We start from the raw sequence: 72,089 nt of genomic DNA on the forward strand, positions 1-72,089 counted from the left end.
TCGGGGGTCTTTCCGGACCACCAAGTATAACAATCGGAGGCCCGGGAGAGGTAAGGCTCCGGGCAGGCTTCGGCCTACTTGCGTGACGTCCTACGACCCGCGACACAGGGCCCCGGTCACATGACGTCCCGGAAGATGGCCAACAGCAACGGAGAATGCAGGGGAGTCGGGAGATAGGTAATTAACAGTAGTTTGTTATGTTTGTATCCCTCTGGGTCTCCGATTATTATACTCTGGGGTCTGAAAAGACCCCAGAATATAATAATTGTTCATGTGTGTCCACAATGGGACATAATATTGTGTACTGGGGCCAGTATGGGGACATAATACTGTGTACTGGGGCCAGTATGGGGACATAATACTGTGTGCAGGGGACAGTATGGGGTGTTATAGTGTGCGCAGAAATGCTCGCGGAGGGGCGGCGGCGGTAGGGGTTAGTTGGTCGAGGTCTTCAGCGTCGGTCGGGGGGGGCCCCGCCATTCCTAGTTACGCCACTGGTACGAACTCTTCTCCTCCAGCGAGGATCCAACTCATCTGTACATGCGTGGATGCGCAGTAGAGACTGGAGAAGAGGAGAACAATGCGCAAGCTACAGAATCAGTACAGAGGGAGGAGCCGTCTCACCAGAAGAAGCCTGGAAGGTAAGTATAATGGAGTGGATGGGGGAGGGGGTGAAGTAGTAGTGACAATCTGTTGATCCTCTTCACTGCATAATGAACAGCAAGTGACGTTGCCGAGATCAAAATCTTGCGCATACTCTGTATGCTCATTCAAGCAGATGGCCAGCAGCCATCTTTTCTTTTCTTCTTGAATGAGCATACAGAGCATGCACAATATTTTGATCTCAGCAAAGTTACTTGCTGCTCATTATGCAGTGAAGAGGATCAGTAGAAGAAATCTTTTTCAAAGGAGCGGGCTTGGAAGAGATGAGCCAGAGGCGTTTTTCAGGTGTGACAATGTAGTGCTCGGAGCACAGGGGTAGCGCCTCCTGTGCTCCCTAAACTCGATTTGCATATCAAGAATTATGAATTTATTCAAAAACGGCTGCAAAGAAATAAAGAAAAAAGATATGCCTAGAATAGCCTAACTAAAGGCTATTGGAATATATGCTTGTTTAAAAATGCATTTCTGCAATGATAGAATTCCATTAATCTCTGTCGCGTGTGAATGTAGCTTAAAGCTGGATTTAAATGATAGTGAAAACTGCCCGTGTGACTTTGATTATTATTAACAAATGTCTAGGGTATATTCTCACAATGGAAAATGAAGAATTCCTCTTCCTTTTCCGCCACTGGCATTTTTGCCATGTTCTTACTACGACGGGATACGGATGCAGTTCATCAGCATTCCGTTGCGACATCTCGCTGCTAATAAGGCACGGATGTCTTGGGCTGCGCACTCTGCGGCAAAATGAAGCAGGATGCTTTTTTCCGCTTCCTGCTTCGATCTCTTCCTCCATTTGAAAACAACAGGAGGTGGATCGCGAAGGGAATCTACTCGGAATTCGGGGCTGAAATCCATGGCAAATTCCTCTATGTGAACACAGCCTAACAGCAGCATAAATTTCACTCTCAGGCTGTGGTCACACCTGTCTTTGGAGACTGTTTTCAGTTCACTTTTGGGTGGAAACCAGGCAGAAGCCCAGAAGACCCCATTATATTCTATGGGGTCCATGAATTTCTGCAGGCAAGGGCTCGTTCACATCTGTGCCAGGGGTCTCCGTTCTGCAGGTTTCCGTTTCCTGTCCAAAACTGGGCAGGAGACGGAAACCTGCAGTCATTTTTCAAACCCATTCATTTGAATGGGTTGGAAAAGTGTTCGGCCGTGAGCGCTGGTGAGCGTTTTGTGCTCTCTGCGGTGAAACCGTTTTTTTTTTTTAACCGGACACAGAGTCGGGCATGCAGGACTTTGTGTCCGGTTTTTAAAAAATGGTTTCGCCACGGAGAGCACAAAACGCTCACCAGCGCTCATGGCCGGACCCGGTCTGACGGAAACCTCAGAACGGAGATCAAACGCTGGTGTGAACCCAGCGTCACTGATTTTTAAGTAGAGAGGGTTTCCATTTTTAGAGTTCCCAAGTAGACCTGAAGAACGGAAACCTGAATGCTAGTGTGAACCTAGCATCAGGGACTGGGGGCTATCGGGCTATTCTCAAGTGTGACGGTCCGTTATCACTAACCGTCAATTTATGGATCGTCCTATTTACGGCCGTTTACACGGATCCCTCCATGAAAGGAAAAGTATGGTGAATCCGTAAAAAGGGGGTCTCTAGGGTGGAAGACGGCAATGAAAGACGTTTTTCACGCCCGGTTTGCACTTCTTTGGTGTGAGTGTAGCCTCAGTCTCCGCGCACAGCTGATTTACAGTGGCTGCTTGGTAACCTACACACCGCAGCGGAAACGAACCAATCACTCTGCGCCTTACAGCCGTCCTATGAGGAAACCGTTTGCAGGGCAGCCTGGCGCAGGTCACGTGAGCGGGCTAGCGCTGTACGATGTAGTAGGAGTGCTGGTACAGCCGTTACCGTGGAGCTGCGTGTAAATAGAATGCGGGCGCTGTAGCAGCCGGGGACAAACAAGGCACAGCCTAGCGACGCGCTACTGGCTACAGTACGGAGCCTCGGATACCCAAGGGCTGGAGGAAGACCTTGGCTGCCGGCTGACCAGCGCGAAGGGGAGCAGGGTACGACTGCCTGGGGCCCGCCTGCCTATGTGACCCGTGCGGCTGCTGTCACGGTGATAAATGGGTTAAGGGAATGAGTGTACATAGTTACAGTCTATCAGTCCTTGTCATCAGCCTGTCCTGCTACTGACATCTGTGGCTTATTGACTGGAAGTGCTAGTATAAGGCAATGTCTGCCATCTGGTCCCTATGTTTAGGATTTGCAGTTTTGGTGCGTTTTTCTCCCTTGTTTTGGTTACATACACATAGGTCTTGTAAGGCCAGGTTCACACCTGCGACCGGTCTCCGCTTTCGGGTTTCCGTCTTCTGCCTAGAGAAACTGGACAGGAGACAGAAATCCGGTGGTCAGTTTTCAAACCCATTCACTTGAATGGGTTTGCAAAATGACCGTCCTTTTGCGTCCCCTGAGCAAAACAGTTTTTTTTTTAACCAGACACAAAGTCGGACATGCAGGACATTGTGTCTGGTTAAAAAAAAACCAAAAAAACTGTTTTTGTCCCGTAGAGGCAGAAGACACTCAAGGGCGGTCACTTTGAAAACTGAAAACCGGGTTTCCATCTCCTGTCCAGTTTTTTGCGGCAGAAGACGGAAACCCGAAAGCGGAGACCGGGCGCAGGTGTGAACCCGCCCTCAGTTGTTTTTTCCGTTGTGGAAATTGTCACCGATTTGCCTGAATTTAGCCATAGCGCAAACTGCTTGACACTAGGTTCACTCTAGTGTTCGGTTTTCCATCGATTGGGTCCACATGGGGACCCGAAAGATGGAGACCATGTCCGCTTAACCGCCTCAATACCGGGCCAATTTCTCGTCCGGGACTAGATACATTTTTTGGGTTTTTTTTGTATGTGCGGTTTTGAGAGCTGTACATTTTTATCATTCAACTAATTTCTGCGACTTTTTTTCGGTGAAACAGTGCCTTATTTTTTAAAAAAATTTTCAGGTTTTTAATTTTTTTTTACATCCAGGAAAATATAAACAAAAGAGAAGGGAAAATGTTTGTTTTAAAAAAAAAATTTTTTATTTAATAGCAAAAAACTTTTTAAAATGTTTCTTCTCTATTATGGTAATTTTTATTTTGTATGGTGTAAGAGGTGGGGCTAGAACATGTAATAAGGGCGTTTTAATGGCATTTTATTTTTTTACATGTGTCCCCATAAGGACATAATAGACCTTTGAGGACATCTGATCACTTCTTCTTTTGTGGTGGAGACTGATTTCCCCTTTAAAAGGTGCCGGTACATTTAGCCCCAGTTGCAGGAGCAATACAGTCTCCTGCCTGTTCTATAGACTTGATCTGGGTCTTGTAGGGACCCAGCAGCTCTAACAGGCTCTGATCCCGGTGGATCAGGTGACCGCCGGGTCAGAGGGCAGCCGCCTCATGGTGACGCCAATAGCTTTGTATACAGCACTCAGCCTTCCCTGCCTTCTTTCTGGGAGCTGCAGCTGAAGTTTCAGCCAGCTACTTGTTCCTGCAGTTGCACGATTTTGTGCAGATGCTGAAAACTGCGAGGATGTACCAGTATGCAGAACAAGGAAGCCACTATCCAGACGTAAAACACAATATAAGTGGTTAAAGAGGACCTTTCACCATATCTGGGCACAGGCAGTGTTATATACTGCCAGAAAGCTGACAGTGCGCTGAATTCAGCGCACTGTCGGCTTTCCCGATCCGTGCCCGGTGTAAAGCGCTATCGGTCCCGGTACCGTAGCGCTTTACAGTCAGAAGGGCGTTTCTGACCATTAGCCAGAGACGTCCTTCTGCCTCGCGGCGCCAATCGCGCTGTGCTGTGGAGTGGGGAGGAACTCCCCCTCCCTCTGCTGATAATACTTGTCTATAGACGAGCTGTGTGAGCAGAGGGAGGGGGCGTTCCTCCCCGCTCCACAGTACAGCGTGATAGGCGCCACGAGGCAGAAGGACGTTCCTGGCTAATGGTCAGAAACGCCCTTCTGACCATAGAAGAGCTACGGTACCGGACCGTAAGCTCTTCACACCGGGCACAGATCGGGAAAGCCGACAGTGCGCTGAACTCAGCGCACTGTCAGCTTTCTGGCAGTATATAGAACTGCCTGTGCCCAAAAGTGGTGAAAGGTCCTCTTTAAAAAGCGGTTACACGTGGAAATCAACAGACCCCATAGACTATAACGTGTCTGACCAGTTTCTGCCAATTTTTCACTGAAACTGATGGAGAAGAAAGTCCTCCTTGTGTGACTTTTCTCTCCGCAGACTTTGCGGTGGTGTCTCCAACAGAAGTGTGAATCAAGGCTGAGATAGTGGTGTTTGCCTCTAAAATGAGACAATGCAACTTGAAAGCCCGTAGCGCAGGTCAGCTTGCGTCAGGTTTTCTTGTGTTTTTTTTTGTGTTTTTTCGATTTTTGCTTAACATGTGACCAGTATTGTTGTAAAGAGGTTGGTCATTTTTAGGCCAATATTGAGAGACAAATGATATTATATGTATAATAAAAGATATACAATTTTCCAATATACTTTCTGTATCAATTCCTCCTGTTTTTTTTAGATCTCTGCTTGCTGTCATTCATTCTGCTAAGGGGACATTCCCATTACTGTTGGTGACAGTCAGCAGTGTCCATAGCTATTGTCCATTACAAGATTTTAGCAATGGACACTAGCTGAATCGTCAGTAGTCCGTTAAAATTTCCATTCATTTCAATAGGATTTTATCTTGTATGTGTTTGTGTTCGTTTACACCCAAGTCGATTTTTTTTTTTCCAGTGGACAAAATAATCCTACATGCAGGACTTTTCTGTCCATTAGATTAATTGTCGAAATGCAGCGTTTTTTTTGTTGCAGATTTTGCTGTATTTTTTTAGCCAATTTCAGGAGTGGCAACAAAAGGAATGGAAAATATTAAGGAAGATCTTAGATGTTTCCCTTCTATTAATTTCATTACTGACTTTGGCTTAAATAAACGCAGAAAAATCTGCAACAAAAAATGCTGCATTTTGGCAGTGTGAGGCCTTCGCTTAAAGGCGGTTTGTCACCTCAGGATTTTATTTACCCTCCTGGCTCCTCTCCCATCCACTTCCAGGTTTTCAGCTCATTCCAGCACCAAGCATGTGCTGTAGAAAAGGGAACGATTATCTGTGCATTTACATACAGAGATGAGCTACAATGCTCCAAGAAACTTAACTAGACTTTATTGGGGCTTCCAAAATGGGAAGCAGTATGCAGAAAGGGAGGGAAGAGAAGACGTGTGGCTGGGAGCCGGGACTGCGTCATCATTCTGACCTGCATCAGCTCTGTAACCACTGAGGAGGGAGACTTAGTCGTATGTGGCAAATGGAGCAAGATAGATAAAGCAGTGTATTGGGTAAAACACTTGAGGCATCCTCAACTACAAGTCTGAATATGAACCTTGAGATGGGAATACCACTCTAATGTTAAGTGTATGATAAGCAAGGTGTGGGGTGGCAGCTAGACCACTGCTAGATCTCCTCAGGTAGTTTTGGTTTGACAGTGGCTGACCAAGCAGGTGAGAACTATGGTGAGTTTTTATCCTATTTCCATGGAAACAGGATAAAACACATCAAGAAAACACAGACTGAAAACAGGACAGACAGGTAAATAGACTGAAAATAGAAGCGAAGTAAAACAGGACAACACATTCAACAATAGAACAAGCATAAAATCAAGGGAGGTAAAACAATGGAAACAGAACATACAGACATCAGAATAAACCTACTAACCTGACCCGCTGCCCCCCAGTGTGGCTCAGTCCTGCAGCTGTTGTTTTCTTCTGGTGGAGGTCCCCACCGCACGTGACCACTGTGGACAATCTGTGACTCTGCGAAGGAAGCAGGACATGGGCTAGTTCACACGGGGACATGGAGGCTGATTTTGACAGCTGATTTCGCTTCAGAATCTGCCTCCATAAAATGTAGCCCTATGTGAATTGCTCACTTTTTTTTTTCTGCTAGCTTGCTTGCTGACAGAACTGTGGTGCAGAGTGCCACAGAAAAAGGATAAAACACACAATGTGTACTTAGACTTAAACCAGGATGGACAGATGAAAATAGAAGGTAGGGAAACAACAAGAAACAAGGGCAGGACTACAGGACAGGTACCAGTAGTATATAACAGAAAGCCCCTTGACCAAAAAGAGATAAACAGACACAACAGGACACGCATAAAAACTAGGCAGACAAGAACTGGTATAAAAACAACCGCATCATGCATGCAGACAGAACTCAGGACTATCAAATAGGACATACAGACACCTGCATAAAACAGAATGCATGCATGGAATAAACTCTACACAATGCTCAGCCAAAGAGGGACTACAGCCACAGACTAAGGCAACACCACATGGATGACATCCATGTGCTGACCATGCTTCCATGGCTCTATTCGTTTTGGTTAGTGAGCATGGGCTGCAAAATGGAAAGGAATAGAACCGATCCTGAATTTTGCTCCCATCTCTTGACTCCTTACTGGGAACGTAAAAATACATAGTCGTGTGTATGGAGTCATATAAATGAATGTGTCAGTGTGCTAGTCGTGAAAAACATGGCTAGCACACTGACAGTGCACACGGTTGTGTGCGTGAGGCTTTAGGCGTCATGCACACGACCATGAGTAATATGCACTCTTCAAAATATGGCTTTGTGTGTCTTCAACATTAGTGCTGTATGTCTGTGTCATTCATATTTGTGGATCAACAACAAAAACTGTGGGTAGCTAAATATGGACGTCAGTGTTTTGTTTATGTGTCCCATAGGCTTCTGTGGGCTAGTCCATGCCACAAATATTGAGCGGAGTTTTGTGGCATGGACCCAGGGAAAACGCAGTAATGTGCATTTGCCCATTGAAATGAATGGGTCAGTGTGCTATCCAGGAAAAACCAGGTAGCACACTGAAATACCGCATGGTTGTGTGCATGAGGCCTTACTGTTTGCAAATTGCAGTCCACAAAATAGTACTTGGTATTCAGTTTTTATGGTTAATTTCACATCAGTGCAGTATGTCCGCAGTAACGTTCAGTATTGCATCAGTTTTTCATCCCTATCTCCGGATCCGCAAAAAGCAACACGGAACATAGCAAATAATATCACTAGTTTGTCCCTAATAAAAATGTCACATGAATGCTCCAACACATTTTCTTTGATAAATGGTCTTGAGACACTTGAAGAAATTTGTGAAATGACCGTTGTTTTCTGTGTGCCATAGGCTTATAGGGGTTCACCCATGCCGTAAACTGTGAGCAGAATAAGACATACTGAGTTTTGCAGTATGGACGCGTGGCCCGCACATGGACCCATTGAAAACACAATAGTGTGCATGGGGCCATTGAAATGACTGGGTCAGAGTGCTACCCAGGAAAAGCTAGGATGGCACACTAGACTTATATAGACACATGGATAAGCAGGAGGAAGTTAGCAGCTGAAAACATTAATGGTTAAATAGACAGAAGCAGGAACCAAACACATAGGTGACATTCACCCCGAGTAATGTTGCGCTGATTCTGTCATGATAACTCACAGCAGAATCAGCACTGATAAAAAGACTCCCATTGACTTCAGTGTGTTCCGCATGGAAAATGGAACCCATTGAAGTAAATGGGAGTGTTTTTTATCAGCTCTGATTCTGCCGCGAGTTATCGTGGCAGAATCAGCGCCACTTTACTCCGTGTGATTGGCCCCATAGGTAGCAATTAAATTAGGTCTGTTAAGAAAGGCTGTATGCTGGCAAACAGAGAGCCTCAATGTTACATAACTATTTAGGTTGACAGCATGGGGTATGCTGAACTCTTATTGTTTGTCTATTTTTATTTGCTGCCTACAGAAATGCATAACTCACTGACATGAATAGCAGGAGCCCATACTCACAGTATGATGAGCCACACAGACAAAGAGGACGGAGTCCATTATCCCGGCAGGAATCTACAAGCACACAAACGTACACTACGAAGAAAAGCATGAAGGATGACCAGGAAATGGCCAGGGCAGATAGAGGAACGAGAAGGAGTAACCGGGATAGAAGTCCAGATATTGAGAAAAGTAGTGATTCTTATTATTCTGATGATTACGAGAACACAACATATGGATCTGACCGATCACCAACACCCAGTTCCAAGGCCTTTTCACCTCGTGCCAAAAAGGCCGGCTATAAAGTCAGGTCTGTAACACCTGTACATAACAGAGGTAAGGTATACTTTCTTTCTCTATGGTAAAAGTTTAGAAAAATATTACTAGTTGGTAAGTGTGATGCTTGAATTAGAGTTTATGCAGGAAAATCTAAGGCTTACCAGTACTCTGGGTACGTTAACTTATTAATATATATCCAGGTCCCCTGCAGCAATGATAATCACATTTGCAGAGCGCAGCTGAGGAGGCCAAAAGTCTCCCTTGCTTGTGCTTCAACCCTTGGTCGCATGACCAACTCTGCTCTATGGTTACGCAGGAGGTGTACAGTAAAGTCATAGAGAACCAGAACTGCAGCAGAGGAGGCAGTGCACAGAGACTACTAGCACCCTGCTCTGCAGATATAATCATTGGGGCTTCAAGGGACTTTATATTTTAGTAATAAAACTGATTCAATGTGGAGAATTCAAGGATAAACTTTCTTCTCTGCACAACACCTTTAAAGCATTCCTAAACTTTCAACAACTTTTGCTTTTTTATCACCATTTGTGTCATAAGTAAATATTGTAATATACTTAATGAAATGTAGTTTGTCTGCAGACTAATGACAGTACCTTGTAGGACTGCTTACGCACTTTCCAAATATGCCTTTTTTACTCTGGTCTCTAATCTGAGCTGCTGTTAACCTGCGATTTCTGAGGCTGGTGACTCGGATGAACTTATCCTCTGCAGCAGAGGTGACTCTTGGTCTTCCTTTCCTGGGGTGGTCCTCATGTGAGCCAGTTTCTTTGTAGCACTTGATGGTTTTTGCAACTGCACTTGGGGACACTTTAAAAGTTTTCCCAATTTTTCAGACTGACTGACCTTCATTTTTCAATGTAATGATGGCCACTCGTTTTTCTTTACTTAGCTGCTTTTTTCTTGCCATAATACAAATTCTAACAGTCTATTCAGTAGGACTATCAGCTGTGTATCCACCTGACTTCTGCACAACACAACTGATGGTCCCAACCCCATTTATAAGGCAAGAAATCCCACTTATTAAACCTGACAGGGCACACCTGTGAAGTGAAAACCACTACCGGTGACTACCTCTAGAAGCTCATCAAGAGAATGCCAAGAGTGTACAAAGCAGCAATCAAAGCAAAAGGTGGCTACTTTGAAGAACCCAGAATATAAGAAATATTTTCAGTTGTTTCACACTTTTTTGTTAAGTGTATAATTCCACATGTGATAATTCATAGTTTTGATGCCTTCAGTGTGAATCTACAATTTTCATAGTCATGAAAATACAGAAAACTCTTTGAATGAGAAGGTTTGTCCAAACTTTTGGTCTGTACTCTGTGTGTGTGTGTGTGTGTGTGTGTGTAACATTTTTTTATTTTTTTTTTACCGAACTGGATAAATAACACTATTTTTGGGTTAGTGGAGACTGATACACACATGACGGTTCCTAACATGTTTGCTTATTTTTGTTTACATTATATATATATATTTTTTAAATATAAAGGGGTTTTTTAATTAAAAAAAAATAACTTTTTGCTTATTAGTGTGTATTGCAGGGGACTTGAAGGTGGGATCTCGGATTCCCAGTGCAATGTCCTACAATACATAGTATTGTAGAACAACTCACATTAGTTCTTATGAGAACTATGTATAGGCAGTCAGGGCCCAAACTTGCTCCTGGGTGCTGTGATCAGTGGCTGGTCCCTACCCTTGGCTGTGTTATAACAGAAAATAATGCTGTACGTACAGCGTTAACTATATGCTCAGGGTGACGTAATAGTACAGTGCCGAGCGGGAATGGGTTAAAGGGGGTGTCCCACACAAAAATATTGATGATCTATCTAGTGTTTAACCCCGATGTCCGAATACAGCTAGTAACAACATCTGGATGGAGTTTGTATATTCTTTCAGACCTTGCATGGGTTTCCTCCCATACTCCAAAAACAGTGATATTTAGTTTGTGAGCCACACTTGGGACATTGAATAATGATAATATCTGTAAAGCACTGCAGAACATGCTGGCGGTGTATAATCAAGTAAAATAATGATTGGTGGGGGTTGACTCCCTGCTCCCCCTCAAACCAATGTTAGCAACTCATAGACAGAGAATGGAGCAGGAAACAAACAGCTCTACTTCCTGTGTAGGTACAGACCTACCGGTAGTAATGAAGATCAGCTCTTATTCGCTTAAAAGGGAGCTAAGCTGCAGTGACTCAGTTCAGCCACTACAAAAAGAACAGAGTTGTCTGCTTCCTGCTTCATTCCCTGTGTATCAGATACAATGCTGGGAACCCCTAATACCATTCCTACTTGGTGTAGGGACAATTTAAGCATTCTATCATTCCTGATCAGTGCTAGATCATTTTTTTTTTTCAGATATTTTTACAACTTTGTAAAGCATCTTTGAGCAGTCTGAAATCAGGTTTTCATTTTGTTGTAAAAGTTCAAGTGCAGTCACTGTGCTCTGAGAAGTCTTGAACAGGTCAAACCATCGGAATTGTGATTAGGAAATCCTGATATTTAGACTGAGACTGACATTACCGTAATATGCTTGTTGTTCCAGGTGTAAAAAGAGTCAGTACCAAATTTTCATCAAGTAAAAAGGCACCACGATGGGGATTTCGTTCCCAGAGCCTAAACAAAGAGTCTCCACCGAAAGACATAGATATTGTCACTAAGAGAGTCCTTTCAGCTCGCCTTTTGAAAATAAATGAACTAAGAAATGAATTAACAGAACTTCAGATGAAATTAGAAGAGTGTCAAAAAGAAAACAAAGCCCTCAAAAGGTTGCAGTTCAGGCAGGAAAAAGCCCTGAATAAGTTTGAAGATACAGAAAATGAGGTTTCCCAACTTATATCCCGACATAACAATGAACTGCGAACCCTAAAAGAACGATTGCGTAAATCCCAGGAAAGGGAGAGGAATACAGAAAAGCGACTGAAGGACACAGAAGAGGAGTTGTACAGGTCGAATGTTGCACTGAAGAAGTTAAAGCAGCTTTCTGAAAATAAACACCTAGCTGAACGTGAGGAGTTGACAAAGAAAGTGGATCTTCTAGAAAGCAGGCTGGATGATCGAGAAAAAAGAGTCAGGGTATTCCACTTTTTTATGTTTACTTTTGAATTCTTTACCTAGTGGATCAAACAATTCTCACACTGATATTGGAGAGGATTGTTAAATGGCTTTATAGTGTACTGCTTTTGTTTAAAAAAATAAAATAAAATTTTGACTTCTGCTAGGAACCCTATAACGCCCTAAGCAATCATCCACATCAATTAAGATCTCAGAGGTAGATGATGAAAACTTAAATATGAGGAGTAGGGTGGCGCTACTGAATATGCATAAGCCATGTAATATGGGGTAAACTTTCACGCAGTATATAGGTGGTGCTCACAGTGAATAGAAAGTCCAAATGTAATCTGCAAAGCTTGAAAAAGTGCAACCAGCACAAAACAACTGTCGCTCTTCCTCTCCAGGCGTGCCTCCTCCCGTATGTATTTTTACTTGGATTCCTATAATAAAGATTGAATTTTTTACTGCAGATTTTTCATGGTGAGTGCCCAGTTCTATATTTTCTAGATGATGAAAACTTACTCCTAAACATGACCCATAAAAGAAATACGGGGAAAATCTGTACCATGTAAAATCCACATGGAAAACAAGGGGGTACTCTCCTCTTCTGGAGGAAAAAAAAAGGTTTCATTACAAGAGCTGACAAGGTTTCTTCACTGTAAGGACTGTATACCTGTGGAATAGCTTACCCCAGGAGCTGGTCACGGCTGACAGCTACAAAAAGGATTAGATGCCATTTAGAGCAAAATAGCATTAATAGTTATGGAAATGTCATGATGTTTCCCATCCCCTGATTGAACTTGCTGGACATATGTCTTTTTTTCACTCAAACTAACTATGTAACATATTCCATTACTTGGGACAAGTTTTCTAACAAGTCAAAAGTTTTAGAAAACTGAAAACACACTTCTAGGCATTTTTTTTTAAATGATCTATTTTTCAGACAGCTGGGTGCAGCATGGATCAGCTGTTGGGGTCACTTCAGACATCCCTACTATAGTCAGCGCATTTAGAAGCAGTTGGGTTTGTGATATAGTTGCTGGGTGTTGTCACTGCAGCTCATCTCCTTTTACATTCAGTAGGAGCTGAGTTGAAGTATCATCCTCTGGCCACTATACAGGTATAGTATAAGCGTCAGAAGCGAACCAAATAGCTGATCTTTGCTGAAGTCAGTTGTGCCCCTCCCCAATCAAGTATTTATTGCTGATCTTAAAAACAAAATTCCTTGCCAGCCCTTTAAAATTCATTAACAGAATGAATATAAATCAATGTAAATGTGGCCCAGTGATGATAGCTTCTTGTTGGTCATTTGTGGACTAATGCTTGGTTCACACATCAGTATGCCATCCGTCCGTTTGAATTCAGTTTGAAACTAAAAAACGAACTGATGCACATACTGATTGTATACTGACACCTTTTTATGCTGATAGCAAACACTGTCTGTCCCCTAGAGGACAGATAAGGGGATTAAAAGTAGCTAAGGGAAACAGAGTAGAGATAAGGAGATATAATAAATGTCCTTATCACATATAATAAATGTCCTTATCACATATAATAAATGTCCTTATCACATATAATAAATGTCCTCATCTCTACTCTGTTTACAATTTTCTACTTTTAATCCCCTTATCTGTCCTCTAGGGGATGGATAGCATTTGCTGTCAGCATAAAAAGGTGTCAGTATACAATCAGTCAGTGCATCAGTCCGTTTTAAAGTGTCAAACTGAATTCAAACGGACGGATGGCATACTGATGTGTGAACCAAGCATAAGACTTTGAGGTATATTGAGCAATTACTTGATTTTTTCCATTTGCTTGCTTCAATTTATAAAGAAAGCCACAGCACTGTGTCAAACCACAGACTCCACCAGAGCCCACTGAACTAGGTCTGTTTGGTTTTATGATTTTGTCTGTTGTCAGATTTTGTCTGTGAAATCTGGGACAGATGCTCTTATAGAATCTTCCAATATTGATATAAACAGATATTTGAAAACCTGCACTTGTCCTCCTGTAACACTTGTATTATTACAGATGTTATTAGCTGTTTTCTTGTCTTACAGGAGCTGGAGAAAAACATTGAACTGACACAAAGCAGTTTTCAGAGGCAACTGATGGCTGAGAAAAAGAGAGCCCATGATGTTCAAGAGAATAACAAAGTACTACAAGAAGAGCTTCAACGGTTGACTCAGAAATTAAGGGTATGTGTCTTTCCATTCCTCTCTAGAGAATATAACAGTTTTGAAATGTGTCTATTATGAAACTGGACCACTGAAATAAGGACCACTACATGATGCTACTAAGGAGTCCGTAACAAGCCATACAATGAAACTAAAAAATTATTTAACTTGCAATGAAATGATTTTTCGCCATCTTGTCTTACTATGCTATTAAAAGCGATGTAAAAGTCACATGTACCCAAAAATCTTACTAATAAAAGGTACAGGTGGTTCTGCAAAAAATAAGCCCTCAACCAACTCTGTCAACCGAAAAATAAAAATGTTACGCATCTTAGAACATGGTGATTCAAAAATAATGGATTTATAGCCCCAAAAGTAGTGACACATAAATTAGTGACACACATAAATTGGGTGTTGCCATAATTGTATTGACCCACTGAATAAATGCAACATGTTACTTATGCTGTATGTTTTGAGGAAAAATATAATTAAAAGGTATGCCAGAATTTAGGTTTTTGGTTTTTTTTTTTGTTTTGTTTGGTTGTTTTGTTTTTTTTCTACCAAGAGATAGTTAATAAAATCTAGTCAAAAAGTTATAGCACCCCAAAATGGTGTCATTACAACATTTATTTCATACCACAAAAGACAAGCCCTCATATGGCTACTTCACAAGAAATATATATAAATCGCCAAATCATTAGAACACAACTGTCTGCGTCAGGAAGGGAATGTATAAGCTGTGCGAGCCTATATTAGGGGACACTCCAGATTTAGTGCTTAGAAGGGAAAAGAGAGCAGAAGTGACCTCATTTTCCTGGGGATTGCTGACACCTGGAGCAAGCTCCGGGCCCGGTGTCCCCTTGTTATAACAGCCTGGAGACTTGTGAAGGCTCCCAGGCCTTTCTTTTAGTATATTCTATAGCCTGTAATAGAAATTATGGATTTTTGCAATACATTAGCTTTGTAATGCATTGCATTAGTGATCAGACCCCCTGAAGTTCAAGACCCCTAGGCAGTCTAATAAATTTTTAAAAAAATTAAAATATAAAAGAAAAAGTATTAAAAGTTCAAATCACCCCCCTTTCACAGAAACACATATATAAGTACCGTATTTTTCGGACTATAAGACGCACTTTTTTTCCTCCCAATATGGGAGGAAAATGTGTGTGCGTCTTATAGTCCGAATGCAGCGTGTGCAGCGTCTGTGTCCCGTCTGTGTGAATCAAAAGGAGAGCAGCACGGTGCCTGCCTGCTCTGCCCCTCCTTCCCTGTCTGTGTCGCGTCTTTGCAGGAGCGAGATATGAGAGGCAGGGAAGTAAGGGCGGGCCAGACGGGTGAAGGAAGCGTGGTTTCAAGCTTGCCGAGAAAACCACGCCTCCTTCTCCCGTCTGGCCCGCCCCTCCTTCACTGCCTCTCAGATCTGGCTCTGGCAATGAAGCCACACAGACAGGGAAGGAGGGGCGGGCCAAACGGGAGGAGGAGGCATGGTTTTCTTGGCAAGCTTGAAACCACGCCTCTTTCACCCGTCTGGCCCGACCCTACTTCCCTGTCTGTGTGGCTTCATTGCCGGAGCAAGATGTGAGAGCCAGTGAAGGAGGGACGAGCCAGACAGGTGAAAGAGGCATGTTTTCAAGTTTGCTTAGAAAACCACACCTCCTTCACCCGTCTGGCCCGCCCCTTTTTCTCTTCTTGCATAGCTTCACTGCAGGGTGTCTCTTTCCATCCATGGATGAGATAGATTAGATATAGATAGATAGACAGAAAGACAGACAGATAGACGGATAGATAGATAGATAGATTAGATAGATTAGATAGAGATATATGTTCAAATCACCCCCATATCCCTAGAATACATATAAAACAAAAACATTACTGTGAAACACATACACATTTGGTATCCCTGTGTCCAAAAGCCCCCGGTTCTATTTACATTGGTGAAATATTATATTATTAGGTTATTAAATATTTCACCAATTTTTTTTCCTTAATTTTTTTTTTTCCCTATTTTCCTCCTCTAAAACCTTAGTGCGTCTTATGGTCCGGTGCGTAGTCCGAAAAATACGGTACTTAAATACTGTGAAAAACCTACACATTAGGTATCTCTGTGTCCGAAAATGCCCACTCTACAAATCTATAAAAATATTTTTCCATACGGCAAATGCCATAGCGGGAAAAAAAATCAAAAGTGCCAAATCGATGTTTTTTATGTTTTGCCTCTGATAAAAATTTGAATAAAAAGTCATCAAAGCAATAGCAATTCCCCAAAATGGTATAACTGAAAAGTACATCTGGCCCCGCAAAAAAAAAAAAAAAGACGCTCTATGCATCCCCATACACGGAAGTATAAAAAAGTGTTATGGGTGTCAGAATATGGGACTTTTAATATCTGCAAGGAGTTTGCATGTTCTCTCGTGTTTGTGTGGATTTCTTCACATACTCCAAAGACATACTGATAGGGAAAAATGTACATTGTGAGCCGTATATGGGACTCCCAATCTACAAGAAAAAAAAAAAAAAGAATATGGCGACTTTAGGAGAAAAAAAATGCCACAGTTTTGGATTTTTGGTAAGGGGTTAAAATGTAAATAAAACCATATAAATTTGGTATCCTCAGAGTCGCACTGAAACATAGAATACAGGTGACATGTCATTTTGGCTGTACAGTGAACGCTGTAAAATTGAAGCCCGTAAGAAAGTCGCACAATTGCATTTTTTCTTCAAATCCACCTCATTCTGAATCTTTTTCCTGCTTACCAGTACATTGTATAGAATAATTAACCTCTTCCCACCATGGGCATCTTTTGATTTTCGTTTTTTTGTTTTTGAAATGTCACCTGTATTCTATGTTTTAGTACGATTCCGAGGATACCAAATTAATATTGTTTTATGTACATATTAAAGAGGACCTTTCATCAGATCGGGCACATGCAGTTTTATATACTGCTGGAAAGCTGACAGTGCGCTGAATTCAGCGCACTATCGGCTTTCCCGATCTGTGCCCGGTGTAAAGCGCTACCGGTCCCGGTACTGTAGGGCTTTAGTGTCAGAAGGGCGTTTCTGACACTTAGCCAGGGACGCCCTTCTGCCCAGCAGCGCCTATCGCGCTGTACTGTGGAGCGAGGAGGAACGCCCCCTCCCCTCCTGATAATACTCGTCTATGGACGAGCACTGTGAGCAGAGGGAGGGGGCATTCCTCCCCACTCACACTGTACAGCGCGATAGGCGCTGCTGGGCAGAAGGGCGTCCCTGGCTAACTGTCAGAAACGCCCTTCTGACACTAAAGTGCTACGGTACCGTGACCGATAGCGCTTTACACCGGGCACAGATCGGGAAAGCCGATAGTGCGCTGAATTCAGCGCACTGTCAGCTTTCCAGCAGTATATAAAACTGCATGTGCCCGATCTGATGAAAGGTCCTCTTTAACCCAATTTCTTAACAAACATCCAAAACTGTGCCAATTTTTTTTTTTCTAACAGTCACCATATTCTGAAACCCTTAACTTTTTTTTATACTTCTGTGTACGGGAATGTATAGGGTGTCATTTTTTATTTTTTTTTGCGGGGCCGGGTATATTTTTCAGTTCTACCATTTTGGGGAATTGCTTTTGCTTTGGTCACTTTTTATTAAAATTTTTTATCAGAGGCAAAACTCTGAAAAAAACGTCGGTTTTGGTATTTTTGATTTTTTTTTTTCCCCCCACTACGGGAAAAATATTTTTATAGATTCGCAGAGCAGGCGTTTATGGACATAGGGATAGCTAATGTGTATGTGTTTGACAGTAATCAATTACTTTTATATGTGTTCAAGGGAAAGGGGGGTGATTTGAACTTTTTTTTTTTTATATATATATATATATATGTCAAAAAAGGAAATTTGAAAAATGCCTGTGGCGAGAAGAGGTTAATATCATATATTGGTAGAAATTGCTGTTTGGTTTCAGCTGGGCACAGAAGGGAAGGACCATCATGTAGTTTTGGAGCACAAACCTTGACGGTTTGGTTTTTGGACATCGTGACACTTTTGCAGACCTCCTGAAACACTAGTAAAGTGGAATCCATTGATATGTGGCCACATTTTGGAAACTACACCTCTGAAGGATTTTGTCCATTGGTACGGTGAGCATTTTTAACCCGCAAGTGTTGCATTAATTAATTATCCATAAATGAATATGCAGCTGATGGTGAAAAGTGAAAATGGCAATTTTTCCAAGAATATGTAATTCAGTACGTAATATGTTGTGCCCAGATACGAACTCTCTAAAAGCTGTTGTGCCCGAGATACTTGCTTAACAGGCACTGGAATGGAGTATCTCTGGAAAAATTGTAATTTCACTTGGCATTATCAGCTGCACAATCATTTCTGGAAATTAAATTAACGCAACACTCAAGGGTTAAAAATTAGAGATACGCGAATAGTAAAATGTTCGATATTCGTTTCGAGTAGCCGCTCAATATTCGACTACTCGAATCGAACACTCGAATATCCTATCGAATATCCTATCCTATGGGGGGAAAATGCTCGTTTCAGGGGTAGGCAACATTCGATTAAATTACACTTACCAAGTCCACGAGTGAGGGTCGGGCTGGATCCTCCGAGAAGTATTCTCCATGCAGCGTCCCCGCGGCATCTTACAGCTCTGAATTCACTCTGCCAGGCATGGGGCCTGGGCAGAGCTGACTGCACATGTCTGCACTACAAGAAAATGTAGTGCGGGCATGCACAGTCGGCTCTGCCCAGGCCTGATGCCTGGCAGAGTGAATTCAGAGCCGGAAGACGCCGCGGGGACGCTGCAGGGAGAAGACTTCTAAAGGTAGGAGAAGGACCAGCGTCGATTGGTCGAATACCTACTCGATCAAATACTACTCACTCATCTCTATTAAAAATGGTGGCCCCACCACTTAATAAATCCCTTCAGTGGTTTAGTTTTCAAAATTCTCGCTACGCCACTTGATAATTCCCTTGAGGGTTTAGTTTCTAAAATAGGCTCATATATCTACAGATTACGCTTTACTCGCAATTCAGGGGCTTTGCAAAAGTTGGTATGACATCTAAAAACCAAACTCTGCTCCAAAAAAACAAAATAGTGCTCCTTCACTTTTGTGCCTGGCTGTGCACTCAAACAGCAGTTTATATCCACATATGACAGTAAGTAAGTTATCTTGGGTACACCAGTGTCATACATGTGGCCATAAACTGCAGCTTGGGTACACAGCAGGGCCCATTTGTGAAAGAGCGCTAGGTGCTTTTGGAACGCAGATTTAGATTGTTGGTTTTTGGACACCATTGGTGACCATTGGTCACATTTGCATAGACCTTAAAATTGCCCCTACAAAATGGGGTCACTTCTTGGGAGTTCCAGTTTACTAGCACCCCCAGGGCATTGCAAAAATAACATGGTGTCCAGAAAGCCCCTCTAAATCTTTACCCCAAAAGGTAAAAAGCGCAGAACTCCTTCCCTTCTAAACCCTGATGTGTGCCCAAGCAGCAGTTTACACCCACATATATAACTTTTTTGACCCCGGAATAGCCCACTTAATAGTTTTTAGAAGTGCATATCTCTGATGACATAAAGTGGGAACAACATATTAGCAACAGAAATGGCATATTTCTTGAAAAATTTAAATTTTTCACTTTTGTACATTGTTTTGGGAAGCACTTTTTAGGCTCATATTTTTCATATTTTTATGGCATTCACCACAGGATAAATTATGATCTATTTATTCTGGTATGGGTTGTTACAGACACATCAATATCTAATCTGACTATTTATTGTATTTTTATTTTATGTTTTATTTCATTTCACTATTTATTTTTTTTTCATTTACACTTAGTCCCATACTGGGATTTGAACACTAGGTGGCGAAATTACTTTTAGTACCGGCTTCCACCATTTGGGAGCGTGGAAATGCAGTTTTAACTGCAATATCACTTCTATAGGGATATTTTGACGGGCTATTTTAACCATCTCCTCCTGATGAACCCTCATAACAACTTGAAGGAGAAATGCGTTGAGGTGTTCTAAGAGTTACTTTCTTATTAGTTCATATCCCTGAGTGGGTTTAGTTAATTTTTTTTTCTCAAACAGGATCTATGATTTGGGTGCACTGGCGGATTTCTTAGCCTTAATGCACCAGAGATCCTATTGCAGATTAACAGTCTTAGCACGAAGATATATATGCATTAGGGCTCGTTCACATCTGCACCCGGCACTCCGTCCTTCAGGTTTCCGTTTCCTTCATAAAACAGAGCAGGATACGGAAACCTGTAGGAGTCTTTCTCACCCATTCATTTGAATGGGTGAGAAAGATGTCCGGCCGTGAGCGGCGGTGAGCGTTTTATGCTCTCCACCGCGAAACCGGGTTTTATAATCCGGACACAGAGTTGGACATGCAGTACTCTGTGTCCGGATTTTAAAAAACGGTTTTGCGGCGGAGAGCATAAAACGTTCACCGCCGCTCACGGCCGGACCCGGACTGTGGTTTCCGTCTTCTTGCATGCAGAAGACGGAAACCACAGAACGGAGACCAGAACGCAGGTGTGAACCTAGCGTCAGTAGCATTGCTGCACATTATAACCACCCTACATTTTTCATCAACAACTTTAGAGGAGGTTGTAACTCTAACATGACTGAATACTAGCTTCCTATTCCTGAAGCAGATTTTTTCCTGACCAAATTCCTCGAACACCCGAACACGTGTGAACTAGCCCTTACTCATGATTTCTGTTATAAGTTTTCTGTCGTTTCTGCATGACCGAGCCTAAAATAAAATATTGCATTAATTGGGAGTATTGATTTGTTGATAATGCAGTGTTAGAAATTTTATGTTAAAGTTATACTTTATGCTTTCTATGTTTTGTTTCACAAACATACACTGCTGTCCATGAAAACTGAAAACGTTGATCCATGTATTCAGTGAATGTATTCCAGGTTAAGGTTTTATTTTTCCTATACAGGATAAAGAAAGAGAACTTGATGCAAAAAATATCTATGCTTTGCGTTTGTCCAAGCCTTCTCCCAAGAAAGACATGGAAATTACACCTAGGAAGAGGGGTAAGAGATTTTTTTTTTAATGAAAATTCTATAGAAATTGTGCTATAATATAATTATAGTTAATATTAATGATTTATATTGTTTTCATTGTAGGGACAAGTCATAGCATTAACATAGGTGTTCAGAAAAATAACTCTGCCCCAAAGTTGGACTTTCCTTCTCCACCTCCCCCACCTCCAGTTCCAACTGAAGATAAACTGGAGAACGAGCAGGAAGCTCCGGTAATGAATGTAAACCTTCTATAAATTCTTTAGGATACAGTATTTAATATTTTTTCTTGAAAATTTTTAAACTTGAAGTTTAATTTCTTTAGACAGTTTAGGTATTCTAAGCAGCAATTCACATGTTTATAGCTGTGTATTGTTTGTATAGTGAAATGTATGTTTGTGTTTAAAGGGGTTTTCCAGACTAAATAATTAACCCCTTCCCGACATGCGCCGTAATAGTACGGCGCGTGTTGGGTCTGTAACTATGGCGACCGCCCGGGAGCCGGGCGGCCGTCATAGCCGCCGGGTGTCTACTGCTTCAAGCAGTAGACAACCGGCTCTAATGCCTCCGATCGGTCCGGGGACCGATCGGAGGCATTAACCCCTCCGGCGCTGCTGTCAAAGGCGCCGGAGGCGCCATCTTCCCGGCGGCGCATGGGCGCCGCCATTTTGGCAGGGATCGCCGGCTCCTGGAGCATGCTCCAGGGCCGACCCCCCGTTGCCATGACAGCCGGGAGCCTTGTTAAGGGCTCCCAGCCAGTCTGCAAATTCTCTCTTTTGCAGGCTGGTGTATACAGCCTGCAAAAGAGATGATGCTTTTTTGCAATGCATTAGCATTGTAATGCATTGCATTAGTGATCAGATCCCCTGGGGTTCAACACCCCTAGGGGGTCTAATAAATGCAAAAAAAATAAAAAAAAAATAAAAAAAAATATAAAAAAGTATTAAAAGTTCAAATCACCCCCCTTTCCCTAGAACAGATATAAAAGTAGTTAAAAACTGTGAAACATATACATGTTAGGTATTCCCGCGTCCGAAATCGCCCGCTCTACAAATCTATACAAATATTTTTCCTGTTCGGTAAACGCCGTAGCAGGAAAAATAGTCAAAAGTGCCAAACCGCCGTTTTTTCACTGTTTTAATTCTGCTAAAAATTTGAATAAAAAGTGATCAAAGCAATAACATTTCCCGAAAATGGTAGAACTAAAAAGTACACCCGGCCCCGCAAAAAAAGACGCCCTATGCATCCCCGTACACCTATTTATAAAAAAGTTACGGCCGTCGGAATATGGCGACTTTTAGAAAAAACAATTTTTAACACCGTTTTGGAATTTTTTTTAGGGGTCAAAATGTAAATAAAACCATATAAATTTGGTATCCCTGGAACCATACCGAAACACAGAATACAGGGGACATTTGGCTGCACAGTGAACGCCGTAAAACCAAAGCCCGTAAGAAAGTCGCAGAAATGCATTTTTTCTTCAAATCCACCCCATTCTGAATTTTTTTCCTGCTTCCCAGTACATTATATAGAATAATTAATGGTAGCATCATGAAGAAAAAATTGTCCCGCAAAAATTAAGACCTCATATGACTCTGGGAGCGGAGAAATAAAAAAGTTATGGGGTTTAGAAGGAGGGGAGTCAAAAACGAAAATCAAAAAATGCCATCGGCGGGAAGGGGTTAATGACCTCGCTTTAGGAGGACTGACACCTGGGCTTCCAGCTGACCATGCTGCTTGACTCCCCCCCCCCCCCTTCCAACCCCCATAACTTTATTTTTCCACTCTCAGAGCCATATGAAATCTTAATGTTTCAAGGACAAATTTTTCTTCATGATGCTACCATTAATTGTACTGGGAAACTGGAAAAAAAAAATTCAGAATGGGGGGGGGGATTTGAAGAAAAAGTGCATTTGTGCAATTTTTCTTGCGGGATTAATTTTAACAGCCTTCACTGTGCAGCCAAAATGACATATCAACTGGATTCTGTGTTTTGGTACGATTCTGGGGATACCAGATTTACATGGTTCTATTTACATTTTAACCTCAAATAAAAATCCAAAACTGCCAAAACGCCTTTTTTTCTAAATCTTGCCATATTCTGACACCCGTAACTTTTTATACTTCCATGTATGGCGATGCATAGGGTGTCTTTTTTTTTTTTTTTTGCAGGGCCGGGTGTACTTTTTAGTTATACCATTTTGGGGAATTGCTTTTGCTTTGATCACTCTTTATTCAAATTTTTATCAGAGGCAAAACAGTAAAAAAAAGGGCGATTTGGCACTTTTGACCTTTTTTTTTTTCCCCACTATGGCGTTTACTGAATAGGAAAAATATTTTCATAGATTTGTAGAGTGGGCATTTTCACACACAGGGATACCTACCGTACTTTCCGGCGTATAAGACGACTGGGCGTATAAGCCGACCCCCAACTTTTCCAGTTAAAATATAGAGTTTGGGATATACTCACCGTATAAGACTACCCCTCTTCTGTGGGGTACCTCTTTTTAATGCATACTTACCCCTTGACATACTCTTTAATGCTTTTTTTATTTGCTTTCCAGTCCCGAATAGAGATGAGCGAATAGTATTCGAAACTATAGTTTTGAATACCTCGCTCCATAGGAATGAATGGAAGCGGCCAACGTCTGCACTTAACCCCTTGGTGTTTGGCCACTTCCATTCATTCCTATGGAGCGAGGTATTCGAAACTATAGTTTTGAATACTATTCGCTCATCTCTAGTCCCGAACCATCTTTTATGTAAAGGAGGGTTCACACTAGCGCCGCTGTCCACCCTGGGATTTCCGTCCTAAACCCTGGAGAAACTGGACAGGCGGCGGCTTGCCAGCAGGCTGCGTTACAACCCATTCATTTAAAACAGATCCCATTGTTTTCTATGGGAGCCGGAACACGTGCGCTCCCCATAGAAATGAATGGAAAAAAGCAGCCCAGTACTTATGCTGTACGCTGCACGGGAAAAAAAATAAATGCTAAAAAGCAATGCCAGAATTGAGGTTTCCTTTTACATCCCACCCAGAAAGAGTTAATAAATTGTAGTCAATAAGTTACAGGCATCCTAAAATGGTGGCATTGAAAAGCACATCTAATACCGTATACACCAAGCCCTCATATGGCCAGATTGCCAGAAAATAAAAATCTAGCTTGTACAATGTGAAGACAAAAACCCCAAAAGTCGCCAAATCATTAGGACATAAGTGGCTGCGACTAGAAGGAAATGTATAAGCTGTGCGAGCGTTTTCAGGGGACCCCCCATATTTAGAGCTTATGAGAGATAATGCACCAGCACTGATACCCCAGAATGCCCCTCTTCCCCATCCGTGTCATAGGAGCTAGTGGGAAAATAGAATGGGATTTTGTGTACCCAATTTACTCCGCACAGCTTACATATTCACTTCGGGGTTACTAATGCTCACTACATCACTTGATAAATTCTTTGAGGGGTGCGGTTTTCAAAATGGGGTCACTTTCTAGAGGTTTCAACTGTTTTGACACCTCAAGGGCTTTGTAAATGTGACATGGTTCCTGAAACTGATCACAGCCAGATCTGCCCTCTAAAAGCTCTTTGGCGCGCCTTCCCTTCTGCGTCTTGCTGAGCGTCCATATATCAGTTTACACCCACAAGTGGGGTACTATGGTAGTCCAGAGAATTTGCATAACAAATTGTGGGATGCGTTTTCTCCTTTAACCCCTTGTGAATGTGTAAATTCTAGGGCTAAACGAAAATATTAGTAAAATAAAATCAAATGTGTAAATTTCACCTCCATTTTGTCTTAATTCCTGTTAAGCACTTATAGGGTTAAATTACTAGGTATATGTTGTTTTGGCTTATTTAAGGGGTGCAGTTTTGAAAATGGGGTGATTTATGGGGGTTTTTAATACAAGGGTCTTTCAAAACCCCTTCATAACTGGATTAGTCCCTTAAAAAATGGGTTTTAGAAATTTCCTGAAAATTTTGAATATTGTTGTTTCACTTGTAAACCTTCTAATGTCCGTAAAAAAATAAAAAGGCCCCTAAAGTTTGATGCCGACATAAAGCAGAGATCTGGGACATGAGATTTATGATATAATTTTGGCGGTCTGACTATCTGTATGCAATGCACAGACTTTTATAAAATGCATATTTTTCAAAATTTCCTATTTTTTCATAATTAAACGCAAAACATATCAACCAAAATTTAACACTAACATGAAGTACAATGTGTTGCGACAAAACAATCTCAAAATCACTTTGGTAAGTTAAAGCGTTCCAAAGTTATTGCCACATAAAGTGATACATGTCAGTTTTGAAAAATCGAGCTTTGTCAGGAAGTCAAAAAGTGCCATCGGCCGGAAGGGGTTAATCACAAATGTGTAAAGCAGCCACAGGGAGGTCTCCTCATGCATTTTTCAAATGTTATACAGTAGATGTCAGCTGAAGTTTGAGGTTTGGGCATTTGTCAGATGAAAGGTGCTGCAAGCTGTCATGGCCCCCCTCCCACCTTGACCATTACTAGTTTAGTCACGTATGGGTGCTGTCGTGGATGGCGGAGCTACTCTTACGGGTAATTTTTTTTCTGAAGCCTATGACAGCACCCCATTATTTTCTCTCCCTGTGTTGAGGAGCTATCACTTTAATAAGTTTGTAATTATTATTAGTTGAGGCCCACCTAGAACAGGGAGATGAGGGCATAATTTTCTGGATGTGGGTTTTGTTTTGTTTTTGTGTGTGCTCATTTTCCAAACACTAAGACGTAGAGAGGTGTGGACAGACTTATGTCTTCTAAGTTTCCTGTCCCAGGAGATGGGATGTCCTTCTCGTATGGGTGGTCCCATGAGCTTCAGTAAAACATTTACCAGTAAAATTAATTTTTATTTATTTTTTTAATTCACAAAGGGAGAAGATAATTTAGCAAAACAACTCAAAGAGGAAGCAGAGAGAATTCGAAGAGAAAAAGAAGAAGCTGAAAGGCTTAAAAGAGAACGTGAACAGGCAGAACGAAAACAAGCCCAAGAAGAGCTGTTAAATAGAAATAAAGAGCAAAAGCTTTTGGAGGACAAAGCAAAGAAACTACGTGAAGGTAAGATTACATTTAGAACATAAAAAAATTTCTTCTGTTAATTCATAACTGTGAAAATACCGTGATGCCAGTACATTATGACAACTTTCCAGGTACGACAATGTTTCATGTTGTTGTGTAGAAGACTCCAGTTACTATGCATTTATTCATAATGATCTCATAATTTATGGGGTTTTACATTGTCAAAATGTCATAAAGCTGACAGTTTTCCAAGTGCTTTGACCTCTTTGTATATTTCTTGATTTTCGTTAGTGAGTGACCTCAAGGACTAAGGACCATGACTGATCAGTGTTTTGACATACCCCATTGCCTTAAAAATAGATACCTGGACCCACACCAATCAGCTGATTCAGTTGCTACCTGCTGCCAGAAGATTTTACTGTTGACAGATCAGAAGTAGCGCTGCTCCTACTCAAGTAATAGTTGCAAAGCTGCAGTGCCCTGTAGCCACCACTATACAGTGGATAGAGCTGTAGCTACACCTATTATCTCCCTTGACGTCAGGAACCACTGAGTCCTGTGATTGGGCTTCAGCGATCACATGGTTCACGCGACATTTGTGACTACAGGTCACAATGCCACACGACCAGCTGAGGCTCAGTCACAGGCCTCATCAGTCTCTGAAGTCATCCGGAAGTGCCACAGACAGCAGGGACCGCGCCAGAGTCCAGTATAGGTGAGTAACACAGTTTTTTATGTTTGATCACCTTCCCGGGACCTCTGCCCATTATACTTTGGGGTGTCTTTGATCCCAGAGTATAATAGCAGTTTTGGTTTGGCCGTGTTCGATTCAAACCAAACCGCCAGGCAAACCTTTTCAAAATAATCTAGCTTGGTTTGTTCAAAGCCTGCTCATACTGTAAAAGGAATGAGGTTTAAAAGGGGCTTGACCTAAGTAATCGCAATTAATCGTAATTAAGGTAAAATTGCCAATTTAATCACGATTTTGATTTAGGCCATAATCACCCAGCCCTATCTACAACACATACTTTGTGTATGGCCAACTTAACTAGACTGAAATGACTGATAATCTATTTAGTCATATGGCTAGCTGCTGTAATCTGATGACTTCCTCTTTTTTTGTTTTTTAGCTGTTAGCTGCAGTGATCTGAACATAGAACAATAGATCTGTGAGGAAGGCAAATGGGCTCACTGTTCATATAATGAAGATGTTTCATATATCCTCTTGTGTTATTCCATATTGTCTGCCATAACCGGCTGTACGACTGGTCACGCACTTTGATTAGCTGCCATATGGTTCACAGCTCCAACCTTTCCGCCTAACACATGCATAGTTTAGCAGAGCTTGTATGTGTTCTCAGTAGTAAAGGGGAAAAGGATGCTGCTGAACTTCTTTGGCCACTTCTCATCTTCCCTGACTTATGCCAGAGTGGGAGAGTCAGGTAGAACCTAGTTTTCTGCCATATACTATAATAAAATTCATGGTCTAATGACCCCTTCATTATTTACCGTAGAACAGAACATATCAGTGAACAATAAACTGGCAATTCATGGTCCAATTTTACTGCCTGATGCAACATTTGAACAATGTTTAGCTATATATTGGGTACTTCTAGAGAAGGCTTGCCAGAATGACACAAGGTTTTCCTGCATTTGGGGAATCCGGTTGTATTCCTTCCCTCTACTCACAGAAAAGAATGATTGCATTATACCAACGTCTTTGCTTCGTAAGATCTCTACCTGTGCATGGCTAGTTTACTATAAGAAGTAGAAATCTTATTTATATATCTGAATTTTTTTGTTTTTTAATTTGCAGAATGGGAAAAAGAGGAACTTGAAAGGAAGAGAAAAGAAGATTTGTTAAATGAAGAAAAGAATAAAAAGGAAGTGGGTATAAACAGAAATGAAGAGGAAAAACTTAAAAAGGAGCTCTTATTGGCAAAAATGTTTGAAATTGATAGAGAAAACCAAGATCCATTTTACTTTGATAGCACTAGGCCTGCTCCAGCACCACTTGCAGATACCTCAATAAAAATGGACCCAGCAGATACAAAGCATAAAACATACAGGTTTTCTGAGCCAACTGAAAAACTGTTCAATGGCCTTCCAGTCCATGGAGGACGCGAGTCAAAAAGAGATGTCCAGAAAAACACAGTGGATACCAATGGGGACTTTACATTTGGAAGTTATACTCCCTCTTTTGGAAAAGGGAGGTCATCTGTTCATAATCAAAGAAAAGATGTAATGGAGGAGTCCATTATAACCACCTCAAAGCTGGACATGCAAAAAGATAAAAAATCTAACTTAATGGAGCAGCTTTTTGGAAATGGTTCTAATACTACATTGCCTTCTATTTCTAAATTTGGAGATCAAGATGGCTTAACTTCAAACAGCAGAATCCAAGATCAGGACTCCAGCAATACCTTACCTTGGGAACAAAACAGCAAAATTAGAGGGAAAGATGAGGTGCTCTTATCTGGTGATGGCAAAATCTCAAGCTCTAGTAGAAGTCGCTTGCAGAACATACCCGGAAGAACCGCAGTAAAAGCTGTTAACTCTGTAGAAGATGAAATTGAAGAATTGGCGTTATAGAGATTATGTAAATGTGCCTGTTGAATATTTATGGCATAGTAAAAATGTAAGGATTCTTTTAATATGTATTGTATATTTTTTAATTGCTACTATTTTTCAGAAGTAGTTTTTATTAAATTATTTTTTTCAAATATCAATATCCATATCAGGATTTTGTCAGATCCCTGTTACTTAAAGATTAAAATAAATAAGTTGCGCAAATAATCTAAATTTAATTACAGCATACCTCCATTTTTTAGAATTTTAAACAACTTTTCAGAAATGAATAGTACAAGGGTGAATTTAAAAACCTTGCACTATATCTTCTTAAAGGAAAATGGTTCCTTCCCCACTTATCAGGTTATTACTTCTCTGCATACAAATCTATGGAGAACGGAGGAGGAGGCTGCTGGAAAAGGCACACAAATAGCTACAGCTGCTAAACTTTCTATTATGTGTTGGGGAACTCTTCTGACACTGTATCTTCATGATAAGAGTCTACCACTGGATAGAATTAGGCAGAAGCCTCCTCCTCTCCATAGACTTGTGCAGCTAAAGAAGGGTATGGATACTATAAACAGTCTGAGTGAAGGCGAGGAGCAGAACAGCCATAATAAGTGGAGAAGGAAACTTATTTAACAAGATATATTACATGGTTCTTATATTACCGTGTTTCTTTGAAAATAAGACTTTGTCTTATAATTTTTTTTCTCCAAAAAAAAGGCTAGGTCTTATTTTCAGGGTTGGTCTTATTTTTCAGACACCGGGGGAAATCAGAGTCTCCTCTGATTTGCTCCTGACGAACCTTGTAAAATGCTTAAGGTTAGTAACCCTAACTTACATTCACAATTGATGGTGCAGTGTCATTGACTCTTAAAACAAACTTACTGGCACTGTCTGTCTCTAAGCACTTTGTGTGGCAGTGGCCCCGTGCGCTCTTTATCTCCTCTCCTTTATACTAATATAAGCATAAAGATAACATTGAGTTTCCTGCAAATCCGTTGCCAGTCCCAGGAACATGTATAAGTTTATTTTGTCTCCAAACCTGTGTAATATAATATTCATTTTCTGTGCATATTATTTTATATGCATTGATATTAGATTTCTAGGAATCATTATAAATAATCTCTTGTGCTAAAGGCAATGTCTGTATCTACTGATATACTTCACTGTGTCTTCACTGTTCCTCAAACAGGCAAAGCTGGTGAGAGGGGATGATAGGAAAACCCATTTAAAGACTATTTATCATAAAATGTTGTTTTGTATATTTTCAACAAATTATTTGCAATAATTTAATAAATATATTTTGCACTAAGCTAGGACAAATCTGTCTGAAAAACTTAAATGTTGACCCTCCTAAATTTTGTGTTATTTTGTTCCATATAAATATGTATACAAGTCTCATTCTTGTGGAGCCTTATTATAGATTCTTCTGTCCGTTTGCTGGCTACATATTTGCTGCTGACAGATTTGTCAGTGTACTCCCAAACCAAATCTACGGGCTACAAACAATATATATTTGTTCATTGATAGGCGGAAGAGCCACTAAGAGATCATTTTCCTCACTGGTCTTAACTCCAGGCATGTAGTAGGTGCCATAAGAGCATTACGGTTGCTACATTCAGGAGCTAGATCTATAGTGATAGACGTATTTTGTGATTGCAGTAGACAATTGTGTTCTGTTTCTCTGAGCTTTCCATAAATTGGATGCCTGATACAGAGATTTTGAGGATTTTGGACCTAATAATAAAGTTTGTGAATATTATGCAATAGAGCACTATAAAGTTATTGTGACAGTTGCCATTGTAAGAGTGTAGTGTTATTTCTAGTGTTTCCAAATACAGTGAGACATGGAGACACCGTACAGCTGGTACATGGGATGACTGGACGATTCCTCAACACACATGACGTCACTGCCCCCTTTTCACCCTATGCTCAAGAAATCTCCTGTTATATAGACTGAGATTCTTATATAGAATATATAAAGTTAAATTCTTTGGAGATCCTTTGAACCTCATCAAACCAAGTTAAACATTTACCTTGGACCACTGTCACATGGTAGACCTTTGCCCAGCGTCATCTAATTTCATGGGGCTCCAAAATCTGTTACTCAGATTTGAAGCCTCATGTTCATGTACAGTCCAGGTTTAGTCATATGCAAACGAGGGAAAAAGTACCTTGCCTGGAAATGTAGAGCGAGACCAACGTCTAGGCAACTTAAGACATGTTTCATGAATCACTATCTAAAACTGATCTCCATTAAAAAAGGGGCTCTGAGGGTGCAATCACACTAGCATTTAGGGACTCCATCCCCCATTCCTGTTACAAGCAGGATTTTTTTTCTCTGCCAATTTTGGGTACAAATGCAGCAGACCCCCCTTTAGTCTATTATACTTTTTAAGCAGATAGAGTTCTCACTTTTTGGGTCCTCAAGCGGATCCGAAGAATGGAAACCCAAATGCTAATGTGAACCTAGCGTGAACTGTAGAATTGTGTTTACAAGGTACTGTCATTGGGTTTATAAACTATTTTATTGCTGACAGACTCACTTTATTATGATCAGAAAGTGGGTACCGTATATACTCGAGTATAAGCCGAATTTTTCAGCCCAGTTTTTGGGCTGAAAAAGCCCCCCTCGGCTTATACTCGAGTCAGCAAAAAAAAATATTTTTTTTTCCCTAGAATACATATAAAAGTAGAAAATGACTGTGAAACACATACACATTAGGTATCCCCGTGTCTGAAAGTGCCCAGTCTACTGAATCTGGGGTATCTGCAGTGCTCCTGTTCTGTCGGGAAGGGGTTAATAGGAGCACTGCAGATACCCTATATTCAGCTAGACTGAATTCCAAGTGGGGGAAGAAAAAACAGTCCTCAAGCTCAGGGAAGGGACAGACATACAACCAAAACACCCCCTCCCCTTTCCCAGCATCCAACATCTACTGCACCCAAAAATTCCGACCATTTAAATTTTTGAAATTTTCCAGTAGCTGCTGCATTTCCCCCCTAGGCTTATACACGAGTCAATAAGTTTTCCAAGTTTTTTGTGGTAAAATTAGGGGTCAGCTTATATTCGGGTCGGCTTATACTCGAGTATATACGGTATATTATTCCATAAAATAGCACAAGACTGAAAGTGGAGATAAATTATTAGTGAATTGAAGCAATATGGAATTGGGACAGAGATTATGAAGATCTTAAATATTATCACCTTGACCTTGTCGTGAAAATGTAATTGAAATTAAATGAATGTAACGTACTGTTATTTCTCTAATAAAAAGTCATATACTACTCTGGAAATTCAGGCTTGGATGCTGTTAAAGGGGTATTCCCACAGCAATCATATTTCATTTAAAAGTGCTTTGTAAAATATTTGTCACCTATTAAGCAAGGTGCACCTGGGAAATGTAGTTTTCATTAGAGAAACAGGCAGTCACATGCTGCATAATAAGGAATACCCACTCTGGCCATTTCAAGCTGAAAATATAATGGTGCTATTGGGGTGCAGCTTGTAACAGAGTGCACATAAAAGGTAGGTGAAGTCACAGGTACTGCAGTGCAGATGATTTATATGTATGGTTGTTAAAGGGGTTCTCCTGGATAAAATACAAATTAACCCCTAAGCTAACCCCCTCCCCCACCTAATTACTAATTAGCTTGTATACAAAAAAAATAAATAAATATATATATATATATATATATATATATATATACCGTATTTTTCGGACTATAAGACGCACCCAGGTTTTAGAGGAGAAAAATAGGGAAAAAAAATTTTCAGGCAAAAAATGGTAAAATATTTAATATATGGGAGTTGTAGTTTTGGAACAGCTGCAAGACCACATTGACAGGTGACCCTGCAGCTGTATGGGGATGTATAGGGCGTTTTTTTTGTGGGGCCAGATGTACTTTTTAGATATACCATTTTGGGAAATGTTTATTGCTTAGATCACCTTTTATTTAATTCAGAGGCAAAACAGAGAGAAAAACCCGGCGGTTTAGCACTTTTGATTTTGACGTTCACTGTACATAAAAATATTAGTAGACCGGGCATTTTCAGACACAGGGATACCTAATGTATATGTTTCACAGTAATGTTATACTTTTATATGTATTCTAGGGAAAGGAGGTGAACTTTTATTTATTATTATATATTTATTTATTTTTTTTATTACTATTTTATTATCCCCCGCCTAAGGGGCTTGAACCTGCAATCATTTGATTGCAAGTCCCATAGACGGCAATACAAGTGTATTGCCGTCTATGGGAGATTCTATACATTACTATCGCTGAGTGTCATAGAACAGCCGCGATAGTAATATACAGTCCTATGAAAAAGTTTGGGCACCCCTATTTATCTTAATCATTTTTAGTTCTAAATATTTTGGTGTTTGCAACAGCCATTTCAGTTTGATATATCTAATAACTGATGGACACAGTAATATTTCAGGATTGAAATGAGGTTTATTGTACTAACAGAAAATGTGCAATATGCATTAAACCAAAATTTGCCCGGTGTAAAAGTATGGGCACCTCAGCAGAAAAGTGACATTAATATTTAGTAGATCCTGCTTTTGCAAAGATAACAGCCTCTAGTCACTTCCTGTAGCTTTTAATCAGTTCCTGGATGAAGGTATTTTGGACCATTCCTCTTTACAAAATAATTCAAGTTCAGTTAAGTTTGATGGTCGCCGAGCATGGACAGCCCGCTTCAAATCATCCCACAGATGTTCAATGATAATCAGGTTTGGGGACTGGGATGGCCATTCCAGAACATTGTAATTGTTCCTCTGCATTAATGCCTGAGTCAATTTGGAGCAGTGTTTTGGATCATTGTCTTGCTGAAATATCCATCCCCGGCGTAACTTCAACTTCGTCACTTTTCTGTTGAGGTGCCCATACTTTTGCACCAGTCACATTTTGTGTTGAGTATCAATAAAGTAACCATTTCTTGATAAGAAGTGCAAATTTTTCTCATCATTGGAGTTATCCACTCCTTCTTGTACTCGTCTAAGAAGGAAATAAAGAAGAGAAGGAAGCTTCAACTACAATCAAGAAGGGGGTGGGGATTCAGGTCCAGGCTGATGATGCCCCATGTGATCCATGAACACTAATTTGCATAAAAAGAAACTGGCTTTTTCATGAAAACATCAGCAACTTAATTGAAACAAAAGTTATGCCTACACTAGCCTTTCTAAAGGCTACATAAAGGTAGGTTTAGTTAAAATTAAAAAATCCCAATGATAGACTCCCTTTAATGGAACATATATAGAGTTTACCAAACCAACTTGTCACTTGTGAATTATTATAATATACTCTAGGGTATAATAAGATGAGCCACAGGGAGGTTGAATAAATATACATAAAGTGTTACCACGCCTGGTCCCCAGCACATGGGTGCTTGCCATCGCCAGGCCTCCCAAATAAAGTCATGGATCGCTGAGGCCTGTCATTGGGTCTTAACTAGAGATAAGCTGCAATGAGCCTGTATAGTGGTGTGAAATACTGTGTCTTGCAGTAACACGCATAGTGAATCTGCTGTGGCAGTTATACAATACAGTGAGTCAGTACGGCATGCACATGACAGTCTTTGCTATTAGAACCACTGCACACATCACTTATTTGGGTAGTTAGAGAACCAAAACTGACCAACTAACAAGTGTGAACTCAGCCTTACACATTGATGTTAGTGCAGGTATAAAGAACTGTACAGAGGCCCAAGATCATACTGTAGTGTGAAAGAGCGCATTCGTTTGACACCATTGTCTGCTGAATTCACACAGGTGTCTACAGAACCTGTTCTAGTAAACGCATATACAAGTAGAGCTCCCCCTGACATAAAGGAGAGCATGTCATAGAGACATGGTGACATAGTGTTGAAGTAACAGCAACATGAGGAGGGCACAGAGTGGCAAGGTGATATAATGTGGATTTAGCAGCATTGGGCTATTTGCGCAATTGACTCGGAGGGACTCTGTGCATCCATCTCCACTGCATACTGCCACGGTGCGCCTTGGTCATCTGCCTCATTCTCCTCATGTCCTTCTTGCTGTTCCAGTTGCTCCTGCTGCTCCTCTTATGTCACCCGTTTAGAAAGACCACCCATTTGGCTATACATTGTCCTCTTTCTCCTCCTCCAGCTCAGCCCCACAGGGCTCATGTGGTCATGAATTGTAGACCCCACATCTCCAGTCCCCTGACCAGCTGGATTTAAAAGCATCTTTTCCAGAATGTGATTTAGTAGCATGACGTTTTTCATCCTGTAGTGAAAATAGATTTTGCTGCACACACTGTTTTGTGATCAAAGGAATATAGATTTATTTTACAATATAGTTAACGCCTTTTGACACAATGCAAAATATTGGCATAGAAAGACAGGCTAGATCAATTGGATATGACGTTTCGGTCCTTAGACCTTCATCAGACGCGATCTAGTGTGGTAGCAGGATCAGTATGTGTCAAGGCATGCCCTGTGCCCTGGGCCCCTCCAGCGTGTAACACTTACCTCCTGCCCTGGTCCGTTGCTTGTGGGTCCCTGACGCCACGCTCCTATCAACCGACAAGCTTGCGGCCTGCTTCCTATTCACGAGGCCGCCGGCCATCTTCTCTCTTCTCCTCTTCCGGTGTGGCTGTGTAGCATGCCTGGTCCCGGCTGCGACCCTCCTCCCATCCTGCATGGATTGAGCCCGGTCTGCTACTCTGGCTGCGTTTTCCCTGGTCTCTGTGGCTGCCTCACTGCCCATGTCTGCTGGTGAGTGCCTCCCTGGCCAGGAGTCATCATTTTCACCTCCCCTGCCTGTGCCTGCATCCTTCTAGTGGTGTGCCATAGCCCAGTTGGTGTTTTCAGACTGTCTCCACTGGAGTCCTCAGCTAGTTCCTTCTGGCAATTTACTGGTGGACTGTTCTCTGTGTATGACTGAACTCCCTGCTGCCTCCTTATATTTGCTGCACAGTGGTGTCTTATACATCTCCTTGCTACCCATCCTCTTCCAATGCTTGTTGTGTGCCTCTGCAGTTTCTCCTGGCAACTGGGGAAGATACAGGGGTCCTTCGTCCCGCTCTGCACCGACTGTCTCCTCCATTTTGTATCATCTTCTCATGGCGCTGGACTTGCCGTGGCGTGTTCCTGTGGCCCTCCACTCACCTATACATATACACGCTGTGGTCCCCATTTTGTGCTCTCTGTCTATACTGCTGGAACTGTTGAGATTTGCCCCCGTGGTCTGGGCCTCCTGAATCCGCCACCATACCTACCTCCACAACCCGTAAAAAGGGCGGTGGCAGACTCTCCCAGATGAGTCGCCCGCAGTCGACCCCTGCTTCTGAGCGCCTACGGGGGTTCACCAGGTCCGTCACCCCTCCTGCCCCTGTCTCGCCTGCTGCCTCTCCTCCTGGCCCGTCTATGGCGGAGGCTGAACCTACTTTGAAGCAAGTAAGGGCTCAATTGCTCGAAGTGATCCAGGCTGGCACTTCCTCCTTAACTGGTAAAATCGAGGAGGTTAAGATTGACCTTGGCTTACTTCGTCAGGACTTTCAAACTTTGCGGGGCAGAGTGGGCGAAGTGGAGGATCGCGTTTCACAAGTGGAGGACTCCGTTCATCCTCTTCCTGCTGAAATCCGAGAGTTGGAGCGGGCGGCGAACCTCTGGACTCAGAGAGCTGATGACTTGGAGAACAGATTACGCCGCAACAATCTACGGATCATAGGTCTCCCGGAGCGGGCCGAGGGTGCCAACCTCGCTCCTTTGTTGAACAATGGCTTCGTGACACCCTCCCAGAGGTGCCCTTCTCTTCGATATTTGCAGTTGAACGGGTTCACAGGGTTCCCGCTACCCCCCCCCCCCCCAAGGGGCTCCTCCACGTCCTTTGCTGGCCCCTTTGATTAACAGTACTGACCGGGATGCTGCACTCCGGGCTGCTCGCCAGGCCAGGGAGATCAAGTACAATGGAGCAGCTGAGGCGATTTTTCCTGATTTCTCAGCTGCCCTCCAAAAGACCAGAGCTTCCTTTGTAGCGGTTAAAAGATGACTACGTTCAAAAAGCTATACAATACTCCATGGTCTACCCTGCCAGGCTTCAGGTCATTCATGGTGACCGCTCTCTATTTTTTGCTACCCCCCAAGGATGCTGAGGACTGGCTGTCTCTCGTGCCTGGATCCCCACGACGTTGATCTTACATCTTGGTGGTGAGAGGTCCACCCGGACCATACCTATGAACCTCGGATTTTTTGTCTTATTTTGACACTGTTCTACTGCTATGTCCGTCATGTTTTTCTTTATTTCATTGACCAGGCGGACACTCTACTGCCTCCTTAGGCCCAGGGGCCTGGGATGTTTGTTTATTTGCTATGGCTCTGTACTTTCAGCTCTACTGTTTGCCTGTATTTAGCTTCACTGCACTAATTTCTTGAGAGAGTGCCCAGATCAAGATCGGTTTAAGGTGCACTTTCTCCCCCGTTGTTAGTAGCCACAGTATTTAGTAGTTAGTAGCCCAGTATTAGTAGCCCAGTATTCTAGGACAGTTTACACAGTCTTTTACACCTCTTGCAGGTGTATGGTTTTGTTCTGTTTGTGTTTTTGATTGTTCACTGATCTGCTGCGCGTCATTGTGCCTCTATGCCCCGATATTTCAGGCTTGTGTTTATTGGGTCATACACCGCTATTTAACGTTACTTAAAGTCCTTTCTTGGAATGTGAGGGGTATGGGCAATCCGCGCAAGCCTTCCTCCATTTTTTCCAAGATTAGACAAGTGAATCCTTCTGTTATGTGTCTCCAGGAGACTCACTTGGTGTCTGAAAATATGAAGTGGTTACAGAAACCGTGGGTTCAGTGGGCTGCCCATTCTACTCATATAACCTTCTCTAGAGGGGTATCTGTTCTAATACATCGTAGCCTTAGGTCGGAAGCAAGGGTGGTTGAGAGGGACCCTGAGGGGCGCTATGTGTATGCGCAGGCGTGGATTGATTCAATCTTATATGTGATATTGGGTGTGTACTCGCCCCCTGCGTCTGACCTTTCTATACTCCATACTCTATACTTGAATTCTCAGGATCGATTTTAAAATCCGATTTCCGATCATTTTTCATTCGAACCCGATCTCAATCCCAATGCAAGTTAATGGGATTTTTTTATTAATCGGAGATCGGATTTTAAAAGCAATCCTATTCACTATACAGCATGGAATCTAACAATTGAACGCTTTAATTGTTAGAATCCATGCTGTGTAGTGAATCACTAAGTAGCCAGAGGATTTATTTTTTTTAATCCTCTGGCTACTTAGTCCCCCCTGGTGTCCACTTACCTCCAGATATGGCTGCTCCAGTGTTCTTCTTCGCCTCGCTGCCACTCCACGCTATTCTTCTCACCTCACTGACCCCTGCCTCCCAGGTTAGGAGTGTGGGCGGGTACTGGGAGGGGAGACGTCACGTCTCCCCGCCCTGTACCCGTCCTCACTCTCCTAAGCCACAATCCCCGCCTTCCTAGCTCTTTAAACACTAACCTGGGAGGCGGGGCAGCGAGGCGAGAAGAGCAGCGTGCAGGGCCAGCGAGGCGAAGAACACCGGAGCAGCCATCTCTGGAGGTAAGTAGCTACTAGAGATGTTAGTTTAGTCTCCCATTAGAATGAATGGAGGCAGCTGGCGCGCAGAGGGTTAAGGATGTGTGTCGGCTGCTTCCATTCATTCCTATGGATCCGCAGCGGAGCCTTCACACTGAATATACACTACTCAGTGAGAAGGCTAAGCAAAGCATTGTGGGAAATAGTACCGATCTCGATCCCACCTAAAAAGATCATGTTCGGGATTCCAATCACGATCGTGAATTTTTCTCGATCGCCGATCAGAATCCGATTTTTTCCAAACACGATCGCTCAACCCTACTGACTATCTTGATTCTATCCCCTTTCCAACTTTGTCTGTGCTTTTTTGGACTCCCCTTTTACTCTGGAGGAGTTGACGGAGGCGTTGTCTGGCATGGCAAATGGGAAATCTCCGGGCCCTGATGGCATCCCTGTGGAGGTGTACGCTCAGTATAAGGATGTGCTTCTTCCTGTGCTGCTGGAGTGTTACAAGTCTGCTTTTGAGGGCCGCAGTCTTCTGGCATCCTTTTATGACACTACCATTATCCTGCAGCTTAAGCCAGACAAGAACCCGCTAGACTGTGGCTCTTATAGACCTATAAGATTGTTAAATATTGATTATAAACTTTTGGCTATAATGCTGGCTAACAGGCTCAATTCAGTGATTCTGGACTTAATTCACTCAGACCAAACAGGTTTTATGCCAGGTAAATCCACGTCTGATAATCTTAGACGCGTCCAATTGGTGGCCCAGATTGGGTCGGTTTCCTCTGGTGATTGGGCGATAGCCTCCTTAGATGCAACCAAGGCCTTCGATTCGGTCGAGTGGCCATTCCTCTTAGAATCCCCGTGTAAATATGGATTTGGGGAGGCTTTTATTACTTGGGTGTCGCTCCTGTACCGATCCCCCAGAGCGGCGTTGTCCATTAATGGTTCACTGTCCTCTTATTTTTCGTTCGGTAGGGGTACGTGTCAGGGCAGTCCGCTCTCACCGCTGCTGTTTGCCTTAGCCATAGAACCCTTGGCCATGCTTCTTCGACAGGACCGGGTCTACCCGCCCACACTCTCCTAAGCCACGAGCCCCGCCTTCCTAGCTCTTTAAACACGAACCTGGGAAGCAGTGGCAGCGAGGCGAAGAAGAGCAGCGTGGAGCGGCAGTGAGGCGAAGAAGGAGAACACTAGGCACCGGAGCAGCCATCTCTGCAGGTAAGTAGCTACTAGAGATGTTAGTTTAGTCTCCCATTAGAATGAATGGAGGCAGCCAGCGCGCAGGGGGTTAAGGCTGTGTGTCGGCTGCTTCCATTTATTCCTATGGAACCGCAGCGGAGCCTTCATACTGAGTATACACTCTACTCAGGATGAGCGGAGCGTATACTTAGTGTGAAGGCTAAGCAAAGTATTGTGGGAAATAGTACCGATCTCGATCCCACCTAAAAAGATCGTGTTCGGAATTCCGATCGCGATCGTGAAATTTGCTCAACCCTACATATAATATAAAACTGATAAACAGTAATTAAATAACCCATACAGGATGATAAATAAATAGCACATATAAATAACTAGAACTAGGAGTCGCAGTTTATGTTCACATGACACCTCTTTCTAACTATGATAGTGTGGCACAAAAAAACCAATAGGCATACTGCCTACCAGACTTAGAAATCTTCTAAGAAGTACCCCTCTGCTTAGGAGATAGCATGTGGACTGACCAGATGCACGGGCAGTGTTCTATTTACATCCTAAAGTCCATTCTCCGAACACAGGAAGGCTGGTAAGTATTGCAGGGGATAGGGGAGGGGGATGAGTGATGGTGACTTTCTGTTTCGGAAGCAGTGAAACAGAACATCACCGGATTAGCAGAAAGTGTCTGTGGAGCGGTCACATAAACGCTCCAGGAATATGGGTAATTATACTTTTTTTTTTTTTTTTTTAAATTGAATTAAATTAGAAGTTAGGTGAGGGGAGGGAGTTTAGGAGATAATTATTAGTTTATCCTGGACAACCCCTTTAAATGCCTTCTTACAGCAAAATAACATTAACTCCTATTTAACACCTATGTAAATATATACAATTCTTATTTTCCTAATGCCCTCCCTTCAGCCATATTCCTTCCTATCTTATAGGTGAATTTACTTTTCAACTACTTATTTGTAACAAAATAGATGCCATTTCTACCATCAATCTATGTTTCTACAATTGGAAAAACAGTTTTACCTACGACATGCACCAGAAAGCTAACAACATGAAATTTGATTGGTGGCTATAGCTAAAAAAAACTCAGGTTTAATACATAAGGGCTTCTATTCCCTCAGTTTATAATGATATGCATTCAGAAGCAAAACACCTGTTATGACGAAAATAATATTTATGGTCTTTCAAATGCCTTTCTTTTAATAAAAGGAACAGCTCACCCAGCAGTCTTTTTAACTGTTTCCCTTTTACTACACTCCTCTGCATTATAGCACCAAGTGACTATGACTATTGTTAAAGGAAATCCTTTCAAAGCACCCAACCATCCAGCAGTTTGTACAAGAAAGAAAGGGACATCACTATTTGAACGTGTCTATAGGCCGCTGGACACTAGGTTTGAAAAATAGCGTGGCTAAGCAAACCTTTAGTTAATATTCCTGAGTGTTCTTTTGCCTCACGAACAGTTCATTTTGTTTAGACTTTAAAGTGTTTTCCTTTGTTTAACTTCATAAACTGAATACTTAAAATAAATTAATTGGATTCTATAATTTGTAAAACACATTTTCTTTACGGTCATTGCAATGCAAATATTACACATACAGTATAAAAGTTAACTAAAACAACAGATTATTTGCATACCTTTGTAATTATTTTACGATATTTTCAGTATATTACCATAGCTAATCTGATTATTTTCTTTCTTTAGGTGTCTGCGCATTGGGTGACGTATTTTAACATGCAGATTTTTGCTGTGGATTGTCTGAGGATTTCACTCCTCTATTTTCTCTAGAATTTGACATGATGCAAATTTAAAAAACTGCCCCACAGGTCAATTTCTGCTTAAAAAAAAAAAAAAACCTCTACAGAAATTATATGAGATGTGTTAAATTCCACACAGAAAATCTGCAGCCCTTATGGCCCATGTGCAGGTGGTTTTAAAGGGATTCTACCACTAAAACTGTATTTTTTGGGGGTTAAAGGGGTATTCCCATCTACATAATTATTTTTAAATTTGTAGATAATTAAAAGTTAAACATTTTTGCAAATATAAGTAATTAAAAATTCTGCAGAGTTTTAAAGATTTTCTCTAACTTTCTTAGTGGTCACAGTCTGTTGTCTTGATCGTTTGCCAGTGGATACGACCACTAATGCAGAAACTTTCTACGGTCAGAGAATCAGCCATGGTTTCTTTATTGTGGCCGGGATATCTTCAGACACATGTAGTGTCCATGCCTGATAACCCGGCTACAATAAGACAATCATAGCTGGGTTCCTGACAAGTCCCAGACCATAGAAAGTTTCTGCATTAGTGGTCGTATCCATGGCAACCGATCAAGATAACAGACTGTCACCACTAAGAAAGTTGGAGAAAATCTTTAAAACTCGGCAGAATTTTTAATCACTTATATTTGCAAAAATGTTTAACCTTTAATTATTTACAAATATAGACATGATTATGTTCATGGGAATACCCCTTTAAGTCGTCAGAATAGCCTTTAGAAAGGCTATTAGTCTCTTACCTTTAGACGTGGTCTCTGGCCCGCCGTTCCGTAGTGATACCGGTTTTTACAGGTATGCAAATGAGTTCTCACGCAGCAGTGGGGGCGGGCCTCAGCGCTCAAACAGCGATAGGGGCTTCCCCACTGCTGCCAGAGAACTCTCTCCAGCGATACCTCCATCTTCAGCTGCAACCGCCTCTTCTGTCTTGGTCCAACCTCTGACGCCTGCGTAGTACGCTCCTGTATTGAACTGCAAGAGCGACCTCCCAAAAATGGCCGCCGGAGGTTGGACCAAGACAGAAGAGGCTGTTGCAGCTGAAGATGGAGGATACTTTTTTCAACATTAGAAGTTTTATTGAAATTTTTACAAATTTTACAAAACCAGAAAGGGGGGGGGGGGGGGAGGAAAAGGGTGAGGGGAGGGGAAGGGGGCCAGAATAGCGTATAGAAATGTTAAACAATGGCAAAATTGGGGGGGCGAGGGAAGGGGGGTAGGAAGGGGGAGGTAAGGGTGCAAGGGACAAATAAACGCTCTGCCGCAGCAGAGTTCTGAAACAAAACAGATACATAAACCTAAAAAAACATCTGAGTATCCATTGCCAGGTAAAGCAAAAAGAAAAGTAGACAAACAGACAGCACAAGGGGGCACTACACAGGGGACACAGAAGGGAAGAGGGTACGGAAATCAGCAGAGTAATAGAAATGGTTCCAAAGGAGCCAAGTCTGCTGATGTTTGGTTTCGTCTTGGCGGAGTTCGGCCACCAGGGTCTCCATAGTTCGCAGGGCAAGAATCTCATTTAGCCAGCAAATGAGCGAGGGAGGAGTCGAGGACTTCCAAAGCCTGGGAATAACAGAGCGAGCAGCTACTAACAAAAATCCAAGAAGCCTACGGGTGGATTTGCGAAACGTCCGGGAGAACAGCGAAAGAAGTAGGGGTGCAGGATCGTCCTCCAAGTCAATCCCCGTCACCTGAAGAATAACCCGTCTGACCCCGGTGGAGGATACTTTTTATCCTGGTACATGACATGGCTTCATGGCTGTTATCAATTTATGTTAATACTATACTATACTATCCTACCTGCATCGTCTTCAGAATTGGGTCCAAAGAGAAATGAAAAATGTGTGAGTAATAAAAAAAATTAATGGGATAAAAAAGTTCACCTGTCATATCGCTTACGCTGTAAGGGCGGGTTCACATCTGCGCCCGGTCTCTGATTTGCAGGTTTCCGTTTTATATCCGAGAAACTGGACAGGAGACGGAAACTGGCAGTCAGTTTTCAAACCCATTCATTTGAATGGGTTTGTAAAGTGTCCACCCGTAAGCGTCTTCTAGTCTCCATGTATGTCCGACTTTGTGTCCGGTTAAAAAAAAAATGGCTTCACTGTGGAGAGGAAGAAGTCGCTCACGGGTGGACACTTTACAAACCCATTCAAATTAATGGGTTTGAAAACGGACTGCCGGTTTCGGTCTCCTGTCCAGTTTCTTGGGCAGAAGACAGAGATCTGCAAAGAGGAAACCAGGCACAGGTGTGAACTCGCCCTTATAGAGAAAAATAGCTGCAGTTTTGTGATTAGGTATTTGATATGGTATATGGTGTGAGAGAGTGAAGGGTGTGGTCTGGGAAGACAGGTATGTCCCAGCCAGGCATCTAAAGGATGTTTGGTAAAGACCCACACCAGGGTGGTCAGCTGACTAATCAAGGCCTGATAATAGTCTGTGTGTGAGGACTAGGAGTGTGGCACCACACTAACAGAGCTGACCTGTTCAGACTGAACATACAAAGCAGGTACTGTGCCACCCGTTGTTGTTGCCAAGGTCAGAGTCTGGTAGCCAGGCATTTGTATGGACAGGGAAAAGTTTGCTTGTGTTTAGTTTAGTTCTCAGCCCGAGAAGGGTTTTGTTTTGTTTATGTGTGCCTTTGCAAAGGCAATTAATGCACTGCAAGTGAATAAAGCCTGAATTTGTGTGCAACCCAGTGTCTATGTCCCTGTTTCCTGCACTGCTACCGAGCATCTACCTGAGCAATGCCCCACAATGGTAATTGCAGGATTGTCGTTTTAGTTTTGTTTAGTTTGGTTTTTGGCTAGGTAGCCTGCAATAGAACCGCCGGTATTTTGAATGCATTGTAATGCATTGCATTAGTGATCAGACCTCCTAGGGTTCAATACAAAAAAAAGTTTTTAAAAAAAGTTATATATTCAAAAAAATTTAAAATATTAAAAATTCAAATCACCCCCCTTTCCCTAGAACACATATAAAAGTATGTCAATACTGTGAAACACATACACATTAGGTATCCCGGTTTCCAAAAACGCCCGCTCTACAAATGTATAAAAATATTTTTCCTGTACGGTAAAGGTCGTAGCGGGGAGAAAAAGTAAAAAGTGCCAAACCGCCATTTTTTCACTGTTTCGCCTATGATAAAAATTTCAATAAAAAGTGATCAACGCAACAGCAATTCCCCAAAATGGTATAAATAAAAAGTACACCTGGTCCTACAAAAAACGACGCCCTACGCATCCCCGTACACGGAAGTACAAAAAGTTACAGGTGTCAGAATATGGCGACTTTTAGAAAAAACATTTTTAACACAGTTTTGGATTTTTGTTAAGGGGTTAAAATGTAAATAAAACCATAGAAATTTGGTATCCCTGGAACAGTACCAAAACATAGAATACAGATGACATGTCATTTTGGCTTCACAGCAAATGCCACAAAACCGAAGCTCGTAAGAAAGTCCCACAAATGCACTTTTTTTCCAAATCCACCCCATTCTGAATAGTTTCCAGCTTCCCAGTACATTATACAGAACAATTAATGGTAGCATCATGAAGAACGATTTGTCTCGCAAAGATTAAGACCTGGCTCAGAGCGGAGAGAAAAAAAAAAAGGTATGGGGTTTGGAAGGAGGGGAGTCAAAAACGGAAAAAGAAAATCATAATATGCTGTCGGCAGGAAGGGGTTAATGTTGCAATTTAGGTTTGATTTGGCCATCTCAACACTGTGAAAATTGCTCCGGCTACCGGAGGTGCAAAGTTTCCAGATACCCTTGACAGTGAAAGGGTTAAAACAAAGTCTATAACTTTTTTTCCTGCTCCAAAGCCCTGGTTCAGTCCACATTTTGGAAGAACAGGGAATTTACAACATATCTGCATAAGTCACTATAAATAACTAAAACATATAAGGTTACGTTCACCTCTGCGCTGGAGTCTCTGTCGCAGTGTCTGCTGAAAATCAATGGAGGGAAAATTTCTACATGGAGGACTTTTTCCTTTGCAAGTTTTAGTTTAAAAATAATGGAGTCTTCCCCCTCCTGTTTCTACATGCCGTTTCTTGTTTTCCCTCCCCTCCCAGTACCTTTCCTTTCCCTTATTCCCATTGTTTTACTCTTCCTTTGAATGTACCTGCATAAAAAAATTTTCTTCAATAAAATTCTTAACGTTAAAAAATAACGGGGTCCATTAGGTACTGGGTGTAAAAACTGTTTTAGCTGTCCATCTCTCGGTTGTTCAAGTCGCTGACTGACCATAACGAGAGAGGGGCAATGCTAGTGTGAATCTAGTGCATTATTTACATTTTTTCATTAACCCCTTATCGACCTTTGATGTAGTATTTGGTCATGGCCACAAGGTACTAGGAGATCCATGAAGTAATACTATGTCAAAGTCCGCCTGCTCAGTGATTGGGCGGCATCAGAACCAGGTGTATGGATTTTCTCACAAGGAGGTTGACCTCTGACCCTCTGTAGGGACAGGAACTGAGAAACTCGTTAAATACACCACCCCCACCACCATACACCAGTGTTTACCAAATTACAAAGGAAAGGTGAAAATATAAGCTATAGCATACTGTTCTACATAAATAGTTAACTAGGGAGGGTAATTAGACGCAGTCATGGTGGACTACATGGAAACAACGTTACCGGTAAGTCTAACTCCGGTTTTCCATTACGTCCACCATGACGGCTACACAAGGAGATATACCAGATTACCAACTCTAGGGTGGGATTACCGCCGAAAGGACCTTACGTCCAAAGGCTAAATCACTTACCGAATCCAAATCTAACCTGTAGTGTTTAACGAAGGTCAGTGGACTAGACCAAGTGGCAGCTCTGCATATTTGCTCCAGGGACGCTCCCCGCCTCTCAGCCCAAGAGGAGGCAGTTGTTCTAGTCGAGTGAGCCTTAATGTTCCCTGGCACTGGTAGGTTCCTTAAAAGGTAAGCCTGCCGGATTGTTGCCCTGATCCACCCTGCTATGGTAGTTTTAGAAGCCTTATGCCCTTTATTCGTACCCCCAAATTTAATCAATAAATTGTCATCTTTCCTCCAGGAGGAGGTAGACTCCAAATAAGCGATTACTGCCCTTCTAACATCCAGAGCCTGCCACTCTCTTTCTCTTGGAGAAGAAGGATTTGGACAAAAGGAAAGAAGGACAATGTCCTGTTCTCTGTGGAAATCAGACACTACCTTCGGTGTAAAGTTTGGGTCTAGCCTTAAAACAATCCTATCACTCGTGATTCTAAGGTAAGGTTCTCTCATAGAGAGAGCCTGAATTTCCCCTACGCGTCTAGCCGTGGTGATAGCTATTAGGAAGGCTACTTTCCAGGAAAGGAATTTTAAAGGGATGCTGCCAATGGGCTCAAACGGCTCTTTGGACAGAGCCTCCAATACCACTGATAGATCCCATTGAGGAGACAGAGGTTTAGTGGAAGGTCTAAGCCTAGCACTTGCCCTAAAAAATCTTGCCACCCACCGATGATCTGCCAGCTGAGTATCAAAAAAGGTACTGAGCGCTGCTACCTGCACTTTCAAAGTACTTTGGCTAAGGCCTGACTCTAGCCCCACTTGCAGAAAATCCAAAATCCGACCTATATTAGGGCTATTCTGACTCGGCGGGGAATCCTGCGCCCAGGAGCAAAACCGTTTCCAGATTTTGAGGTAGATTGCGTTGGTGACTGGCTTCCTGCAAGCTTTAAGGGTTGTCTTGAGGGCTGTATGGAGACCAGAAATCTGGGGGGAGGAATCGACACAGTCTATCTTGTACCCTGACTTTATGACCTGTAAAACCCAGGGATTTGAGGTTATCTTTTCCCATTCCGGTAAGAACCTCATTAGTCTCCCCCCTACCCTGGTGTCATAACTTCCCCCCAGGTCTACTGGAGGGAGAGGATTTTGTAAGGGGGGAGTTTTCCACCCGGGGGCAGGCCAGAGCGATACCCCCGTGTCCTTAATGGCCCAGGGAGGCAGGCGCCTTTGACTACGATCGAGGGCCGGACGGTGGTAAGTCTTTACCTATCCCCCAGATGGAGGAGAGCTTCTCATCCCGACCCTGTGTAGGGACAGGAAACACTGGTGTATGGTGGTGGGAGTGGTGTATTTAATGAGTTTCTCAGTTCCTGTCCCTACAGAGGGTCAGAGGTCAACCTCCTTGTGTAGCCGTCATGGTGGACGTAATGGAAATACTCGTTTCAGGGGTAGGCAAAATTCGATCAAATTATACTTACCAAGTCCATGAGTGACAGTCGGGCTGGATTCCCCTTGAAGTCTTCTCCCGGCGCAGCGCCCCCGCGGCGTCTTCCGGCTGGAATTCACTCTGCCTAGGCATCGGGGCCTAGGCAGAGCCAACTGCGCATGAGGGGTTGGCCCTGCCCGACGCCTGAACAGAGCCGACTGCGCATGCGAAGGCATGCCCGCGCATGCGCAGTCGGCTCTGCCTAGGCCGGATGCCTAGGCAGAGTGAATTCCAGCCTGAAGACGTTGCACAGAGAAGACTTCTAAAGGTAAGAGAAGAACCAGCGTTGATTGGCAGAATGTATAGCATTCTGCCATTCAACGCTGGTTCTGCATCGAACATTAAACTTCAAACAGCTAGTAGTGGTCGATCGAGTACGAGCATCTCGAATACCGTAGTATTCGATCGAACACCTACTCGATCGAACACTACTCGCTCATCTCTAGAAAACACCACATAGTCCAAACATGTAGATTTCCAAATCGTATGTCCAAATAAATAATTAGCCCTAGAAAACACTCAAAGGATACAACCGAAAAGCAAAAAAGAAGTGACTAAGGCAACAAAGTATAATCAAAGTACGAGAGAATTTTTATTTATACAAAAATATTTAAAGAAGGCTAGCGCCGAAACGCACGTAGGGGAATCTGGAGCCCTGTCCCTGTTAGGTATGTCCTCTCTGTAACTTTGCTATAACGTGTCTGTGTAGACTGTGGGATTAGTGTGTTAATAAGTTCTACCTCTGTACCACTACAGTTATTCTATTGCATGTAGACATCATTTGTGTGTCCACACTCATGTTGACATTTCTTTAACATGACACTTCGTGGACACTGGTCTCTTTGTTGCAACATATATTGGGCAACAACTATTGGCAATATCATTACTGATTGGGCTGCATTTATTGTAGTCCTACATTATATCTTCTTTCACACTGTGCTGCACATGCATTCCTGAATATCTAATTATTGTACAGTGTTGGCCAAAAGTATTGGCACCTCTGCAATTCTGTCAGATAATACTCATTTTCTTCCAGAAAATGATTGCAATCACAAATTCTTTGGAATTATTATCTTCATTTAATTTGTCTTCAATGGAAAAACCACAAAAAGAATTGTCAAAAAGCCAAATTGGATATAATTCCACAGCAAACATAAAAAGGGTAGACAAAAGTATTGGCACCATTTGAAAAATCATATGATGCTTCTCTAATTTGTGTAATTAACACCACATGTTACTTACCTGAGGCACCTAACAGGTGGTGGCAATAACTAAATCACACTTGCAGCCAGTTGAAATGGATTAAAGTTGACTCAACCTCTGTCCTGTGTCCTTGTGTGTACCACATTGAGCATGAAGAAAAAAAAGAAGACCAAAGAACTGTCTGAGGACTTGAGAAGCAATATTGTGAGGAAGCATGAGCAATCTCAAGGCTATAAGTCCATCTCCAAAGATCTGAATGTTCCTGTGTCTACCGTGCGCAGTGCCATCAAGAAGTTTAAAGCCCATGGCACTGTGGCTAACCTCCCTAGATGTGGACAGAAAAGAAAAATTGATGAGATTTCAAAGCAAGATTGTGCGGATGGTGGATAAAGAACCTCGACTAACATCCAAACAAGTTCAAGCTACCCTGCAGTCTGAGGGTACAACAGTGTCAACCCGTACTATCCGTCGGCGTCTGAATGAAAAGGGACTGAATGGTAGGATACCCAGGAAGACCCCACTTCTTACCCACAGACATAAAAAAGCCAGGCTGAAGTTTGTCAAAACTTGCCTGAGAAAGCCAAAAACGTTTTGGAAGAATGTTCTCTGGTCAGATGAGACAAAAATAGAGCTTTTTGGGAAAAGGCATCAACATAGACTTTACAGGGAAAAAAAAAAAATGGCCTTCAAATAAAAGAACATGGTCCCTACAGTCAAACATGGCGGAGGTTCCCTGATGTTTTGGGGTTGCTTTGCTGTATCTGGCACTGGACTGCTTGACCGTGTGCATGGCATTATGAAGTCTGAAGACTACCAACAAATTTTGCAGCAAATTGTAGGGCCTAGTGTGAGAAAGCTGGGTCTCCCTCAGAGGTCATGGGTCTTCCAACAGGACAATGACCCAAAACACACTTCAAAAAGCACTATAAAATGGTTTGAGAGAAAGCACTGGAGACTTCTAAAGTGGCCAGCAATGAGTCCAGACCTGAATCCCATAGAACACCTGTGGAGAGATCTCAAAATGGCAGTTTGGAGAAGGCACCCTTCAAATCTCAGGGACCTGGAGCAGTTTGCCAAAGAAGAATGGTCTAAAATTCCAGCAGAGCCTTGTAAGAAACTCATTGATGGTTACCGGAAACGGTTGTTCGCAGTTATTTTGTCTAAAGGTTGTGCTACCAAGTATTAGGCTGAGGGTGCCAATACTTTTGTCCGGCCCATTTTTGGAGTTTTGTGTAAAATGATCAATGATTTGAATTTTTTTCATTCTCTTTTGTGTTGTTTCATTGCAAGCAAAATAAATGAAGATATTAATACCAAAGAGTTTGTGCTTGCAATCATTTTCTGGAAGAAAATGAGTATTATCTGACAGAATTGCAGGGGTGCCAATACTTTTGGCCAACACTGTACTGGCGCGCCTATTTCTACATTACCACAACTATTCTTTTGTATGTGGATATTATTAGTGTGCTTATGTCCATATATTTATATAACATACTGTTTTACTGATATATATATATATATATATATATATATATATTATAGTATATATATAGATATATACAGTATATATACACACGACGTATAGTAGACACTGGTCTTTTTATTGCAATATCATACTGGGTAATAACCCTAGACACTAGTACCATTCATTAGGCTGCATATTCAGTGGTCTTACATTATACTTTCTCTCACATCATGTTGTGTATATATTTTTGCATTTCTAATTTAAATACCTGGTGGCAACTTTTGCTATATATATATATATATATATATATATATATATATATATATATATATATATCAGTTAAAATCTATCATTGTGCTTTTTGTTGCATATGATATTTTCTTAATTTATCCTGTGTGGTCTTATACTACACCATCCCCCACACCCATATCATGCAACACATAGACCTATTACTCAGGATTTAAATATTTGGCGATAATCTCTACTATATGTCCATTTGGTCTGTTTTTGACACTGTGTTTGTAATTTGTCGCCATATATGGTATTTTCTTTTGTTGCTGATACTTATCTATGTACATTTATATACTTACTAGAGATGAGCGAGTAGTATTCGAAACAGCAGTTTCGAATAGCACACACCCATAGGAATGAATGGAGCCAGCCAGCATGCAGACGGGGCCGGCATCCTGCCGCTTAACCCCCTGTGTGCCAGCTGCGTCCATTCATTCCTATGGGTGCGTGCTATTCGAAACTGCCGTTTCGAATACTACTCGCTCTTCTCTAATACTTACCTTAGCCAGGACTCCAGTCTGATGGTATGTTGTCCTCCGTTGTGTATTTTTTACATCCCAATGTTAGCAAAACCTGTGAAACAGCTGCAGGGTCAAAATGCTCACTATACTCCTTGATGTGTCTGTGAGAGGTGTAGTTTCTAAAATGGGTCATTTTTATGGGGTTTCCATTGCTTTGGTACTCTAGGGGCTCTGCAAATGGTGCCTGAAAACTTTTCCAGCACAATCTGTTTTTCATACCCCCAGTGTCGTTCCTTCCCTTCCATGGCCTGTCGTGTGCCCAAATATTAGTTTACACCCACATGTGGGGTATTTCTGTGCTCCAGAGAAATTGCATAATAAACGGTCATATGCATTTTCTACTTTTAAGGGCCCGTTCACACGGAGTAAACGCGTGTGTATTTTGTCAAAATACACGTGTAAAAAATACAAGTGTATAAATAAGACTCCAATTGACTTCAATGGCATTTTTTTTTTTACACGTGTAAAAAAACATGTCAAAATACACATCAAAATACACGTGTAAAATGTCATTGAAGTCAATGGGAGTCTTATTTTTACACGTGTATTTTGCCAATATACATGCGCGTTTACTCTGTGTGAACGGGCCCTAACTCTTTGTGAATGTGATAATTTTAGGTCTAAATGAATGTATTAGTGAAAAAGAAATGTCTAAATTTCACCTCTATATTATTTTTATTCTTATGAAATGCTTAAAGGGTTAACAGACATCCCAAATGCTGTTTTGAATAATTTGAGGGGTGCAGTTTTGAAAATTGGTTGATTGGAAGGGGGGTGAACTGAAGTGCTCTCTAAAAAATTAGTTTGGGGAATTTCCTTGTAAACCTGGAAAGTCGCTGTTAAATTTGCAAACCTCACATCCAAAATAAATTAAAGTACAATTAAAAGATGATGCCGATATAAAGCAGAACTATGATAGATAATATTTATTCATGTATTTGGATGGTATGACTATCTGCAAATTTTTCAAAATTTCCTATTTTCTTTATAAATACAAATATTGATTAGTGTTTATCTCTAACATGAAGTATAATGTGTTCCAAAAACAAAATCACTTGTGTAAGTTAAAGCGTCATAAAGTTATTGCCATTTAAAGTGACACACATCAGTTTTGTAAAACTAGGCTGGGACCTTAAGGGGTTCTATCATTGATTACTTTTCATTATCATTGTGTTCATCGTTTTTTATATGCGCCACATAACAGCCCTTCTCTTCTGACTCTCTCATGCAGCCAGAACACCTCAGAGAATTAGATTTGGGATAAACACCGATAAAAATCATATTGTCCAATTTAGGTGACGATAAACCATGAAGCTCCAAACAGCCCATGCAGTGACTATAAAGAGCTGGCCGCAGCGCTTCAATACACAAGACTAGTAAAGCACTCGCACAGATACTGACAGCAGCCTCCAAGCTTCCGCGTCTGCTGTAAAATGGCGGTTCTTACCTCAGTAAACTAAGCGCTCGTCACCCTATTCAAAAATAAACACCTAACTTCACCGAGGGGCGGGGCCAGCTCCACGCTCCTAACGGTTCAAACAAGAGAAAAGACCGCCACTGCGAGTGACTGGCAGCTACTCGGAACCGCCTCCTACCTCTCGTTTGAACGGTCGACGCCGAAGCCCCCTACTGCTTATTGGTGCACTGAGTGGAGTAGGCAGACTCACAACAAGAAGATCGGTTGTAGTAAATCACCCATGACGTATTCGGGCGTGTCACCCCCATCTAGGGTCCGGCTGTAGGTGGTTTGCTCTGGGGGGGCGTGTCTTGTGGAATTTGTAAACTAGAATCCACCAATGAGATCGCTGCAGTGAAGAACGAACCAGGATTGGAGAGGGGGAGACTGTAGTTGTGCGGAAAGCGGTTGTTAGGCTCCAGTCAGTGTGCTTCCTCCACAGCCATCAGCTTCCTCATCTCTAGCTCCAGGGCGAGGCCATCACCTACAGATCACGATGCCTAAGAGAAAGGTGAGTGTCCCCGCTGCACATATGGCTTCCCTGTGCTGTGCTCTGCCCTAGCTCTTGCGTGTTCCCTCTTTGCGTGCGGTGGGTTCCTTGCAGCCGCTACGTTATTGTTACCAGATCCGTGGTGTCACCCAGCCTTCCCCGCTCCTTCTCTTTCCACTTTACAATCCTATACATCTATATTTCGCCAGCCATTGCTCCGGGGCCTTTTCTTAGGAGGTGGGGTCCATATTTTTCCATTATTGGCCATGCTCAATGACAGCTTATGGAAAGAGTAGAGAAGTGTGACGTCCATGTTTCTAGAGCTCGGATGGCTGGTGTCACATCGGCAGTGTGGGGCCTGTGTACGGGACCAGTGTCTATTCCCTCGCATTTACTTGGCCATTGCTCCATGTTTCCCGCATTCTTATACAGCCCATCCGTGGAAAACAAAGAGAAAGGAACAGTTTGCAGTATGGTGGCAGCCAGGCTCCTGAGCAGGTCTATGGCAGCTATCATGGCTGACAACTCCTTCTACCATGTATGGCTTTACACCTGACAAAATCTAAAATTTCCACAGGTTACACTGTAAGTGCTCAACAGCAAGTGTGTAAAGCCTTGTGAGGGTGTGTTACACCGCCTCCACATAAAGCAATCTGTTTACATCCATCTACATTACTCTGCTTGGATCGGTGCCAGGTTTCAGCAGAAGACGGTTCTAGGGGTCTTATATGAGCTATAAAATGTAATATCTATGTTATTAGTGATGTGTGACTGTCATCCTACACCAGGCGTAGTGTTCACAATCGATCATCATATTACAACTCCTCTTCAAACTATTGTACCGTCCAAAAACATGTGGCCCCAGATGCTCTCAGATATGTGTTGCGCTATATAGATTTAAGAGCGAAATTTTGTAACGTAGATCAACACTATAGGGGGTTGTAGGTTGGACTTGATGGAATGATGTCTTTATCCAACCTCATCTACTATGTGAGAAAATTAAAAATGCATTGGTAGGCTGTGCACACATGCTTTGTGCATGTAATATGGCGTTTACTAATTCTAGTTAACTAAAACTAATCTTGTGACCCTAAAGTTCACTTTCTAATAGTTATTTCATCAAGCCTGGTTCAGAATGGAGATTTGACACAATGTTTTCATTGTGTTATATTTATATGGTCTTTGACAATTTGGCGTTGAACAGTTGGCACGTGTGCTGAAGAAGAGAAGAAATGCCCTCTTTTGTTAACCAGACTCTTTGAACCTCAGGCTATAACGTCTGTCACCACTTCACTATTGAGCGTTAAACCCAACACTGTAAAACATTCTGTCTACCTTATGAATAATATGATCTTATGGAATATTTGGTTTCAAAGCATAAAATATCTTTCAAATATATATTAAAGGAAATTCCATTTGTTTCATGTTTGGCATTATCAACTATTATTTAGAAAGCCTTCCATGTACTTGTTTCAGCAGATTTGTTAATTTTAAATTTTTTCTATATTTATTTTAATGTCTTAATTTGCACTGTGTGGGTATTGGTTGTGCTATAAAGCTTTTGCCTGTACCATTAACATTCTCCTTAATGCAAAAAAGTATATGGTACATAAAGGGGTTGGCCAGGTAAAAATGGAAACCCACATTATTTTTTAAATCGGCCGGGGGCGGCGGGGAAAAAGAATTAGAATTATAATCCCCCTTCCCCGGTGGTCTGGTCACACATCTACGTTGTTTTCTTATGATGGAAGTACCCGCCAATCAGTGGCCTCACCGAAAGGGAATCGGGACATCACAGCCAGCAAGAAGGTAGCTGAGCTGCAGGACCCGATCGGGGTGTATTTGGGTTTTTATATTTGTTATGGGGTTTTTTTTGTTTGTTTTTCCTCACCTCCTCTGGCCTATTTTAAACATAATTTAAGCCCCCGGACATCCTCTTTAATACCAGGGCTGGGCCATTATGACCTAAATCTATACCACGGTTAATTGTACATTTTACCTCGGACACACACCCTATTTATATACCACTGAATTTTGTTTTTCGCTATTCACATATCGCTATTCTTGATTAGATAGTATACGTTTAGTGACATCTCCTTTAGCCAATAACCATGTGAGACAGGATGGTGGGAATGCAAAAAAATGTAATAATTGATGTGCCCAGGTTCATATCAACCACTATTCTCTTATCTTCCTTGATCTTCACCCCACCCTATGCATCCGTTATACTGATGAAGATCATTTTTGACCGAAACGTTTATTGTTTGGATGCTAATAAATTACGATTCTTCACAAATATCTTAAAAGTGCTAGAAAATATTTTTTATTTTGTTATGGCGGTGAGATGCCTTTTCTGAGCACCGAAAACTTAAGAACTGAGTGACAGAACATCATAATCACGCAAGTTCATAAGTTAGTTGAGCTGACTTTCGATTAATTGCCCAGTCCTAATTCATACTGTACATAGCTGTAATCCAGCATTTTATATAGGTATATACTGCACCTCTGTATGCCTCTGATCTAGGGAATTTCTAAAGCAATTTTTAGATTATTTTGAGTGGCACACGGATCTGTAAGCATTTTCAGCCAGACGTTATTTATGTATTTACCACTTACTGATGTTGTTTCTTGTGCATCATAATTCTGTTTTTAAGATAACTAATAGACCCTTCTCAAAAGAAAAAAAAAAATCCCTACTTGTCCTGAGTTGGCACATGCCAAAGTAGACCCAGTGATAGTAACTAGTACAATTTCCACTTTCAGGTATATTCCTTTTTACCTTTTAAATAGTCAATTGAAACAAAAGATCCAGCTCTGGGCTTTTCCAGATAGCTGAGTGTGTGATTGTTAGTTGTACACCATATTCTTTTCATTGTTTTACAGCAATGCAACATTTTCAGCACATGCTTAAAAACAGCTGCTAGGACAGTCCTGAAGCCCTGCGATCTTTACATCTGCTCTTGACTTTTACAGTTTGAGAAAAGTTTGGGATCCCTGGAAGTGACTTGTTTTTATATATCCCTAATTCACTTGTATTCAATGATATTGTATAGGATTGCAACACAAGAGTACCAGAGTTTAAAGAGATGTGTTTTTCTAACTTTACACTATGCCACAGAACCAAACAGAAAGTTCTTTATCCGCAGAATTCATAATACACATTAGGAAAGATTTAGAAATTCTTTCTTATAAACAGGTGTGGGGTGTGAAAAAAGTTATACAGTTTAAAGTATCACATGGCTCATGAAAAAGTTGCTAATACTAACATTGTTATATGGCCACATGTGAACAGTCATACATTTATTCCACTTCTGTAAAAATAAAGGGGTTTCCTCAGCTTAGGCTGCTTAAATTTTGAGCTACCCAATTGAAGATCAGAAAAATCAAATGTTTGAAGCTGCAGCAGCACTTCCTGAGCGCTGCTCAGTCTGTGATGTCACGTTCAAGTGAATGGGCTGGGCTGCAATATCAAAGCACTGCCACTATACAGACGTACAGAACTTTGCTTGGAAAGTACTTTACACCCCCAGCCTCTTCAAAAAAAAAAAAAAAGCAGGGTCAGACACATGGAACCTCTGCTGATCAGATCTTCATCAATGCTAAAACAGTAATCAATTATTCAGCCTGGAAAACACCCCCTTCTTCAGTATAAGTTTACGAATGAGGGCAGTACAAGGCTATGTTAAGGGTACAGTCGTTGTGGGGCTTCCTCACAGCCCAGCGATGATGCTAGGCTTTGAAGAATACCTTTCTGACAGAGGGGAGATATCAGTGCTGTAATTAACAACACCGATATCTTCAGCAACAGGGCACATACTGAGAAAGTTGACAGTACTCTGAATTACAGTGAAGAGGGTAAAAAGGCATGAAAGGGGTTTTAAAGGGATTCTACCACTAAACCAACATTTTTTTCTAATTACCACGTCGGAATAGCCTTAAGAAAGGCTATTCGTCTCTTACCTTTAGATGTGGTCTCCGTGGCGCCGTTCCTTGGAATTACTGGTTTCAATCGGTATGCAAATGAGTTCTCCGCAGCAATGAGGGCGGGCCTCAGCGCTCAAACGGCGATGGGGGCATCCCCACTGCTGCCAGAGAGCTCTTTCCAGCGACGCCTCCATCTTCAGCTGCAACCCTGCGTCTTCTGTCTTCCGTCTCGGTCCAACTTCCGACACCTGCGCAGTACGCTCCTGTATTGAACTACAAGAGCAGCCTCCCAAAAATGGCCAACTGGCCATAATTGGTATGATTTGTGAGGGTCCAACACCAGATCAAATGTTCCAGCAACCTTTCTGTAACCACTTCTATACGGTAGAAGGGGCTGCTACATTGCTCCTATTACTTGAACAGGAGCCGTTTACATGCACTCCCTAGCCACTCTAGCAGCAAATATCACCTGGAGGAACTGCTGGTCTGTACATACTGATGTACATACTGATGACCATTTAGGGCCAAAACCCTGGAAAACTGCCGTTTTACCTTCAAACAGAACTAATTGCTTAACTAATGATAATGAACTAGTAATGATCTGAAAAATGATTACTAGAATTATGAGGAAAAGTTCTAAATCTTGTTGTTCTTCTGTGTTGCAGTCTCCAGAAGGTGCTGAAGCCAAGGATGCTGGCAAAGTAACTAAGCAAGAGGTAAGTGTGTACGGTTACCTTTCCTGGGACTTGACTAATAATTGTCTTCTGCCATAAATTAGTTTTCCCATCTTCAGGATCATATTTGCAGCTTTCAGACAACTTAAGATTTTTCTGGTAGCTTTTGTGTCATTAATACATATTGTTATATTTTATTAACAAATTTTGGCACCTTTCTGTGAAATACATTTTTTTTCTGTCCCTTAAAAATCTATTGAGAACTTTTCCCTGATTCTCATTGTGAATGGTGTATGGGTTATGTGAAATGAAGGTGGGTGGGGAATGGTTAACTTCAAACCATTATATTTTAGGAATTTTAAAATGCTTGTATAATTTCTAGAGATATCACTGGAGATAATTGTATATCCAAACTTTGTATTTAATTCCAGCTTTTGCCACAGCCTAAGGGTCCCTTCACACGGAGTTTACACTCCGCTCATTCAGACACGTATACACGAGCACTTCAAAACACATTCCATTCACTTCAATGGAAGCACGCGTAAAGCCGGGTTTACACGCGCTCCCATTGAAGTGAATGGGATGTGTTTTGAAGCGCTCGTGTATACGTGCCTGAATGAGCGGAGTGTAAACTCAGTGTGAAGGGACCCTAAACATTGAAACTTTGTTTCCTATAGAAGGAACATGGGCCATAGACGCAATGGTCTGGAGCAGACCCTATTCACTTGTATGAGAGAGTCATTGCATAGAGGGGAGAGTATATACCGCTAGAAAGGAACGCCCTTCCTCACAGCAGTGCCTATAGCGCTGTACTGTGAGAGCAGCGAGGAACGCCTCCCTCCCCTCGTGATAGTACTTGTCCATAGTACTGACGGTGAAGAGCTACGGTACCGACACCGATAGCTCTTCACCCGGGGCACAGATCGTGAAGGCCAACAGTGCACTGAATTCAGCGCACAATCGGCTTTCTAGTGGTATATAAAACTGAATGTGCCCCAGGTGGTGAAAGGTCCTCTTTAAGCTTGTCACTGAAACCAATAAGTGGAGGAGACAGGCGAGTAGGTGAAACCCTGAGATGGAAAACCCCTTTAATTTGCTCAGATACAAGCATATATCACAAGTGTGGATGTGACTTACCTATTTGAGAGATTTAAAGGAACTAGTCACCATGAAAATGCAGAGCATTCTACAGGCAGCATGTTATAGAGCAGGAAGAATTCAGCAGATTGGTTTACTGAATCTTTCTCCAGAAATCTATATATCAATTTTTTTCAGCTCCTCCTGCACTATTAACAAGATGCCTGCTGATTGCACTGCATTTTTTCTGGAAATGGGTTCCCTTTAAACTAGAGGCCTTGAACACAGGCCGAATTCGGTCCCTGAAGCTGTCATCTGCGGCCCACAGGTAGGGGTGGAATGCTGTGGGGTCTCCCAAGTATTGCCTATCTGGTTGTGAAAAATGCAGCTCAATCAGAAAACCAGAGAGTGGAGGAGCCCCAACCTGGTACTGAAACTGTCATATCCTGCCCTCCCACTTTCTGTCTTGTAGATCGCAGGCCATATTAGGCCTGTGTCATACACTTCTGGACACCACCTGCTTTAGGCATATGTGACCCGTCAGAGTAGTTTGTCTGGAGCAGAGAGAAGTACTGTACTAATAACACGTTGTGGGGACACACTATTTTTCTGTTACCCTTTTAAGCGTCTGAGATTGTGCTACTTAGAAATAATGTTCATATGTTTTGTCTCCTGTAGCCAACAAGAAGATCAGCAAGATTGTCAGCTGTAAGTAATTCTCTTGCAATGTCCACTACCTATCCAGACCACATTTACTATTGTAATTTTTCAGTTCTACCATATATTGTACATACTGGCCATCCATGAATTTTTGGAGGATTTTCACAGAGCCTGAACTTTACTAGCAAACTGTTTACCGTTTGGTTTGTTGTTAGTTGTGATAATGTAATCTACATTTTACGTAAATGTTCTCTTGCTCCTAGAAACCTGCCCCTCCTAAACCTGAAGCAAAGCCAAAAAAAGCTGCAGCCAAGGTAAATCTTTCAATTTCGTGTTCTTCTTTTTAAAATCTGCCAATCTGTTCAAAAGATAAGATCTGATTCTCCAAGTGGACACGGACCTTTTCAGTATTTCAGAGAATACAAAAGATTACTGCCTCCTTTTCCCCATGAAAATTGGTGCCCCCATTGCCGAGATATTCATTCAGGTTGCACTATATAAGATTGCAATCTGGTGCACCAAGGGTGGCTCTGTTGCTCAAAACTGCTATGTGCCACACTGCTATATGATGATTTCCTATTTGAGTGATATGACCAGGGAACTATGCTGTTTTCTTGCCCTGTGTTCTCGTGCTGAGAGTTTAGAGCAGTTTGAAACAACAGAGCCGCTGTCCATGCTCCAGACTGTTCCTTTGCCTATTATAAAATAAATGAATATCTCGGCAACAAAAGCAGCCATTTTTATGGGGGAGCGGAGTTTTACATTCAGGTTAGCTTGATCTATCTAACTGTGTCGCTAGTTAAATGTGCTTCACCCTAGTGATAGACTCCATTTAAAGACCTCTCTGTTTTAGGTAATATTTGTATTCCCCATGAATTTATAATTCTTGGGTATCTCTTCTTAGAACTCTGCATTGTGCTGTTACAGTTCTTCCTCCTTGAAATGTATCAATAAGCTGACTAGCTGGGGACATGTTCCTATATAATCTTAGGACTAGTGTATGTTACCTCTGGGGGTACAATTCTGTCCTGGTCGTATGAATACATGACTTGTTAGTAAAAGAAAGCTCTGACTGTACTGTAACAAGATTTTAAAGGGATTCTATCATTATAATCCCATTTTTTAATATTAACACGTGGGAATAGCCTTAAGAGAGGCTATTCTTCTCCTACATTTAGAAGTCTTCTCTGCACAGCCATTACGGTGATATTCCCGGTTTTCTGTGGTATGCAAATGATTTTTCTCTCGGCGCTGGACGCGTTCCACAATGCTCAAATATCACTGGGGAAGTCCCCAATGCTACCTGAAAAATCTCCAGAGCCGCCTCATCTTCTTCTGGAACTCCTCTCTGCCGCGTCTTCTTCCAGCACTGGTCTTCAAAATCCTAGGCATGCGCAGGTCTGCGGCCATTTTCTTGTAAATTAACTTACTGTTCCTACGTGTTAATATTAAAAAATGGGATTCTAATGATACAATCCCTTTAACCTGTGTGATTACCATGTGACCAGGGCAGTTTTGGTCACTGTAGGTTAACAATGAAGGTTGTCCTTGAATGAGATCATAAATGGAGAAGACAAGGAATTCATACAGAACATATATTGGAAATCTGTATAAGGGTTGGTTCACACTACTGTTTCTCATTGTCTGTTGTTCTCATCTGTCACAAGATGAGAGAATCTGACAGTAAATAACAGATAAAGATAGAGCCCCCTCCATTGGGTGTCCATCGGCATTTGTAACAGTGTTTAAAAAAAAAAAAAGTGCTTTCTTCTGTCATTTTTTTACTTTTCTGAAGTAAGGAAAAGTTCTGCATGCAGGGGATGTCTATTACTGTCATCCTATGTCTAACAGCAGCAAAGGTCATTAATAACTGTAATGTGAATGTAGCCTAAGTTTTGTTTTGTTTTAATTTTTGTGTATGAAGCTGGATTTATTGTATGATTAAAACACTATTTCAATATTTTAATTGTATATTTTTATTTTCTCCATTGGTGTAAAGAAGGAGCCAGGAACAAAGGGTAACAAAGGTGCTAAAGGGAAGAAGGAAGAAAAACAAGAAGCCGGAAAGGAAGGTACTGCTCCATCTGAAAATGGTGAAAATAGAGCTGATGAGGTACATTGCACAGATTGAATCAGTGGTGGTGTTTTCTTATACAGTCGTACAGCCATTGATTGCATGTTCATAATGCTTCTTTTTATTGACCGAAATGTTATTACAGATTCGCATCTCTCGCTCAACTGTTAATGTTTCCACATCCAGAGGTGCCATGCCCAGCACACTGTCAATAAAAGGGCAGATTGAAACAGTGAAAGTTAAGGGTATGGTAGATCGATATTTTTTTGTGTGCAGTGCATAGAAAGCTAGTGGTGTGGTGCTTATTCTGTGTGGAAAATAATGGAAGCTTTCAGGTAAGGCTTCTTGGGGTTGTAAATCTTAACTTTGGTAAGTTAATCAAAAGTATCCCTATCATAAAACAGGTCTTTTCACATGACATATTCCATATTTTCTTCTACAGAAGTTTTTTAATAGAAAAAAAAAACAGTAGTTGAGTAGACGAGGGTTGGGGTCCGCATCATTGCTGTTTCATTATTCTGATTTTTTATTTTTGTTTTTCTTTTACTTTCATAGGTACAGATAACTGAAGCAGCGTGTGGCAAGAAAGAATGAAATGGTCATGGAAATTTTTCGTTGATTTTACGTACCTCTTGAAGAACTTTAAGAAAAAAAACAATATTTTTCTCAAGTATTTTGTAAATGCTAATTTTTTTAGGACAACTGTAGTTTAACTTTTACATATATATATAATGTACATGAACATTTTCCTCTACATATTCATGCTTTGCTGATTCTGATTTTCTTCATTGTCTGCAAGTTTTAAACAAAAAAACAAAAAAATCAACTTTGGCATTAGTGGATATGTTTGCAGCTGTTTTACATATCAACTTTTATTGCTTTTAAGAAAACTAAAAAAAAAATCTTGTGCATATAGTGATGTTTTTTACTGTGCATTTCTGAAATTTTCCATGGCATTTTCTATAGCAATAATTAGTGGTGCTTTTGTACTTACGGTTTTGTGGTTTTGAAAAATGACTAAATTGTTGTGACCATCTGCTGTTTTTATTTTATTTTGTTTTTCATTTAAAGTAAAAATAAAAAGGTATTCCCTTTTAACTGTGTTTGAACATCTTTATTATCACGCTTAAAGTTGTGCTATAAAGTTTACATACTTCGACAGATTTTTTTTTTTTTTTTTTTTTTTGGCCTTTTTTTTCAGAGCCTATAAATGATAACCCAAAAAAACGTTTTTGCCACTCAGGGTGCATGCACACTGAGTAACGCCGGGCGTGTATGAGAGCCGTACACGCCGGCATTACAGCAGACTGCCGAACACTTCCCATTCACTTCAATGGGAGCGCTCGTAACAGCTGCGTTTACGAGCGCTCCCATTGAAGTGAATGGGAAGTGTTCGGCAGCCCTGCTGTAACGCCGGCGTGTACGGCTCTCATACACGCCCGGCGTTACGTAGTGTGCATGCACCCTCATTGTTAGTGGCTGGCTTAAGCCATTTATTGTCAAAACTCTGTGTTTTCTCTTTTTAAATCATAATGACAATCAAAAATGTCAAAATGTCCCTGTTGAAAAGTTCATATACCTTGGAGATTTCGGCCTGATAACATGCCCGGAAGTTGACAAAAAACAATCCACGGTCAGGTAGATCAACCAAAATTTTGGCCACAACTGCCTGGAAAATCGTCCGGGATGCAAAGAAAAACCCACACATAACATGAGCTGAAATACATGACTCTCTGAAAACTGTGGGTGTAGAAGAAAACTCCCCTGTGCTCTAAGATCCTCATTTGAATAGAGAATAAAAAAGAAGAATCCCTGGAGCTCCAAAACTTAAAGGTGCTATTTTATATTCTGCTAACCAGCATCTTAAGCACTCTTGAGAGTGGTTTAAAGTAGCTGGGGACAGTGATAGACTCCCTTTAAACCTTATTTGCATGAAAATCTTGGCCTAATAGTTACACAAAAATATCTGGTTTTGTTCTGGATTGACTTGGCTTTTTTCACTCTTAGGGCCCGTTCTCACGAAGTAACGCTCCACTCATTCTGACATGTAAACGTGTCAGAGTGAGCGCTTCAAAACAGAATCCCATTGACTTCAATGGATGCCGTCTTACACGCGCTACACATTGAAATCAATGGGTTAAAAAGCTTCCCATTGATTTCAATGGGTAACACGGCACCCATTGAAGTCAATGGGATTCTGTTTTGAAGCGCTCACTCTGACGTGTTTACGTGTCATAATGAGCGGCGCATTACTTCATGAGAACGGGCCCTTACGCGGAGTTCACACCAGTGTTCGGCACTCTGTATTGGGTTTCCGTCTTCGGCTGACAGAAGACGGAAATCTGTCATGCCGAGTCCAGCCGTGAGTGCCGGTGAGCGTTTTGAGGTTTCCGTGGCGAAACCGTGTTTTGTTTTTTTTTTTTTTTTTTTTTTTTTTTTCTTTTAAACCGGGCATAGAATACTGCATGTCCGACTCTCGACTCTATGTCCGGTTAAAAAAAAAAAGACAAAAACTGTTTTACCACGGAGAGCATAAGACGCACACGGCTGGACACTTTTCAAACCCATTCAAATGAATGGGTTTGAAAGATGCCGGCAGGTTTCCGTCTCCTGCCCTGTTTTGTGCAGGAAACAGAAACCTGCATAACGGAGTCCTGGGTGCAGATGTGAACGAGCCCTTAGTTGTTCAAGTCCCCTTTTTGAAATGAGCATTAGTATGTACACTTAACTGTTCCATCCAACTCCTCAATGTAGTGGTGCAGTCAAGAGGAACAAGGAGATTTGTGACCTATAATCTCATGAATGGGGGGGGGGGGGTGACTGTGGTCAGATAATTGCCATAACAGCCCCTTTTTAACTTTTTTTTCTTCAGTTTTTGTAATGTAGTAATACTAGATTAAAGAAACAAATATAAATACCTACCATAATAAACAAATGTTTTTTGTTTTTTTTTTCTCACCACAACCATTTTTTTTAGTGTGTGTTTTATTACTCAGCTAACTTTTTTTTTTTTTTTAAATTCAGAGTCATATGAAAGCTTAAAGGGGATGTCTAGGCAAAAAATAGACATTCGATTTAAGCTTTAACCCCTTCCCAACATCCGCTGTAATAGTACGGCGCTGCCGGGAAGGACCTGTGTGCGCACCATGCCCTGCGAGTGTCAGCCGTATGTTACGGCTGACATTGCCCTGTAACACCCGCGGTCGGAACCGGGTCCGATCGCGGTTGTTAACCTCTGAGATGCCGGCGGTCAAACATGACTTGCCGGCATCTCAGGGGTTTCGGTATATAATAGTGCTGATCGGCACCCACCGCGACAGTTTCTGAGGGTGTTGGTAGTGGGCAGCCCGGGGTCTGATCAGTGACCCCGGGTCTGCCCTATCACTTACCCCTCCATGTACCTGGTTGATCCTACCAAAATGGAAGCTGTTAGCCCCGTGCGTGTGCATGGTTGCTGAGAGCTTCCTGTACACTGCAATACATGTGTATTGCAGCGTACAAGTAGTTAAGCAATGATCAGCAGATCACTGCTTCAATCCCCCATGGAGACAGAAAAAAAAAAGTTATAAAAAAGTTTAAGTTTAAAATAAATTTGAAATAAAGCCCCAAAAATACCATTTTCCCATATAAAATGTTTTATGTAAAATAAAGAAAAATAGAAAAAAAATGGCGATGCAAAAATAATTGATTTTTTTTTTCCCCTGAATTGAATTTTATTCTGCACAAATGGCAACGCATTAAAAAATAATATAAGTGAGGTATCGCCGTAACCGTACCGACCCGCAGAATAAAGGTAACATGTTACTTGTGCTGTACGCTGTATGGGGGGGGGGGGGGAATGCTAAAAAGCAATGCTAGAATTGATGTTTCCTTTTACATCCCTCCCAGAAAGAATTAATAAATTGTAGTCAATAAGTTACAGGCATCACAAAATGGTGGCATTGAAAAGCACATCTAATACCGCAAACACCAAGCCCTCATATGGCCACATTGCCAGAAAATAAAAATCTAGCTTTTACAATGTGAAGACAAAAACCCCAAAAGTTACCAAATCATTAGGACATAAGTGGCTGCGACTAGAAGGAAATGTATAAGCTGTGCGAGCGTTTTCAAAGGACACTCCATATTTAGAGCTTATGAGAGCTAATACACCAGCACTGATCCCCCAAAATGCCCTTCTTCCCAGTCCGTGTCATAGGAGCTAGTGGGAAAATAGAATGGGATTTGGTGTACCCAATTTACTCCACACAGCTTACACATTCACTTCGGGGTTACTAATGCTCACTACATCACTTGATAAATTCTTTGAGGGGTGCGGTTTTCAAAATTGGGTCACTTTCTAGAGGTTTCCACTGTTATGACACCTCAAGGGCTTTGTAAATGCAAAATGGTTCCTGAGACTGATCACAGTCAAATCTGCCCTCTAAAAGCTCCTTGGCGCGCCTTCCCTTGTGCGTCCATATATTAGTTTACACCCACAAGTGGGGTACTATGGTAGTCCAGAGAACTTGCATAACAAATTGTGGGATGCATTTTCTCCTTTAACCCCTTGTGAATGTGCAAATTCTAGGGCTAAACCAAAATATTAGTAAATTAAAATCAAATTTGAAAATTTCACCTCCATTTTGTCTTAATTCCTGTTAAGCACTTATAGGGTTAAAATACTAGGTATATGTTTTGGCTGATTTAAGGGGTGCAGTTTTGAAAATGGAGTGATTTATGGGGGGATTTAATACAAGGGTCTTTCAAAACCCCTTCATAACTGGATTAGTTCCTTAAAAAATGGGTTTTAGAAATATCCTGAAAATTTTGAATATTGTTGTTTCACTTGTAAATCTTATAATGTCCGTAAAAAATAAAAGGGTGACTAAAGTTTGATGCCGACATAAAGCAGAGATCTGGCACATGAGATTTATGATATAATTTTGGCGGTCTGAATATCTGTATGCAATGCACATCATTTCAGACTATAAAATGCATATTTTTCAAAATTTCCACCAAATTTCCTATTTTTTCATAATTAAACAAAACATATCAACCAAAATTTACTACTAACATGAAGTACAATGTGTTACGAAAAAACAATCTCAAAATCACTTTGGTAAGTTAAAGCATTCCAAAGTTATTGCCACATAAAGTGACAAATCGAGCTTGGTCAGGAGATCAAAAAGTGCCATCGGCGGGAAGGGGTTAAATTGAATGGGGTCTGGTCTCATGCTGATGTGTTACGGAAGTCCCAGTCACACGTGACTGCTTATGTCAATCAGCGGTCTCATCAAAGGGCTTGCAATGTCACTACCTGTCTCTTCCTCAGGCAGCTGATTGGCCTCAGCAATCACATGATCAGCTACAGCGGAACACAAGCAAAGACTCGAGAGAACCCGCTGGAGCAGAAGGGGCTGGAATTAGATGAAATTTTACTTGCTATTTTCTTCTGGGCTTTGGTTTTATGGTGTTCAATTAACGGTCAAAATAACATGTCACCTGTATTCTCTGGATCAATATGGTTTATCTACTTTTTTTTTTTACTTGCTGTTATTTTTATACCCACTAAGGGTCTAAAAAGGGGACTTCATCATGTTTGAACAGCGCTTTAGGAGGGTAAATGTCTGCGTTCAGCTGAGACCAGACAACTATGGCAGCTGCCATAATTAAATATACAACATCTTCCATAATGGCAAAGCAGATGTCGAGAGAGGTTTAAATTTAATCCATTGGCTTGTATGGGCTAAAATTGTGTTCACATGAATCAATTGGAACATGCATTGTATTGGAAATAAACTGCATGCACATTAATGGCACAAAAAAGGAGGGGGCTTAACATATTGTTCCCTATCCATAGAACAGCAAATAATTTACAGATTGGGAGTCTGAACACACAGATTAGGAAAATGGTGGTGGTTTGTGCCACGTTCTGAATGGAGCAGTGGTCAAGCTGGCATATACACTGCTCTATTGATTTCCATAGGAATGTCAGACATAGCTGGCACATTATCCTGATTGCTGGTGTTAGAGTTAAGTCCTCCATCTTTGTATTTTGGCAGCCATCTTGTAATCTTTCACATATAAACTGTATAAGTATGTGTTTTTTCTTCTTAAGTCAAGGAGGCCCTTTGTTAGACTTTAAGGAATGTGATAATGAACGTTAATGCATAGGTTGCTAATCATTATCTCTCAAGGGCCTCATTTTGAGAAGATGCAGCTGACTTTGTATATCTCTTATCTCCTTTACATGATGTATGGACACATAACCAACAAAAGTATTAATATTATGGTATCTGGGCACTCTGTCATATTTTATGGTATATGAAGGTCACTTAGAGTGTATAGACACAGGGTCTATGGAACCTGTCATCTTATCTCTTTTGCCATGATATATACATATAGACATAGTTTGGGATGTTAGCTCACATAAGTATTTTGAATCCTTCTTTGTTTCATGGGAAAGTCCATCCCAGTGTGGAAAGCTATAATGAGATGCAGATCATATCAGGCCTCAGCCAATAGCCATGTGCCAGGCTTGTCTTATATCTCTATAACCAATCATGTTGTATACTGATTAGAATAGCCAAGCCAGCTCTTTGTCTGTAATGTATTTAAACTACCTTTTTCTTATAATAAAATCAGAACACTTTTGATACACTACCATCTTGTGTCTTTAATCAGTTCTCCAGGCTTAAAAGAAAGATGGCTGCAGTCCATCTAGGCCTGTTAATTAAATATCTAATTAGGACCTCTACAACATACGGAGGGATCCATTGCTGTCCCTATCACTGGGGATGTTGGAAGGCAGGCCCTCTACTGTGCTGCAACTTATTCTCTATCCTAAACAGACCAATATTAATGTGAAAAGGGGTCTGCAGGTTATGGTGAGAAGGAAAATCGGTCCTGTCTTAAAAAACAAAAAAGCTGCACTTGTAAGGGTGCATTCACACTACGTATACGGCAGCTTATTCTGAACGTAAAACACGTTCAGAATCAGCGGAATATAAAGCAGTTCCCATTCATTTCTATGGGAGCCGGCATACGAGCGCTCCCCATAGAAATGAATGGGCTGCTTTTTTCACTACGAGCGCTCCCATTGAAGTGAATGGGATGTGCTCACGTGTATGGCTCGGCATGAGCAGAGCTAGCCGTACACGCAGCACTTCCCATTCACTTCAATGGGACTGCTCGTAGTGAAAAAAGCAGCCCATTCATTTCTATGGGGAGCGCTCGTATGCCAGCTCCCATAGAAATGAATGGGAACTGCTTTATATGCCGCTGATTCTGAACGTGTTTTACGTTCAGAATAAGCTGCCGTATACGTAGTGTGAATGCACCCAAACACTGCAGAATGCAACAACTCCCATTCTGAAAATATCTTTTCCTGTTCGTCCGTTGGCAGTAAACCATTGGGATAATTTCCCCCTAGATACAATTAGAAGAGACAAGTTAACAAGCAATGATCACCAATTAAACTATCACGTTACTTCTATAAGAGGCCTGCATATTTTTTTTTTTCTTTCAAAGATCTCAAGAGGATTACAGATGGAAATTCAATTTATCTCTGTACTGATAAAAGTCCAGCTAAACTATTCTTATTCCCCCTACGCCCAACAGCAGCACAACTGGGGTATTCCTGCCCCTAATGAGCTGTTAGGACAGGTGGAATTTTTAATTACCTAACAGCTTTTGACCCCTATAAGAGGCCAGAAGACCTGCTCCTCCCTTGTGTTTTTTTCTGTCCTGTGGGACAGGACAGGTGGTAGGGGGGCAGGGGTTCTGACCTCTCATAGGGGTCTGCTACTCTCTCTCCCCCCTCCTTCTTACCTGACAAGCGGAAGACTTTGCTATATTTTTCCTTTCTTTTTGCTCTTCTGAGCCTCTGCTGCTTCCTCCCCCGCCGGGGGAGCCCACCGGCTCATGCGTGCGCCTGGAGTGCTGCCGCGCCGCAGCCGGGCTTCCCTGCGCGGCTAGGACGAGCGGATGCCGGGGTTCCTGAGGGGGGGGCCCCCTCCAGTTTCTGGGGATCCTGTCAGTATTGAGGGGCCCCCCCTCTGTGAGTTTTTGCCTTTGCCCCCCCCCCCAAAAAAAAAAGATTGCCCCAAAGAAGGAGGGGGCGTGCCCTTTTTTAGTCCCGCCCCCTGGCCTATATAGCCCCTCCAAAACCATCTTTCAGTGCCTGTTGCTCCGGTTACTAGCACCTCAACTAGAGAAGCTCCTTGGTCAATTTGTCCTAGAAAGCAGCTCCGTTGATTCAGGTTTGGGGGAGGCGGCCAGGGGGAAGGGGTGGTAGCGGTTCCCACTATGGGAGGGCAAAGGTTGTTAGTATTCTTTTTCTTTGTTCCTTCTCAGAATGTCTTCTTCTTCCTCCTCTACTGTTCCTCCTCGGAGGAAGGCCGTGGCAAAGAGGAAACATCTTTCATGCGCTACCTGCAGATTCCCACTGCCTGACGACTCCCAGTTTCGTTTTTGTCCAGGATGTAGAACCCCCCCTTCTGAGGCAACCCCCATGCGGGAGATGGTATCCTGGATGAAGGGCTTCGTCCAGGACTCCATGAAAAGGATGCAGTCCTCAGCCAAAAGACCACGGCTGGATTGCGAGTTGTCCCTTCCGCCCCTGGAGAACCTGCGCCTTAGGGACATGGAGTCATCATCCGATTCTGAGGAGGAAAAGGAGATCTTCCCCTTAGAGAAGATGTCCAGGGTGTTCAAGACACTTAGGATCAGAGACCGGGAAGGTGGTGAAGGCCCAAGTCGAAGGTCTCGTACCTTCAGACCGTCCTCGGAAATGCTTCACCTGATGGAGAGCGAATGGAGGCACCCGGAAAAACCCTTTGCGCCATCCAAGCAATTTAAGACCTTAGCCCATTCAAGAGCGGAGGCAACCAATCAGAGCTACCAAAGGATCGCCCGGATATTCCGAGATTGGTGTACAGACAGCCACCGCGATCCAGACAGAGATGCAGTCCTAGAGTTCTTACAGAACGGCCTGGAGAGAGGACTAGCACCCGCCACCCTCAAGGTTCAAGTGTCAGCTCTATCTGCTCTCCTGGAGACACGATTATCACAAGATCCTCTTGTCAAACAGTTCCTTAGGGGGGCTGCCAGGCTCCGCCCCCAGGTACGGCCCCCTGTCCCCAGGTGGGACCTGGCCGTGGTTCTACAAGGGCTATGTGCGCCCCCCTTCGAACCATTATCTGAAGTGGACTGGAAGTACCTGTCATTTAAGGTGACTTTCCTGCTGGCAATAACCTCCGCCAAGAGGGTTGGCGAATTGCAGGCCCTAGCGGCCTCCGAACCTTTCATAACCTTCTTCCCTGACAGGGTACAGCTAAGGTTCGTTCTGGGATTTTTGCCAAAGGTACCAACACTTCAGAGCACCAACCAAGTGATCACCCTACCGGGCTTCTTTCCCTCTCCTGCTACGGAGCAGGAGGAGAAGCTACACACACTGGATCTGGTAAGAGCACTACGTATTTACCTAGACCGTACAGCACCATTCCGAAGATCAGAGAATCTTCTGGTTAATCTGTTTGGCCACAATAGAGGCGCTAAAGCATCAAAGGTAACCCTGTCGAGATGGATCAGCGAAGCTATCAGCTGTTCCCTTTGGGCCCAGAATCTTCCTGTTCCAGATTTCTTACGAGCCCATGCCACCCGAGCAGTGGCGACATCATGGGCAGAGACACAGTTCCTCTCTCTAGACCAGATATGTGCTGCAGCCTCATGGAGCTCACAGCTGACTTTTGCCAAACACTACAGATTGGACTGGCGTACGGCCGATGCTACAGCATTTGGGCACTTGCCAGGAGGACCCGCCCTAGGGGAAACAATACTTGCTAAATCCCCAGTTGTGCTGCTGCTGGGCGTAGGGGGAAAGAAAGATTATGAATGATAATCTGTTTTCCCTTAGCCCAAACAGCAGCACAAGGCTCCCTCCCTAGGAGGTACTGTTGTACAGATTTTGTGTATGTGTGTGTAGCTCTTGGCATAAATTGCTCTCTGTACATCATACTTGTTACCAACACAAGGGAGGAGCAGGTCTTCCAGCCTCTTATAGGGGTCAAAAGCTGTTAGGTAATTAAAAATTCCACCTGTCCTAACAGCTCATTAGGGGCAGGAATACCCCAGTTGTGCTGCTGTTTGGGCTAAGGGAAAACATTATCATTCATAATCTTTCTTTCTTGTGTATCCAGGAACAGGTTACTCAACTTTCCCAGGAAGCTGCATTTTTGTAGTCGCTTCTGGGCTATCCTATATTGTTCCTCTATGACGTATACACTTAAATCCATCCAAGGATCATGGTGGAACACGTTTCCCCATGAAGTCTGTGGAGCCAGTCCCTTCTGGGTGCAGAGGATCGCATATCATTGCAGCAAACAGAGGGTTTTGCGCATGCGCACCTCAGTACATGAGGTCATCTTGTAATGACGAATTGGCTACTGCGCATATGCGAGATTTCTAAATCTCACAAGATTGCAATGCCTCTTTAAAAGTTCCAGGCGTTCGGCATGATGTGCGCACCATGAATCTGTTGATTCAAGACATATCCTCAGAGAGCCACCCTGAGTAACGCCTGACAAGACTTTGCTTTAAACATACAAGTCTTTCTTTCTGTGGTGTGCTTTTATAAGATGCTCTCTGAGTCAGCACATGGTTAAAGTTGTCTGAAACATAGGCAGTGTAATAGGGTGTGCACTTATAAGTGGTACATATGTGTAGCATATATATATATATATATATATATATATATATATATATATATATACACATATATATATATACATATATATATATATATAT

At 42.0% G+C, this 72,089-nt stretch overlaps 2 protein-coding genes across 4 annotated transcripts; both read left to right on the top strand.

Moving 5' to 3' along the window:
* Window positions 1-2,485: 2,485 nt before the first annotated feature.
* Window positions 2,486-30,102, top strand: LCA5 (lebercilin LCA5). 2 transcript variants are annotated; one of them, XM_075268306.1, is made up of 8 exons: window positions 2,486-2,735; window positions 8,483-8,841; window positions 11,351-11,880; window positions 13,920-14,057; window positions 20,991-21,087; window positions 21,181-21,308; window positions 25,972-26,155; window positions 27,933-30,102. In XM_075268306.1, the coding sequence occupies exons 2-8, from the start codon at window positions 8,502-8,504 to the stop codon at window positions 28,706-28,708; spliced, it is 2,193 nt and encodes a 730-aa protein (XP_075124407.1). In that variant the 5' UTR covers window positions 2,486-2,735; window positions 8,483-8,501; the 3' UTR covers window positions 28,709-30,102. The 2 variants fall into 2 exon arrangements, with proteins under 2 accessions (XP_075124407.1, XP_075124406.1); XM_075268305.1 differs by having other exon boundaries at window positions 2,486-2,682; window positions 27,933-30,101.
* A 22,634-nt stretch (window positions 30,103-52,736) lies between these two features.
* HMGN3 (high mobility group nucleosomal binding domain 3) lies at window positions 52,737-62,399 on the top strand. 2 transcript variants are annotated; one of them, XM_075268309.1, is made up of 7 exons: window positions 52,737-52,913; window positions 57,482-57,532; window positions 59,246-59,275; window positions 59,491-59,541; window positions 61,227-61,340; window positions 61,447-61,546; window positions 61,857-62,399. In XM_075268309.1, exons 1-7 carry the CDS (start codon window positions 52,899-52,901, stop codon window positions 61,868-61,870), a joined length of 375 nt encoding a protein of 124 aa, XP_075124410.1. In that variant the 5' UTR covers window positions 52,737-52,898; the 3' UTR covers window positions 61,871-62,399. The 2 variants fall into 2 exon arrangements, with proteins under 2 accessions (XP_075124410.1, XP_075124408.1); XM_075268307.1 differs by lacking the exon at window positions 61,857-62,399 and having other exon boundaries at window positions 61,447-61,827.
* The last annotated feature ends 9,690 nt before the right edge of the window (window positions 62,400-72,089 follow it).

This window comes from Leptodactylus fuscus, chromosome 3 (genome assembly GCF_031893055.1).
Source record: "Leptodactylus fuscus isolate aLepFus1 chromosome 3, aLepFus1.hap2, whole genome shotgun sequence".
NCBI classification, from domain to species: Eukaryota; Metazoa; Chordata; class Amphibia; order Anura; family Leptodactylidae; genus Leptodactylus; species Leptodactylus fuscus.

What these genes read in the sequence shown, in the direction of transcription:
- LCA5 (XM_075268306.1), top strand. Translation starts at nt 8,502, where the DNA reads ATGAATAGCAGGAGCCCATACTCACAGTATGATGAGCCACACAGACAA. An exon ending in AATTACACCTAGGAAGAGGG is followed by an intron (nt 21,088 to 21,180) that starts GTAAGAGATTTT and finishes TTTTCATTGTAG; the next exon opens with GGACAAGTCATAGCATTAAC. An exon ending in AGAACGAGCAGGAAGCTCCG is followed by an intron (nt 21,309 to 25,971) that starts GTAATGAATGTA and finishes TAATTCACAAAG; the next exon opens with GGAGAAGATAATTTAGCAAA.
- HMGN3 (XM_075268307.1), top strand. An exon ending in GCAAAGTAACTAAGCAAGAG is followed by an intron (nt 57,533 to 59,245) that starts GTAAGTGTGTAC and finishes TGTCTCCTGTAG; the next exon opens with CCAACAAGAAGATCAGCAAG. An exon ending in CAAAAAAAGCTGCAGCCAAG is followed by an intron (nt 59,542 to 61,226) that starts GTAAATCTTTCA and finishes ATTGGTGTAAAG; the next exon opens with AAGGAGCCAGGAACAAAGGG.